Genomic DNA, 72,089 nt, shown 5'->3' with positions numbered 1-72,089 from the left:
AGTGGAATCAGGATGCATTAATAGAAGTATCTTATTCATAAGAGACATACTGTGTTTTGTACCTCAAAACACATTGAGTATACTGGGTTCAGTTCTATATACAATATTTTAAAAGGAATACTGACAAAATGTAGCAGATCCAAAGTGAAATACCCAGGATACTAATGGTCTAGAATTCATATTGTGAGAACCAGTGGAAGGACTTGGGTATGTTTAGCTTAGAGAAAAGATACAAAAACTATTTTTAGAAGATAAATCTAGGGCCAAAAATTAAGTTGTATGCTAAACTGAAACCTGCTCTTTTACAAGAATTTTATTTTCTATGAGTTATTAATGACATAAATACAATTTATAACACTAAGGAAAAAGTCTATTTATTATGGTTCTAATTTTAATATTCTGAGGGCTAAAATAAAATGAATACAGATCAGTTTAAAAATTGACTTTTGGGCTTCCCTGGTGGCGCAGTGGTTGAGAATCCGCCTGCAGATGCAGGGGACACGGGTTCGTGCCCCGGTCCGGGAGGATCCCACATGCCGCGGAGCGGCTAGGCCCGTGAGCCATGGCCACTGGGCCTGCGTGTCCGGAGCCTGTGCTCCGCAACGGGAGAGGCCACAACAGTGAAAGGCCCGCGTACCGCAAAAAAGAAAAAAAAAAAAAAAATTGACTTCTAGGAAAATTCAATGTATTTTACTAAGCTGTCTTGTTAAGGATTTGGAGGACAAACTGCCAATTTTAAGTTCTGACTATAGGGCACCAAATTCCAGAGGCATAAGAAACAGCTTGTAGAGCCAAATTAAGGAAAACAAAACTGAAAAAAATTTTAATAAACTTACTGGATATAACAGGAAGAGTGAAACTGACAGTCTAGGCAAAAAGTCAGGTATGACTGCTGACAAGTGGATACATGTTTAAGTCAATCTGCATTCAATTTATTCCTGTTTTTACAGGGAGATAATTTTGAAGACTCAAATTTCAGACAAATAGGCAAAGGGCAAGACTGCAGACAGTAGTCTGGGATGTTACCTACTGTACTTATGCTTAGAACTTGAAATCCCTATCATACTAGAGTTCATTATATTTGTATATTCATTTCCTATTTAAATCAAGGCCTGTGCTATTAAATTCTGACTTGTTTTCATTTCCTAAGAAAATATCCAAAGTAAGTTCACAAATAATAAGTTTTCTATTATCCTTCTTTGAATCACCCATCTTGAACTGAGAAGTTGTTCAGGGTGGGAAAACAGCGAATTCATTCCCTTTCTATAGTTTTGGCATTAAAATTCAAATTTTATAGCTATAATTCTTGTGAGATCAGAAACACAGCACTGCCGTAAACATTAAAGCTCAAATTTAACTCGTTCTCTTAAACATACATGTGTCAAATATATAAAATTTTGAGGACAGGAACACCTGGCATTTGATTAAGCATTGTCTACTTCTCAAAAATAGCTGTTATTTGAACAATGACTGAAAAATGGCTGTTGCATATTGTCAACTTTCTCTATGTTCACAAACTGTAAAACAATATACAGCTTTAAGAGCTTAGATATGATATGTTTACTAAATTAATATCAATTGATGATGTTATTAAGTTTGCAAATCCTTCCTTACCACCAAATGCTGACAGTACCTAGCATCCTTATAAAATTTTCTGCTTTGGATTATAACACTCTTTACTAATCCAAGTGCCAAAAAAGCAATTTGTTTTTTTCTCTTTTGGCACAGAAACATTCACATTATAAAATTATTCAAGATAATTAAAATTTCCCCATGAATGGCATAGGTAGACAGTAATTTACACCAGTAAATTTCCATCACAAATAAATTAAAAATAGGAGAAATTTCAGCTACATCTAGGGACTCATAAAAAAAGCATTACATTTTCATTGAAAACACAACAGATTTTATATCATTTGCCATATTGACTGCTTACCGCCCTACTGATTACAACATTCTGGTTTTATTTCCAGTACTTTTAGTCAATCCTACATTTACACTATTTATAATTCAAGAACTGACAATATTTTCTATAATGGTATAATTACATGCCATTGCTATTCTATGGCTAACTTGATAACTTGATTTCTAAAAACGATAACCAGTCCTATGTGAGAAATAGTTGTCATTTCTTTTCACTAGCTTATCTCTGGGACAGCAGGCAAATTTAATAAGTCTCCTGAATTACAAGGTAATTTATCTCCATCACTTTTGTTTACAGGACTACTAACATTGACAGCATTGAATAGTGAATTTTCTGCTTTATCTTTTGTTTCCTATTTACAAAGTCAATCGCTTAAAATTTTTGTTATTGTAGATTAAAGAGACAGAAGCAATGATATTAAGTGCTGACAATGAACCTAAAGATGTTATTTTATTTAGCACCAAATGATACATTAATTTATTTTAAATTCACATAACAGAAATATATAAAAATCAAAAAACATAGCTCAAAAAAGAAAAAGTAGGAAGAAGTGTGACTATTTCTAAATGTTTTATGTTAAGCAACAAAAGTTTAAGAGCTTAAAATTGAAAAACAAATTTGAAAAATATTTCATCTCTACTCAATTTGTAAAAATGAATCAAAAACACTATCATTATTTAATTTTTACAGTATCAAACATATGGAACACTAATACTCCACAATTTCTGGAACATCCATATTCCACAAGTGAATAGTTAAAAAAAAATCCCTCTCTTAAAAAAACAATGGGGACTTCCCTGGTGGTCCAGTGGTAAAAGAATCCATCTTCCAATGCAGGGGGCGCAGGTTCGATCCCTGGTCGGGGAACTAAGATCCCACATGCCGTGGGGCAACTAAGCCCGTGTGCCACAACTACTGAGCTTGCGGGTCTCAACTAGAGAGCCTGTGTGCCGCAAAACTACAGAGCCCACATACTCTGGAGCCTGAGTGCCACAACTAAAGAGAAAACCCGCACACCACAACTAGAGAGAAGCCCACGCGCCATAACGAAGAGCCCATGCATCGCAATGAAAGATCCCGCATGCCTCAACGAAGATCCTGTGTGCCGCAACTAAGACCCGACACAGCCAAATAAACAAACAAATAAATAAATATTAAAAAAAGAAACAATAGTGTAAAATAAACATAAAAGAGAGAAAGACGGAATACACACACAATCATGAAGAATCAATGACCACTGTCACTATGTGCCTATTCTTCTGGGTATTGTTTAATTGGAAACAACGCTATTCTAGTATCTAAGATTAAAAGTAACTCCAGGCATATTACATAGAAGAGACAAGAGTAAGCATTTCAACTATGAAATACCACAAATGACCTATTTTAAAAGATGCTGGAGAGTATCCAAGCAAGGCTGCTTGCTTAGAAATTTATAAAGGAGATGAAATGAGCTTAAGAATGTGATGTTATCTGTACTTATAAATCTGTTGGAAATTAATGATACCTATTTCTTTTTGAAAAGTGGACTGCCCTCCAGTCTACAGTAAGACTGCAATACCAACTGAAAAGATTTCTTTTTCTGAGATTTAAGTTGAAGAAAAGCTGAGCTGGCTTCCAAGGGACCAATTAAGAAAGCCAAGCCTGGATTATATAGGATTCTTTGGGGATTTGCAAATGTTTCCATTCTAGTTTTCCAGCAACAAAAATATAAAGGGAAAAAATTATAAAAAGAAGTGATCAGTGGCATTTGGTTACTATTCTTCAAACTGGCTCATTACTACAAATTTTCAATATTTAATTGATTCACACCCTAAAAACTACTTAATTGAGCTCAATGGCTGATCTATGATCATAAAGTCACTCCTTGACACATACACATTATTTAATAATAATACACATTATTACTGGGTCACTAATGCAATGGTATGAGGTAATGTAAGAGAAGCACCTGAAGCACTAGTTTTCATTTAAACAGGGCCATCCCTCAATATCAAGAACAGAAACAGTAGCAGCTGAGTTTCTTTTATTTAGAGATGTAAATTAGCTGAAGGAATACATGGAAATGAATCTTTTTGGTAACTGATTTTAGGGTCTCAAATTTAGGGAAATAAGTATCTTGTGTATTTACCATAACCTTGTTTTTGACAGTTTTTCTAGGGGTATGATATTAATTTCAGCTAACCTATTAGAATTATTCCCTTAGCATTTACAAGTTTCTCAAAAGTAAAATGAATCAGGGTAAAAATGTTTCTTATTCTAAGAGGTGTGCATGTGTATATATAAAAGGAAGGAAAAGGGATTGCCTTCCTGTTTTTCCCACCTCTTGAAGTTTAACAGCTAAATTTTAAGCACGTCACAAAGAAGTCAGAAGTGTAATCTAGTAAAATGTAAAAACAGATAAATGAAAAAAACTATTTCTCCAGTGGAGAGGACACTTCCACTTTATAAAACCATAAAATAACTGTCAATAAACCTGAATAATGATGATAATAAAAAAGACCACTACTTATTTATAAATTCCTTTGAAGGAAAAGGGTTTAAAATTATGATTCTCAGATTTAGAGATGATACAGCCTGGCTGTAAAATCCTTTCCAAAACAGAAAACTTACCCAAGGCAATGACATTATTTTTGCTCTAAAATGGACTAAATTAACATCAAACTTCAATGTGTTGGGGGTCAGGGGAGGTTAGAAAGTTGTCATTCTAGGATGGTAGAAAAAAAATTCAGAAATAAAGCAAAATATGACACCAAACAGTAACTTTTTACAGCAATGGCAGGGGGACTGTGAGTTAATACTTACAAGGTAAGAATTGCAGGGCTAAGTAGGGGGCTTGTTTTATATGGTCTTCATTTTGTTGTTATTCACCTAGGAAAAAATAAGAGGGGAGACTTAAAAAATTTGATCACATTATATACGTTAGAAAATTTTCAACTGAGGTTGACAATCATTGTTTTTTGATCCTTATATAGCACTGAACAATCACAGATTAGAAATACCTAGCAGCAGCATTTATATATTTCAGTACAGAGTACTATCATTAATTTTTTAAATTCACTTTTCTATTACTATCACCCTCTTGAAGTTTAAAAGTCAAATATGTGAGTGTTACTAAAACTCACACTTCAATATCTAACTTGGAGCACACTGAGGCTTCTGGAAGACATCATACAATTGCAGATATTTTAAGATAAATTCAGTTTCATACCTCAACATTGACCAATCTCTTTCTCTTTGTCTCACACACATACACATGAAATCTACAAATCCATATACTGCCCAATTCCAAGAATTCTACTGTAATACAGTATAAATACAAAGCTTAGGTTGGAGCTTAAAATGCATGTAGAAATTTCTGAAAACAGTATGCTATGATCTATGGCCAAAATAAAAGAAAACACAGTCATGAAATTGCCTGAATTAAAGAGCAAACGAAAGAGTAGTGATAAAAAAAAGAGAAACTATTTCCATGGTTGTCCTTTCCTTATAAGAGTAGGGAGGATTAAAAGCCAGTATGCAAAGGAAAGAAACAGTATGGCTCATCTTCAAAAATAAAAGAATTTATTTAAAATTTAAAAATATCCTAGCAACGTAAGTTGGTTAGAATGTTTGATTTCTGTGGGCCATGACTGTAAGTTGTAGTTTGTACACCAACTAACAGTTAAGCACTTACTACAAGACATAGAATAGAATAAATCCAATCCACGCCCTTAATGGAGTATTCCAAGTGTATATCTTATTGTAGAATATCTTCACCAAAAAGGGCAGTACATTTTTAAAACTTATTTGAAAAATAAATATTTCAAATCCACAGAAAAAATCAAGAGAATAGTAAAATGAATCCCCACATCCTACCCCTGGCCCTCCAATGCAGCTGTATTGAATTCTAATATTCTGTCATACTTTGCTTTTATTTATTTACCTTTTTTTTTTTAAAGAAAAAAAGACTACACATATAGTTGAGTTCCTTTTGTACCATACCTTGGATCCCATTCCCCTCTCTCCTAAGACATAATTACAATCCTGAATTTGGTATTTAATTCCTATGCATCTTTTTACACTATTATTACAAATTCAAGTATTTAAAACAATATATATCATTGCTTTCAAGCTTCATATAATGTTATCATACTGTATCTAATCTTTTGCAACTTTTTTGTTTGCTGAAGACATTCATCTGTGATGATACACATAGCTCTCATTTTAATAGCTGTATAATAAACATTTTTTATCACATGACTATGTCCCATATTTGCCATTCTCCTGTTACTTAACATTTATATTGCTTTCAATTTTTTGTCATTCTCCTGTTACTTAACATTTACATTGCTTTCAATTTTTTCCCATTAAAAGTAAAAATAAATAAGACTTTACTACAAATGTGTTAGTTTATCTAAAACATCTAGGAATGGAATTGCTGAGTTAAAGCCTAGGTATATCTTCAACTTTAGTAGGATGTTGCCCCATGCTCTCACAAGCAGCATATGAAAAGTTCTCCTTTCTGTATTTTCTCCAATACATATTTAGAAGTACATTTAAGATAAATAGCTACTATCTAACTGAAAATTTAAAAAATTCTTAAGTGATCAACTCCCTCTGTTTTCATCAAGTACAGGTTAAATAGAGGTATACTAAATGTTCCAAACAAATACTTAAAATTTGGTCCAAGGTACTTGAACAAAAATAAGCTCTCATAATATAGGTTTTCTTCATATGACTGAAGAAATAGCAAGACTTAATCTAGAGCTACTGTGTTAGAAATGATAAGATTCATAATTAGTTACTGAGCTTAGAGGGAAAAAAAAAAGCAGAAAATGTAAATGGTTTATTAGTGTGAAGAATTCTTCCCCAATTCATTCTGGGCAGTGTTCTCACATGTGGTGCTTCTAAAAAAAAAAACTCACTTAGTGTTTATAAAAAACACAAATTCCTAAGTCCAGCTCCAGAGATTCTGATTCAGCATATCTGGAAAAATGCTTTACTCTAGGTTATTCTGGTACAGGTGGTCCACAGATACTTTACACAGTAATTAGTAGTAAAAACAAGGTATTTTCAATATAAAGCATTATGTAACTCACTTTTTTGGTTAACAGTAGGTAACAGTAATTAATATGTTATCTGTTAAATTACATCAACATATTAATGAAAACACACTGTAGTATTAGGGGGAAAAAACCCATACCAACCAACCAACCAACGAAACACCCCATGGTTACCTTTTTAAAAGAATGCTATTGTAAATGTTGGACTTTAAGATGGGGCATTAGGCTTACACACTAAAAACACCATTTGTAGTTTTCCACCAAGAATGCTACAAATGAAATCAGAATTGTAACAGAAATCCAATATTTACTTCCCTTTAACTACAACATATTGGAATTTGGATACAAAAGAGGAGAAAAATATACAGATAGTATTTAGGTTATGCACATCTGTGCAAATTCAAATCATTAAAAATCAAAAACACTCTTTTATACTATTTGAAATTACAGAGTCCTATTTCCAAAAGATTTAGAATAATCTGAACTTTCCATATACAAAGTTCAGATGTAAGACATTATTTTAATAGTGAGAAAAAGTAAAGACTTATGTACTTTCACCTGCAGCCTGCTTTGTCTTTATACACAACACCAAGTAGTACAGGGTGTTGTTCTTTTTAGTTACAGTGAAATGAACAAAAATTTGGCCTTGTTTAGACTGGGTTATAAAATAAAGATAATATGGGGCTTAGCATATGGTCCCAAAGTGAAAGAAACACTCTTATGTGGCCATAGTCAACTTTTCTTTCCTCAAGTGTACTACCTAACTTGTGTTATCAGCAACTAACTATTAATAATTTATTCTAGGCTACCAAAGCATGAAACATACCATAAATACTTTCAGAATCAAGACAGTTTTCCATTCAAACAGATGGAATTAACCGAATAAAAATTAAATGAACTAAAACCAGAGTAAATAGTAAAAAACAGTAAAAGTCTAAGAACTATAAGCATCTACTGTTCTCTTTAAGCTGCTTTGGGAATAAAATACCTTTTTGTCAAAGAATGTATTCATTATACTATATATGGATTACACTGACAGTTTGGCCTCTCTCACTTGGTCTGTAAAAGCTGGTGGGTGCAGGCTCTATTGGCCACCATTACTGCATATTGATGCTATTCTGTACAATAGCTGACAAGCAGCAGCAATCTCTCAGACCCTGCTCCCAACTGTAAAGAGCAAGAACAAGGGCTGTGGTGATACTTGTTTATTCACTGTTGCTTCCACTGAAGCAGCAAGCTGAGAAAAGCATATGCAACTAACACAGAGAGGAAAAAACTGGCTCAGCTCAACCTATCTAGTAAGTCTGCTTTTCTCATTACATGATAAAATTAGTTAAGAAGGAATTTTTTCTTTAAAAAGTGGGATGGAGAGAGAAGAAAAGACAAAATTGATGTTTTGATTAGAAATGGAACCTGTAATGTATCTAAGGAAAAAAATTAATGACACATGTAATGACACTTCAGCTCCTAGTTTAGATCTAACTGCTCAATTATCAAAATTCTCAGAAGAGTTTTAACCAGGTTCAGGGTGAATTCATAAAGACTATCTTCCCTAGCCATTCTTCTGGAAAATAAGAAAGCATCTAAACTTTAATCAAGAAATGAAATTATATTATGCTTAATAAAGAGCTCCAGTCTCCCAGGTTCCACATATCTAATCACCAATATATGTTTGACATCAGACACTATTAGCAAATAAGTAAGATTTTAGCCCATAAAGTTTTTACAAAAATTTCAGCTATTAAAAAAAATTTCCACATGTAGTTAAGCTACTATGAATGTGTAATACAAAGCTAAAAACTTAGTCAGTACATATCAATTGATGACTAACAGAAATAGAAATATTTGTTCTGTCAAATTATCTTTAAACTTAAATGATTCTATTTACGGACTTATAACTTTAAATTTAAAAGAAATTCTTATTCTTTAACATTTAAGTATTTTTGATTCTGAAAAATATTTAAAAAGTCAGAAAAATTAGGAAATCTGTAAATTATTTTTTAAATGCAAGAATAGGCTGATAAACTTAAATAGCTAGTCAAGAAGGCTAGGTTTAAGATAAATAAAAGTATAAAATATAGTAATATTTACAATTCAGATAATATTTTGTTAAAAACCCCCAATCTTTAATTTTTATCAAAATTGAAAAAGTCATTTTTCTGCTTAGCAGCAGCTTAATAACAAACAATGTTAATAATAAAAATTAAAAAAAAAAATCTGAGGATCACAGGATAACAAAATTACTAAATATATTTGTTTATTATGAAAGCTATCCAATAAAAAAGTTACAGCAAATATCAAAGAAAGATTTTTAAAAATTAAGACATTTACAAACAGTAATAAATTAATAAACGAATAACCAGTCAATTAATCAGTCTCAGCAACTACATTTGAATCAGGCTGCATGTTTCTCTTCCAAGTGACTCTAACCATGAAAATAGGAAAGTAAAACTAAGCCAAATCACATATGTTAATGAAATATCAAAAGTGTGGTTTGTGGTGCTGAGAACTGAAGTTCTACTTCAAAATGATATTAAATAAAAAAACTAAGTCCTGACATTAATTAATTATTGCCTTTTGAAAATGCTTATCTGACAATACAATTCTGATGCTTTACGTCTTATCTGAAGAAAACTGAAACATTAAGGATCTATTTGCTAGTCAGAAAAAGAAAACATAAAATACACACATGTACAAAACTGCCTCAAATAAACATTTAAAATTTTTTCATTAAGAAATTGTATCTACTCTTTAATGAATCCTCAGTAACACCATAAAACCTCAAAGAAAATTTTTATAGCTGACAAACTGTTTAAAATATAAGTTGTCCTTATATACTAGCATTATACATCAATGACAAATATAAATAATTTCAAGTCCCCTCATACATAGATATGTTAAATTACCTCTATTCTAGTTTATCCAAATATTCTTCTCCCCCTAAGGATAACTATTTCAATAAAACTAGAACACTGACAGTATAACTGTATTTTGGGAACAATTAAGAATTTTCCTGAAAATAAACATCATTTAACCCTCATGCACTTATCCAAAAATATAAATATTGCACAAATAAGATAGAAATCTATCACTGTAAAAAATATAACACAATAAATCCTTCCCCCCAAATTCTGTTATAATGAACTACATGTAAGGCTTAGTTAGATAGTCAGGTTTGTAAATTAAAAACAGTCAAAATCCTTACAAAATGTCCTTTAAGGGACAGCCAATCACATGTAGCAGTAAAAGCCCTTATTAACCTGTCTCCTAAAATAACACATACTACTAATTAGGTTAAAGTTTCTTACTCTGTAAGAACTGACCAAATAGAAGAAAACTTAATATCTACACCAACTCTTTTAGATGTTAAATTATTTACTAAGCTAAAAATTTGGAAGTTTATAAGCTATCTATGGGACAATTTCATGATGCTAAATACTTGTGTCTAAATAATAAGTTTTGACAACTTCAGAGATCACAAATCATAAACTCTCTAAATCAGGAACAACTCTAATTTATATCTTTTCCACAATATAAATTCAAAAGCTGTCTCTCTTTCCCCATTTAACTCATTAAGGCTGTGTATAAAGATATCTGAATTGAAAGTGATAAACTGAACCTGGATTTTTCCCTCCCCCAGATACCCAGAAATTGGATTTTTCACTTTTCATCTCAATGTTCTCTAACCTAGAAAACACTGGTTAAGTTAAAGGGCAAAAACTGTATTCATTTTCATCCTATCCAAACTAAGCTGCTTTTTTATAACATTCTCAAATCAAAGTTATGAAGACTTTCTATACCTTGTATTTATCTCAAACAAGCACCTTACAGTATAATGACACCAATATCTGAACTCCACCCTTACATCAAACTGATTTCTATTAAATTTTAACGTTTTACTTAACCTTAACTGTCAACGGATTCACATTCCTGGATCACCTAATATCTAATAAAACAGAAATATCTGATTTTTAAAGTATTTTGATATGTATCTCAATGTTCAAACACATTCTTAAACACACATCTGAGAATTTACTTAAAAATTTTTTTTAACATTCTTTAAAGATAAAGGCAGTTCTATGTCCATGGTGATAAATACACTTCACTCTTAAAGACTAAGATTACACTCTTCTTATGAAAACAAACCTTTGTGATTTCCTATATCTTAAGTATATAAAGTAAATATTTTTAGGTGAAAATAAATTTAAAGAAAAAATTATATCATTTTTTAGTAAACCTCACTTTATTTAGCAAATAGTGTTTTAAAAAACATATTATGGTTAGTGTTTCATGTAATTTATACTTTACTAATCAAAACTTAACCAATACTTAGTAATACTGTTCAATGAATTTTCACTATACCAGATTACAATTTAGAAAACAGCCAAAATTTTTATCAGCTAAGTATCTGAAAACTTCAACTAAAACTATAAATTTTATTTCAAAGCAAATAAACATGCTGGAAAAGTGGTTCTGTGATAAAGTATTTTGGAGGTAAAGACCAAAGTCACTGGAAGTTCTGGAATTCTACAGTTTATTTTTAAAGAGTTTGCAACTTTTGATATGAACAATTTAAATATTTTACTCAGAGTACCTATGAGTAAGATGCTAGCTTCTGCTTAAGAAAGTGGGTTTTTCAGTTTCAACCAAATTGCCACTTCTGGTTAGGACAGTCCTTGGAATACTTTAAATTCTCTTAAAATATTCTCATTAATCTTATCTGATTTTGTAGGGTCTATCTACCACTATACCTGTCAAAGAGCGAAACACCAAATTCCTTTTGATTTAAACCTTCCATTTTATAATATGAAAAATCCACTATTTAAGACTTTTACATATAACACTGTAATAACAACCTTAAGAAAAAAAAGAAAGATCATTATGTATACACTTATTTTTAGAATAAATAAATTCATTTGGAGTTGGACCTAATACAAGATGATAAGAACATCAATTATATGGAAAAAACCTGAAGTTTTAATAAATCAAGAGAACTCAACTGTGGCCACTTCACTGGATGATTTCTGTCTATTAGTAAATATTGATTTTAGCTCACCAAAATGTTCTGGCTTTACCAATTGTCTAGCTCAATTATATTGCAAAGATATAAAACTGTATGCTTTTAAAATTCATTAGTATACCTTAACCTCCTATCATGTTCCAATGCATTATGTGAATGTTCAATCAAAGAAGTTAGGTTGTTCTCCAGAATTGGCTCTCTCCTAAAGGTCAAAACCTGCAATAAAAATGTCATGTATTATAGCATGAAGACACTCAACAGATTTCCGCCTCCTGCAGTTTCACAGTGGATCCCTGAACACAGAAGTAAGATCTTCAAAACGACCCCAATCTTGCCTATATTCAAAGAAACCCTAACTTGAAAATAATGTTTTAAAAATAGAAATATCTTGATTAGAAACACCTGTGATATGCTTTATCATCTGAAGCCTCTTCAAACAAATCAGATTAATATGTTTCTGCTTTCATTTCTCTTTAGAGCATTCATTTTGAAAGCAGTGTAGATGAGTGTGTGTGTTTATGTAAGTAGTTATAAGAGGACTGGTAAAGGGGACTCCATAAGGAAAACAGAAATATAGTTTGTGCCTCTAAAACTCATAAAATCCACAGTTTAAGAAGTTACTCAAAGTGATACAGACAAATTTTTAAATACCTTTCTCCCCAAATTATCGTATGTTTTAATGGTGACAGAAATTACCATCATTTTCAACTTCAGTCTTTTCCCAAGCCTGAGTGAATAATAATACTGATATTTCCAAACGTTTTAAGACATTACAGTCTAACAGAACAAAACTTAGAAATTACTTTTAAAACAAATTAAAATATTTGTAAGTAATAAATGGATGAGTATCGGGCCACTGGCTTTTTTAATGTGTCCAAGTAGAGGTGGTGTAACTAAATGTATGTAAGGGTGTTTTCATTTGTTTCACCTGAATCTTAATAATTTAGTGGCAATCAACTATATAAAAATATTAAATTGTTAATTTACCACAGGTTTATAATGTACTATATGTGAAACACAATGCTCTGAGCTTTCCATTTTTATTTAAAATAAAATAACCCTTTATTCCTCTGCAGCCAAATATCTGATTGTTTAATAACAAAAAACACACATATATAACTCACAAACACTAACCCTGAAACCATGACATTTAAAAAATTAGAATAATTGTACATAGTCTTCCTCAAAAGATATAGACAGTTTTCTATATGTGAGCATACAGTAAAGGAAGATATCTTAATTTTAAAAAATCACAGGATAATAGAAGAAACCAATATGTACTCCATTGCAAGTGCTGTTTTTAAATAGTAGGGAAACAAAAAATACTACATAATAAAGAACAAAAGAGGTTCAGATAGAAGACAAATATTAAATCAAATGTGTATGATAAAAAAGATGTTAAGAAAACCTTGAAATATTAAAATTCAAATCTCAAATCTATTACAAAATACAGCTTTTTACACTCAGAACCCACGACAAGTCTTTCCAGTGCAAAGATTCTTCAGTGAAATATGACAGGATCAAACAAAAGTATATTTAACTTCTCATAATTTGATAAAAAATATTAAGAATATAATTCATATATATATTTAATACTTTTATATATTTCCAATACTTTAAACTTGTCTTTCTAAAAGAAAGATCCTTTAAAGTATCTTTAAGACAGGCAAAGGAAAAAAAAAAGGCAAGAGAAAATCATTTCCCTACCAGAAAGCAATATTTCTAGGAAGGCTCTACAGTCATTTGTTCATGCAAATAATCAGAAAAATATATAAACACATATTAGTAATGTGACATTCTACAACTCATGTTACTCCTATAATATTAAGACAATCGAGACTTTAAAGTTCTACTACTGTCACTTGTAAAAATTAAATGCAAAAGTGGCTTAATCTCATTTTCGACACTTATTTCAAAGAAAGTGGTAGTTTATTACTGATTTCCTTAAGAGATTTGGAGCTACCAAATTTCAGCAAGTCATAGTTTGAATTCTAATTACATGCCAAAATTAGTTGCCTGGCACACAATGTTTCTAAGTTTTCTGAATTAAAACAAAACAAAACAAAACAACATGTAGAGTAATACTCTGACAATTCTTTCTAAGATGTGTTTTCTAGTTATAATCAGACCAGTAATCTGTTTCTTCTAAAAAAGGGTTAAAAAGAAATCAGTGAAGATTATTAAGCTTCATTAAACAAAAGGAAAAAAAGACAAGAGCCAATTTTAGCCCAGTAATATTTTAAAATAAGAGAGACAAATTTTTATAGAATAAAATTTCAAAATCGTGTGTAAATTTATACTCTGATGTTTTTAATTGGAGAAAGCTTATGTATCCTGTAGAAGAAATCTCTAATACAGTCGCTGGGCATTTTTTTTTTCTTTTTGTAAACCAAATCAACCGACTAATATTTCTGGATTGAAGTTATTTAGTGACATTCTGAACAGTTACTACATACTAATAAGTAAGCAGAGATAAAAATATATGTCTCCACAAAACAAAAAATAAACAAAAATGTAGCACACAAAGCATGATGAAACAAGGGATCCAGAATATGAAAGGTATTGAAATTTTCATCCTTAGCTCTAGATAAACATGAAAAGTGATTATTAATCTGATTAGGAAAAAAGCAGTGTTACATACAAACACCTGAGGCTACATTTTGTAAATGTACAACTAAGACAACTTAACAGCATTAAAACAAAGTCTAAAACCGCACTTTTATAAAAGAGTATGAAGGGCAAACAAATGAAAATCAATGCTATCAGGAAGACTGATACCTTACCTTCTCTAGTTCCCTCTCCCCCACAAAATGTAAACATAGCTTTGAAAAGAGCTGAGCTACGGTAGCAACACCTTTCTCCACCATTGTTTTCCTGTGGTAATACAAGACTTTTCTAGCCCTTACAATAGAAAATAAATTAGAATTATCCATTTCTGCAGAGAAATATGGATAATATACATAATATAATAATATACATCTGCTGGAACTCATACCTACACGCCCACAAGTCTAAAACCAAAATCTTCCTCTTATCTAGCACCACATAAAAGGGAAAATATTTTGAACGCTTGTGGATTTTATTTAGGTGCTAGTGTGTTCTCAAGCTTTAGTGTAGTATTTTAAATAAAGGAACCCCTTCACTTCTTTTCAAAATGGCTTATTAAACAAAACAGTCCTTCACCTATCACCTCCCAAAACAAATGAAAAAAACCCATAAACCAAAACACTAAAAAAGTATGGTTAAATTTAACCAGCCTGGTGGAATTTAAAGGCTTTCCCCATCCTACCCTCAAAACTCTCCAAGTCACATAATAATTTGAATGAAAATTAAAACACAAAAACCAAAACAGTGAAAAAGCAAAACCCACCGGTTCTGGTATCTTAGGTAAAATTACATTTAAAATAGAAATAGGGTCTTCTACAGTTTCATTAAAGCAAATTTTATAGAGAGGATAATTAGCATCTCTTATGAAATTTTCATGAGATGACTCAAAATAAACAGCTTTGAAAAAAAGCAATGAACATAGGTTGTGTCATTCCAATTCTTGTTTTGAAGGCAATACAAAATAGTATGACTTATAAACTCAGCTATTCCCCTTATTAATATAAATTATATTTATAGCTCTACAGAGATTTATAAAAGTCGTAGGATCTTTTCATTTGAATATTTTCTCACAATGCACATCTGACATGTGAGAATACAAACTCTAAGTTTCAAAATTTCAATTACTATTAATAAAAGGATATAAATTTCTATTAAAAAACCTTTAAAAAACCATCTATGGCTATCTTGTTTATCAGTGAGTTTACCGATGTTCTTTGAAAACCACACCCGCCTTTTATCAAGATGCAACTAAACGGAATGACAAGCTTGGTAATAAAAAGAAATATATTGACGGTTGTCTCAAGAAACATTAAACAACTGAAAACTAACCAAATAAAACACAACACACCCACACTGTTCTATGCAATATATTTCTTCATAATGAATTTATAAATGAAATCATACACACGCACCTGTGCTACTTACCTGTTGTATTGTCTAAATTAAGCAACATAAATTTATTGCAAATAAGGTTTTAAGTCCATTGCAATGGCTGAAATAGCAAAACCTATATATTTTAAATTATATGTGAAAAGTTTAAGAAATGTATCCAATTTTTGTGGAAAATGTGGAATGTGCTCATTCTTAACATTAAGAAAATTGAAGTTTCTTTTCATGGAAATAAAAGAAACAATTCTCCCATAATCTGCATCTAACAAATACATGTAGGTTAAGATGAAAAAATTCTGTCAGAGGAATAAAAAAATCCTAAACTCAGTTTTTAACCAATAGAGAACAGGGGCAAATATATAAAAGTCTTGTAATTTCAGCCAGCAGAATTACAATTTTGCGAAAATCGTCTTCTCTAGGATTTTCTTTTAATATACATTTCAAAATCACTCGAAAATCCTTTATGGAAGAAAAAATACTAAACACCAGCTTTTTTTTTTTTAAACTCCCCGTCTTAATGTTTCATAACGTGTTTTTCTAAATGTATAATTTTTTGGAAAGCCGAGAATTATAATCTAGTGTTCAACATTCAAACCCCCCAGTCCCGCTTCCTTCCAGCCAATCAGGGGGTAACAAGTTCGGTGTTTTGGGAGCTCCGTTAGACACAATTTGAAAAACATCACTTTGCGCTCTCCTACTCTCTTCGGGGAAAGATTCTAAGTGAGGGCGGGTGCCCCAATCTTTACAGAAATAAGAAATCAATCAATCGTTACATCAATTCCAGAGGGAAAAACTTTAGGCAGGCGGTCCTAAAAAGTCTGTGACTGAAAGCCTTATCCCTCTTTTCGAACAACTGAATAGCTGCTGCAAAAATCATCTCCTGCATATTCGCAACTCAGAGTCGCGCGCCCCATACGCAATACATCACACCAGCAAAGGGTTAATCTAGGGTGCCTTCAGCGCAGAAAGGGATTCATGATCCGGTACATCTTTAATGAGGAATTTTACAAAAGCCATCATCTAACTATAAAGTATTACTTAAAGTTAAAGGCGTCACTGGCTCAAATCATTCAAGAGTTGTCGAGTAAAAACTGATAGAAACTACGAGAAAAAAAAAATCACTAAAGGGAAAGACAAATAGCCCTTTCCCCTCCGCGTCAAAGCCAAGAGAGCTCCCAAGAAAAGGTGGGGATTGCAAAATTACCGTTAAGTTCTTCGGGTAAAGACTTTTCGGGAGGAAAACATTAATACAGTTTCAAAGATTGCCTTTTTCCTTGCGACACGTTTCAAAGACTGGAGAAAGAAAAAGTCTTCTCAGAAAAGTGCGACTCTGAGAAGGAAATCGCAAGGTCGAAGCCCCATCTTTCATCTCACCCAAGAACACACCCCCGCCCCCCCCCCCAAGAAAGGACGACACCGTGAGAGCAAATGACAAAAAATCCCGAGCAAAAAGCGAAAGTCCAGCATCTTTCCTAGGAGCCCGCTAAAACCTCAAAAGCCTGCCCCCGCCCCATCTTGTCCAAATTGGAAAAGCCAGACTCGGTCAGTGCTACCCCTGCCGAGACCCAGGCGCGCAGAGCAGGAGGGCGGCGTGGAGAAACTCACATTGCTAGGGCATCTCATGCTTTGGCATCAAAGACGACAATATAAACGACTGGGTCCCGCGGAGGGTACTATCCGCACGTCGGCCGGGAGGCACCCGCTACTCCGGGTCCTCAATTTTCCGCCGACCTTAAGTTTCTTGTCACGGGAAGACAGCCGCAGCGGGCCGGGAAAACTGCCATAAAAGACTGCTCGGTTCGGCAATGGGGGAGGGGCGCTCGTCCCCCTCCTCCTGTCAAGGAGCCTCTGCCTGCCGAGCCCCGCCGCGCCCCGTCTCCGGCCCCGGGCGGGGGGTCCTGCTGACAGATCCGCTGGGCGGCGGCCGCTCAGCCGCAGCGCGTCCGCGTCCCGCTCAAACTGCAACTCCCCTCCCCCCACATCCCCGACTCTCCGCGCTCCCGCCACATTCTGCCCGCCGCCGCCTACTCAGACACCCAATTACCCCCAACCCTACCTCCTCGCATTTTTGGCGATTAAAATGAAGGCGGACCCAGTTCCCACTCCCTGCACCCCCCCCCCACCGCCTGCCGGTCCCACCACTGCCACCTCCCGAGTCCCGCTCTGCTACTTCTTCAGGCTCTTACCGGCTGCGCCAACCCTGGCGAAGCTCCGCCAAGTGCCCTTTGCTCGAAGTAATTTTTGGCGATTTTTTTAGTAATTTTTCGGCTGAGTCCTAGTGGCGATACGCTCTCCGACAGGTTATCCCGTCTCTCCCGCTAGATTGATGAGATCAGGCATCACTCGAAAATGGCGCCGAAAGCGCTGAGGCTCCTCATTCAAATTCGTTAGAGCCAACCCCGCCGCCCCGGGGCATGCCGGGAACGCGGGCTGCCTCCACAGCTGTCAATACCGCCTCCTAACCTCCGTACTCTAGCTTTCCCGACACTTCTGCTCATGCGCAAACTCCTACCCCAACCCCCCACGCCTTGAACATGCGCAGAATCATCGAGTGTTCACCGTTCTGCCTTCGCTTACTCAGTCACAGCCCTTCTCTTTTCTTGCGCGTGCGTGCAGCTCCTATGCTCAGCCTAAGAGGTAGAGGGGCCGTGCGGAGTGTGGGCCCGAGGGTCCGTAGATGACGTATCAGTCGATAGGCATTTATTCTACTGTTCAAGGAAAACAAATAAGGGTGCAGCTTAGGCGAAAAGAAAAACATCTTATTGCCAGTGTCTAAACTCCAACGGAATGTGTCTGAGACCGTGTGTATGGATACACGTGTACTTGAATCAACCCCGCCTGTGTGTACAGCTCTTGCTGTTAAGTCAACGCTTTACCGGAGCTATCGCACTTAAGCCTCAGAACAACTTTATGAGGTAGGTACTATTATCATTCTCCGTTTGCAGACCAGGAAACGAAGGCTCAGAGACGTTGTAAGTAATTTCCCTAAGGTAGCACAGGTAGCAAGCACGTGGACGAGTCCGCATCTGTCAGATTCTGGAGCCCGGGCCGTTCTCTACCATGCTGTGCGACCCAACCTGTGTGCGTCTGCGTGTGTGTGTGTGCGTGTGTGTGCGCGCGCGTGTGCTGGAGCCCGGTTCTAGGTTCCCTGTTATGAAGGCACTTTCACTGAATCTAGTTTCTCTCACCGCGTTCTTGTTCTTAAACATTCTGCTCGATTTTGGAGAGGTAAATGGGTTATTGGGCAGTCTTTGGGATCGCTTAGGGTGATTTTTAAAAAAAACGGTTGGTAAGGTTACTTAATCTTGCAAAGACGGGTTTCTGTTGTGTCACGCACTGGTAAAGTAATAATAGCTAGATAGCATATATTGACTGTACTCTGGGCTGCCATGGTGCTAAAATAAACGCTTTACGGAATGATCATGTTTACTGCCCACATCAGCCCTATGAAGTAGGCATTATCTTTATTTTACACAAGAGGATACCTGAGACTCAGATTAAGACACTTGCCCCTAAGTTTTATAACTAGTAAGTAGAAGCACAAGACCTAGGTAGATCTGTCCAACGTCAAAAACTGGACACTATGGTAAGACAGTAGATGATGATACATTTGTCAATACTGGAACACCTTCTTTAAAAATCTCTTTTAATCATTCATTTGCTTGAGAGAATTATCCTACCTGCCACAGGCTAGTTAAGATGGAAAAAAAACCAAACTGCCATTGATTCTAAATGATTACATTTTAAGATTATTTTAAAACTGGTTGCTTTTTTTCCTGATCCCAAGTTACAATGAATTTTCTAAAGAATCCAACAGTTTAAAATCTGGGGCATTGCTACACTTATTTCTAGTTTTTTGTTGTAAAACAACTTGTGATGAATCATAACTGAGTGTACAAAGACATACATCATTGTGAGGGTTAAATTAGACAACGCAGGTGAAAATGCCTGAAGTGCTAAGAAGTAAGGAAATGGGAGAAGGCTAGCATGGTTTGCATTATTGTGGTACAGTTGGAAGAGAAATGGATTTTAATAATTTGACATCATCAAGAAGTAACATGATTGAGTAGTATGGGGCTTACGTCTCTATGGTACGTTTGTGCACTGGTTAAGTGAGTAGACTCTGGAACCAAACGGCTTGGGTTGGAGCTCAGCTCTGCTATTTACTAGCTTTGTGACCCTGCATGAGTTACTTTTTCTCAGTTTGATCTTTTGTAAAAGGATTAATGCTAGTACCTCAACCGGTTGTTGTAAGGATGTAAATGAGCTAATATATTAAAGGTATTTGAACAGTGCTTGGTATATTAGTGAATGTTAGCTATTGTTGTAAGTCAGTTATTAACACTGATCTTTTAAAATGGTTTCTTTAGAGGTATTTTAAAAAACTACAGTTAGGGCCGTTAGGAATTAGCATTTGTGTTCAAGAGCCCCTTAAAATAATAAATCAACCTGACGAATTATTTTTGCCAAATAGAGTAATGATTTCTGTCAGATGAATAAAGATGTTAAGAGTAACCTAAGAAGATGGAATCGTTTTACTGCTTTTTCTAATTATTAAAGTTAAAGGGAAAAGGGAATAAAACCACTCTAAAATGTAAAGTAAAAACCATCCAAATTTCTATCATCTAGAGATAAATACATATCCTTTGTAATTTAAAAATATACCTGTGGAGAGAATCAGCTAGGTGAAGTCTGGATAAGTGGTATATTTGGGGAATTTATTTGCAAGATTGTACTAGAACATCATGAATTGGTAAAGTTTTAAATCCAGTCCCCTTTTAAGATTTATTCTGTCAAGAGAATTCCAAAGTGATGATGATATTAATAAATAATAACATTTATTGAGTACCTACAATGTGTCAGCTAAGCATGCATATCCATTTTCTCCTTGCATCCTCATAATAACTCATGAGGTGGGTGCAATTATTATCTCCCATTTTCCACATACTAAAGTTTATGTAGAGGTCACTTTTAGAAGATTTAAGTCCTGTTTTAAGATCCTATTTAATAAACCAACAATCCTTCATTAAAGCTTCTTGATTCACTAATATGGGAGAAAACAAAATCAGGTAACTTGGTTCCTAAGCCTGAAACCAACTGGAAAAAAAAATGGTGTTTTGAAAATGAAGAATTTTATGTTTGACCACAAGGGGGTGCAAATTCCCGAGTTGAATTTTAAAGAAAAAAAAAAGAGTACTTTTACTTCAGATCATCAGATTCACAGGTAAAAAGCTAGTAAGAATACCTTCCTTGAAGTTTAATACTCCACACAGTGATATACTTTATGTGAAGAAAGAACTCAGTTATTTAGGGACTCAGCTGGGGTAGAAGTTGTCAACTTTCTTTCATTTTCAATACAGTGAAGAGTTAATCACCCTACCCCCACCCCTTTCCACCCACCCAGTTTGTTTTTCTGCATACTCTTCTTGACTTGTCATAAGAGTAAAACTGAAGTCATAATTTAAAATTTGAGGTTTTACTTGGAAACTGCAGTGCAATCACCAGCAAATGAATGGTAAATATGGGTAGTGTGGAGAGCAGAGGTCTTGTAATTTCAATGCTTTTTTTCCCTCCTGCTGTTTCTGATGAGTAAGCTGCCACTGATGGAATGTTGGCTTCAACATATTAGCTTATTTAGATAAAACTGTGAAAGCTATAGGTCTGTTCATCTTTTAAGGAAGAATGAAGCCTCTTAAAGAAAAACATTTTGAACAGTAACTCAGTATACACTGGTGAATGTTTTAAAAACAATTTGCATAGATGCAAATTGCATAGATGTAAAAGCTACATAAATAGCTTTTATTTTCCTGTTGGTCTTGTTTTTCTGAGGTGGACTTAGTTTAAAAAAAACTCTTTTACTTGGAAATAATTTCAAATTTACAAAAAGTTGCAAAAATAAAAATAGTTCAGAGAACACCCATATCATTTACTTGCTCTTTTGCAAGGTCTCTGTCTCTCTCCAAATATATATATATATATATATATATATTTCTTTATATGCAATTTTTTTTCTGAACCATTTGAGGTTAAGTTACATACATCCTGGCCCTTGATCCCTAAATACTTAAGTGTGTATTTCCTGTCAACTTCATAAATTTACATTGAGAAAATACTTCAGTCTACCATCCACATTCGCATTTTGTAGGTTGGTCCTTATACCATTTCCCCCTCCAGTACAGGAGCCAGTCTGGGGTCAGGCACTACATTTAGTGGGTCTTGACTCTAGCTTCTTTTACTGAAACATTTCCACAGCCTTTCTTTATCTTTTATGACCTTGATATTTTTGAAGAATATAGTTTCTCCTTCCACCCTCCTTTTTGATAGAACATTCCTTATTTTGTTTTTGTCTGATGTTTCCTCATGATTAAATTGAGGTTTTGCATTTTTAACTGGACTACTGCACAGGTGGTATTATGTCCTTCTCAGGGTACCACTTCTGGAAGCACATGATATCCATATGTCCCTCACTGATGATGTTAATTTTGACCACCTGATCCATATATGGCCCGAATTTTCCAATGTATAGTTACTGTTTTTTTCCTTCCTGGCAAATAATCAATTTGTGGGGAAATATTTGAAGATAAAGCTTGCTCTTCATCAAAGTTCCCATTTAAATATAGCATCCATTATTGCTGATATAATTTTACCATGATGGTTGCAAAATGATTCAACAAATCTAATACTCCTTTCACATTTACCAGTCAGCCCACAGCATTCTACTTCAAACAGAGCCCTTTCTTCTCCTCTATTTATCTATTTATTATCTGCATTAACTTATGAATTCCTATGTTTTTCCATTTCTGTATTTACCTTGTTTTCCTGTATTCTTTCTATATTTATATGTGTGTGTATATATATATATATATATATATATTTTTGTGTGTGTGGTACACGGGCCTCTCACTGTTGTGGTCTCTCCCGTTGTGGAGCACAGGCTCCGGACGCGCAGGCCCAGCGGCCATGGCTCACGGGCCCAGCCGCTCCGTGGCATGTGGGATCTTCCCAGACCGGGGCACAAACCCGTGTCCCCTGCATCGGCAGGCAGACTCTCAACCACTGCGCCACCAGGGAAGCCCTATATGTGTATATTTTGTACATTTTTTTCTGAACCATTTGAATGTAAGTTACACACATCATGACCTTTCACCTCTAAATATTTAAGCCTGTATTTAATTATTTTAGTGTTCGAATTGTCCCAGATTTAGCTAGTGGAAGCACCTTTAGTTTGGGTCCTGTCTTTGTGGTATGCTTATATCATTTTTTGGGCGTACTTCCTTGCTTTCTGGTATAATAAGATGTTCCAAGTTTAGCTTGCGCTTACCCTGCCCTAGCCCTAGTGTTAGCTTTTTCTCCAGAGCCCTGTTTCCTCTTAGTGGAGAATGGTATTAGATATCAAGGTTAGGTATGCTCATTGCTGCTTCTTGGACCTTTCAGGAGACAGAGCTAGGAAATATATACATATATATGCACATTAAAATATGCATACACTAAGATGTACATATATGTTAATAAAATTAAGCTCATGTATATTATTATTTGTATTATAATTGAGAAGATATCATAGCAATATTTATAAAGTTCTGAATAAAGTCATGAAATCACAATCCACATTAACAACTCATACAATTTTCATGTTCCCTTAGTAAATATCTGTACATATAATTTTATAGGGTCATAGTGTGAAATAGTTTTCTTTGTCTTTTTCCACTTAACATGTAAGAAGCATCTGAGTTACTATATCATTTTTACAATCTCATTCTAAATTTCTCTGCTATGTATCATTTAGCAGATTCTACCATTCTTTTATTGGTGGACATCTAGGTTGTTTTCAATTTTTTGTTATTATAAATAATTCTGAAGTGAACATTTTTATATTTTCCTAATTAACTTTCTTATTTATTCATTTATTTATTAGACGATTTCTCAGAAGTGGGAATATGTTTGATATGTACTGGCACACAGATTAGTCAAACATTTACCAAAGTCCATATCAGAATTGGATATATAGAGATGAGAAGTATGTAGTCCCTGTTAGCAAGGAGCTGAAAGTCTAATGGAAGAAAGATAAATTCTTTAAAAATTATAATTTGAAATGTACAGGAAGAACATTAACCCAGGTAAGGAATAGGTGGCTCAGGAAAGCTTTTTAGGAGGGAGGTGGTGGTTGAGCTGCGTCTTGAAGGATACCTTGGCGAAGCCTTCGAGGAACCAGTGTAAAAGAGAGAGCAGAAGTAGGCCATAGAGAGCATTTTAAGCAGAATCACTGGAGTGTAAGGAAACAGAGGAGTCAGAAAGAACCTGGCATGGTCAAGAATATTCAGGTAGTTGTGTGATTTGTTGCCTAGGTGCTTTGGAGGAGTTGAGAAAGGTTAGCCTGATCAAGTGGATAGAGATTAAACCATGAAGGGCCTTACATATCACTTTTACATTGATGCAATTGAAAAATCTTAAACCAATGAGTAATACGATCAGATTTATATTTTAGAAATTCACTTTAACAAGGGTACTGGAGAACAGATTAGAAAATGCAAGAGCGGTAATAGAAAGTCCTGGAGAGGCTATTGTAGTATCTAGGCAAGAAATAAAAAAGTATTTGAACCAAAGAATTAGAAGTGAAATATAAACAAGATTGGATTTACTTACTCAGTATTAACTATGTAACTATTCCCAGGTAACTATTTAGCACCTACTCTGTGTTATGTATTGTTCAAGGTACTGAGCATATAGGGATGAGCATAACAGCCACAGTTCCTCCCTTTATGGTGTAGTCTACTGAGAGAAACAAGGATTAAGTTAATAATCATACAAATTACAACAGCAGGAAAACACAGGATGCCCTAAAAGCGTACACCATGGGGACCTAACACTGAAGATTTAAGTAAGGCCTTTCTAAGGCGGGACAGTTAAACTGAGACTTAGGAAGGAAGACCACTCTAGGCAAAGGAGGAGTGTATGTTAATGTCCTGAGCAGAAAGGACCAGTAAATTCAATGCCCATGAGGCTAGAGCAGAGTTAGCTAGGATGGAAAAAGTTGGAAGGTAAGACTAAAGAGGCTTAGGAGCCTTTGTATAATACATGGAGAAGAGAGAGAGGAGGCGTGTAGCAGGACTCCTAGGTTTCTGGTGTGGGCAACTGAGTGTCTCTTGGTACCATTTCCTGAGGGAAAATAGAACAGGTTTGGTGGATTCTGATATGTGAATTTTTTTTTTTTTTTTTTTTTTTTTTTGTGGTACGCGGGCCTCTCACTGTTGTGGCCTGTCCCGTTGCGGAGCACAGGCTCTGGATGCGCAGGCTCAGCGGCCATGGCTCACGGGCCCAGCCGCTCAGCGGCATGTGGGATCTTCCCGGACCGGGGCACGATCCCGTGTCCCCTGCATCTGCAGGCGGACTCTCAACCACTGCGCCACCAGGGAAGCCCAGAAATGTTGATTTTTATATGCCTTTGGGCCAAGTACGTACTTCCATCCTCTGTAGATGTAACTGGATATTAGGATTGGATTTTTGATTTGGAAGTCTGGAATTTTGGGGAACGTCTGGTTTGCATGTTGTCTGTAGATTTACTAGTTGACCAATTGTAGATGGTAGTTTAAACTGTGGGATTGGATGAGATCACTGAGGGAGGTATGTAGACTGATAAAAAGGTTCAACACAGAATCTTGGAGAACATTGGTAGCTACACAAAAAATGTATACACCAGAAAAAAAATTTGCTATAAATAGTAAAGACACATGACAAACTAAAAAATATTTTTAACATATAAAGTAGGTAAAGGGTTAATATCCTCAATATATAAAGAGATAGGTCTATAAGAAAAATAGAGTTAACCAATACACAGTTAGCAAAAGGAGAAAAACAAATACAAGTTTTTCTTGTTTTTCTTTTTCAAATAAGTTCTTGGAGAGGTTTTATTTATTAATCAAACTTTAAGTACTTAAGGAAAGCAGAAGTTATAGAAGTTATAAAATTCTAAATGCTAAATATTTAAGAGACCTTAAAAAGCATCCTTAAAAGTGATTGCTGTTAAAATTTACAAAGACTGGGCTTCCCTGGTGGCGCAGTGGTTGAAAGTCTGCCTGCCGATGCAGGGGACATGGGTTCGTGCCCCGGTCCAGGAGGATCCCACATGCTGCGCAGCGGCTGGGCCCGTGAGCCATGGCCGCTGAGCCTGCGCATCCGAGCCTGTGCTCCGCAACGGGACAGGCCACAACAGTGAGAGGCCCGCGTACCACACACACACACACACACACACACAAATTTACAAAGACTAATAACCAGAGTTTCAAGTTGAATTTAAAAGTTAAGGAAGAACTAAAGTTTTTTAGTTCATAACTTTGATAAGAATTTAAATGACCCCTGAATATTCTTTTCAATGCACGAAAGACATTTAAAAAACCTCCTCACATTGACGGTATGAGTGAGTAAAGGCTGGTGGCAATGTAAATTAAAGCAGACCTTTTGGAAAGTAATTTAGCAATAATAAAAAAGATTATAGAAATAGTCATGTTTTTCCTGCCAGAAATTCCAATTTCAGGAGTCTAGGTGAAATAAATCCAAACTATGGAAAAAGATCTATATAGGAAGATGCCCATTGCAGCATATTAAATAAAATAGCAAAAAAGGGGGGGGGGATTGGGTTGCAATGTCTAGTAGTAGTAAAATTATTGAGTAAACTGTGGAAAATTCACTGGATTTACTATTAGCATCATCACAAAATGATGCATACCAACTGGAAAAATGTTTGTAAGTGCAAGATGTTAGAGGTATAATTAGGATGATTGGAACTACTTCTAAAACACACAGAGGAAAAGTACAAGGAAAAACTTTCAATGCATATCAAGGTTTTCTGATCAAAGCTAAACAGATAAAAGCCAGTCTAAAATTTGGCATTGTTGACCCTGCCAAACTATCTTTCTAAGGAACATTGATAGTCTATGAGCTAGTCCAGTGATTCTTAAACACTGAGAATTTGTTGACAGTTACAGATTCTTTCTCTAGAATCATGTGCATATGTGAACTGTTTGCACGTAATTTTAGAGATGGATGATGGTCGATGGAGTTCCTGAAGAAAGGTAGAGGAAAATGATTCATTTTTATGATAGGCATAATAATGGTTCTCCTAAAGATGTCCGTATCCTAATCCCTGGAATCTGTGAATATGTTATGTTACATGGCAGGGAGTATTCAGGTTGTAGATAGAATTAAGTTTGCTACTCAGATGACCTAAAAATAGATTTTCCTGAATTATCTGAGTAGGCTCAATATAATTCCACAATTTTTCTAAATGTGGAAGAGGGAAGCAGAATAGTCAGTGTCAGGGTGGTGAGATGTGAGAAAGACTCAACCAGCTATTGCTGGCTTTGAAGATAGAAGGGGGCCATGAGCCAAGGAAGGAGGGCAACCTCTAGAAGCTGGAAAAGGCAAGAAAACAGATTCTTTCTTAGATCCTCCAGAAAGGAATGTAGCTCTTGTGGGATCTTAGTTTCCCGAACAATGATTGAACACCCCCACCCTCCACCCCCGCCACGGCAGTGAAAGTGCTGAGTCCTAACCACTGGACCACCAGGGAATTCCCCAATTCTGGTTTTGAGAGTTTCATAATGGCCTGGAATCTGTCTGTCCTTGTTCTGTGTCTTCAGCACAGTTACTGGCATTAATATTTAATGGGAATGAATGGAACTCAGCAAAGAGAGAGAGGATCACCAATTGCTCTGCCACCTGAACAAATTTGAGAATTACTTGTTTTACTCTATTATGTTCTGTGTATTCTTATAATCTGTGAGTTAAAACTGCTCTAGATTGATTGTTAAGGCTGTTTTCTGAAATAAATTGATGTTTACTGAGTATCACTTATGAACAAGGTATTTTGTTTTAAGACTGTACTTGTTTATTATCATATATTTAAAACATTGTGCTATAAATAGCTATGCTTAGGATTTTCCCCCTCCAGGAATATTATAACTAGTAAACTAGAAGAATTATAATAAAAGGCAAAAAGAATAAGGTTTAACAATGGCTGGTTTGAAAATGTTTCTAATCTCTGTCATATATCCATAGCTATTTATTTTCTACTATGAGTTTTTAATTTTTCAAATTTAATATTTACCTGATAATTTCAAATTAAGCTTCTAATCAGGTTAGTGTATTGGTAAAAATATTGTATATATTGGTAAAATACTAAATCTAAGTATTTTTCTGTACTTTTTTTGTTTAACAAATACATCAAAGTACTTTTTGTCTTTTTTAGGTCTGTGAAGTGTCAGACCTCAAGACAGACAACAACTGTTTCATTAGGTTCACAGTATCTAGTGCACTAATCATAAACCTGTACAACATTTACTGAAATTTGTTGGTAATGTGGTGAGTTTTTCCCACATATTCACCCATTTACATTCCCTTTTTAAAATGCAAGTGTGTCATTTATTTCAGATATTGACAGAATCTTTGTTCTGTGAAGTAACTTTGGTAGTTTCTTTTCCCTGTAGCTAATTGATACATTAAAAAAGCAATGATAAAATCCTCCTCAGAAGTAAGAGAATGGACTTAGGACATGGGGAGGGGGAAGGGTAAACTGGGACGAAGTGAGAGAGTGGCATGGACATATATACACTACCAAATGTAAAATAGATGGCTAGTGGGAAGCAGTTGCATAGCACAGGGAGATCAGCTCGGTGCTTTGTGACCACCTAGAGGGGTGGGATAGGGAGGGTGGGAGGGAGACGCAAGAGGGAGGGGATATGGGGATATATGTATATGTATAGCTGATTTACTTTGTTATACAGCAGAAACTAACACAACAATGTAAAGCAAATATACTTCAATAAAGATGTTAAAAAATAATTTAAAAAGTTACTTAAATGGTTCATAACTATATGCTTTAATTAATTACGTATCAGTTTATAAGTACTTTATTATCCATAAATATTTTTGGATGATCCTTTAAAAATCACAAAAGGCAAAAAAAGAAACTACTCTTAGAGTAGTTTCTTTTTAGAGTATATCCATATTAGTTATAGGGGAGAAAATTTACACATGGATCAGGAAATATATTTGTTTGGGGAAATTTACTTTGCATGGTTTAGAGCCCCAGTTTCTGAAAGTCATTTATAACAGATTCGTACATATTTTCAACTCTGATTCTGTTAGGATTATGGAGGTATAAGGGTTTTTTTCTCCTATATAAAGAATTGTTTTGCTTCCACATTTGTGGAACTAATATTATAGGACTGAACTAACATTCATTTACAATTAATAATTATAATATTTAGTGAAGAAGTATGAACTACCCACCTCACAACCCATTACCAATAAGGATACCTGGAAAGGGATAAACCCATTTGTTTGTTATTTACTTTCTAAAAAGTTAGTGTGAAAATGCTGGCCTTAAATGATATATTAAATACAGTGTTTTGAAACATTGTTTTAAAATAATTTAAATTTCCTTAGTAAAGGAAATTTAGCCTATTCAGGTTTGGAATCGTAGAATATTAAAAGTTAAAACACACCTATTTGTAACTGCCCCTTGGAGCTGCTGAGAACAAACTCATTCCCACCTACATGTGATAACCCCTTAAGTATGACTTCTAGTACTTTCAACCATGAGGACAACTGAATCTCCATTCTCCAAACATCTATGATTTTAAACCCTTCACAGTCTTGGTTTCCTTCTCTGGTTGTTCTCCAGTTTAACAGAGCCTATTTCAAAAAGTGACACCCCAAATGGTAAATCATATACCATATATAGTCTAAAATACACAAGCATTGGTTAACTTTTTGTCTGGTCATTAAAAATGTGTGTGTTTGGGGAGCAATTTAAGTAATAAAAAGGACTGGTAAATAATAGTCATGGATCTATTCTTGACCCTTTATCAAAGGAAAATTGAATAATAAACCTTACATTGAGTAAAAAACATTTAAAATGACAACTCATGGCTTTGTCAGAGACTTTATTGACTTGGGATTAGCCTTGTCCTGGAAGTTGAGTAGGACAGGAATCTATTAACATTTATTTCTTATTCATTTCTAGTAAACAGAAGTAAAATTGGGACTCTCTGGTCTCTAGGAGATATGACTGAGGATGTATGACCTGTTCTCTATGACAGTTGAGCCTCATGCTACATTTTCTATTCTTAATATGTAAAAACATTACTTCGTGTAGAACAAACCTATAGGGAAATAGGGAGAATAAAATACAGCACATTCTCTTTTGGCAAAGAAATGCTTACGTGTTTTAAACAAATTAACTTTTTAAGGCAGCTCTGAAGAAGTAATTTATTTTAAATAGGTGAACAGTTTACAGCTCTTATGGGAACACTTTTTCCTTACTTTTCTTCATCATAGGATTAGGCCCTATGTTTTTAATTTAACTCCTTTAATTTTTGCTGTTAACATTTAATTTACTTGATGACCCCATACTGTTAACTTTTGACCCAGTGAACTCAGGATGGTATATACAGACCATATACCTGATTTTAAAGAAACTCTTTAAAGAAAAATAATGTTTGAAGTGAACAGAAGATTAAATTCATTTCAATGTTCCATGTAGAGAAGTATCACACATACTTAACCAAAGAACATTTTTCTCCTTTGGAGGATGTATTTTTATAAACATGCGGTTTTTACAATTAGATGTTTATGCCATTGGCAAAACAACCCAAAGCTGATGTGACTGAACTGCAATATTTCTAATAAACTGTAAAACCACTAATACAGTATAGTAGATATGAAACCTTTTCCTGATAAGAAATTCTTATAGCATGTAGCTAAATCTAATGGTCCTTCCATCTACCTGTACTTATACCCAATTTCCTTTCCTATCATAAAATTGAAATTCCTAAAGTTGAATCCTTTCGATGTAAAAAATGTTAGTACATATAGTTGTTAATTATGATAAAGTTCAAACTTCTTCTAAATTACTTGATGTAAAGATACTTTGTATATAACTTTTATTTGCCCTTAAAACTGAACCTGTGGACTTGCTTTTGAACATTTCCTCCCTAATTATAAAATAAGAGTCCTATTATTTATTGAACTGTTTAAAATGCAGCTTAATGATTATTATGGGTATCTTCAAATATGCCATATTTACTTTATTCAAAAATGAACAGATAGTTAAGCAATAACTGCTATATGCTAAACACCTTTATGTATAGGAGTATTAACAAGCCTTCTAATCTCTGGAAGTAGTGCAAGCTATATATGTTTCTGTATAAAACTTCATGGTTTGCTAATAAGGTATCATGGTTGTTGTTTCTTAATTTAAATACTAAGGGAATGTTATAAAAGGTGTTTTAATTTCATTTTATTTTTTAAATAAATGGAAGTATTTTTGTGTGTTTTTATAGCCATGGAGGGAAATAATGAGATTTTGCACTAGGGAAGTAATGCTTGGAATAGAGGTTAAAATAAGGTAAGAAAGCAGGTCTTAAGTGAGTAAATGGAGTGAAAAAAGCTGGAGTGGTAAGCGGTTGTGGTCAGAGATCAAGATATTGAAGTCTAAGGCCATGGAGTAATTTCTTGGTGTGTGGCTCTGGGTCTGGAAGGCTGAATGAAGTGGTTATAAGATGGTGGAGTCAGAGTTCAAGGTTGTTGGATGGGTTGTCTGTATGGACATGGAAATGGCGCACAATAGCAGAAAATGCAGGGGAGGTGGATACTGGCAGCCAAGTGCCAAAGTCCTCGATGAGTAAGGGAAGGAGTGACTGGGCAATTAAGTAATGACAATGAAAGAGAGGAACAAGGACTAAAAAATTTCCAAGACTGTTAATCATGCCCACAAATGAAGAGTCATGAGGGCAAGGACTAGGTCTTATTTAATGCTGCAAATATTTGTTGAATTAATGAATAAACAAATGATGACTTTATCATTTTGAATAGTATTTATTCATGTTGAATAAGTATTTCTGAAAACTTTGTGTTTTTCTATTATAAGAAATTGGTATTAAAGAAGATACAAATGGGCAAGAGGTAGAAAAAGGTGAATAATCCCACACCCAGAAATAACCACTATTAACCCCCGTTATTAAATTTTCACAACTGTTTTTTGTTCATATATATTTCCTAGCAGTAAATATTCAAGTATAATGTACTTTAATGACTGAATAAGTATTCTACTATAGAATATAAGGATGTACCATAGCAGTTTCTTATTTGGGAGTATTTATATTGATGCCTACCAGTTTTTCTCTACTGGTAAAAGGAACAATGTATCAATAATCGTTAAATTTTTGCCTTATTTATTTCCTTAGGATTCAGTCTTAGAAATGGATTTTCCGGTAGGGTCTTCATAATGAGCCTATTTATCTTTATTTTAGGTCTACTTCTAACAGGCTTGTTTATATGCTTTCTTATTCTATCCTGGATTGGAATCAGAAAATTGGACAGTGTTGCAGGTTCTGACTGATGCAGGCACACTGACAGTGATGAAAGTGAGAACTGGTAAGTAAAAGTTCTTCTTCACAGGAATAATGATGGGTGTTTTAAAAACTTGGAATCAAGTAAACTTTTCATGATTAAAATAAGAAATGATTCATGAGCTGAATAACAGGATATAGTGGTCAGTTCAGAAATACATATTCAAATTAAATAAAAACCTCTATGAATAACTTACATTTATTGACAGCATCCAATTTTAGGAGAGATTTTAAAAAATCGTGAATAGGGACTTCCATGGTGGTCCAGTGGTAAAGAATCCGCCTTCCAGTGCAAGGGACGTGGGTTCGATCCCTGGTCAGGGAACTAAGATCCCACATGCTGCTGGACAACTAAGCCTGTGCGCCACAACTGCTGATCCTGAGCGCCTCAACTAGAGAACCCGCATGCTCTGGAGCCTGCGCACCACAACTAGAGAGAGGAAACCTGCATGCCACAACTAGAGAGAAGGCTGTGAGCCACAACGGAGATCCCGTGTGCAGCAACTAGGACCCGATGCAGCCAAAACAAAATTGTGAAGAGTCATCAAAGTCACTGCTCCTCAAGACTTTTTCACAAATGTGTGGTTTGGTCAATAGCAGAGAAGAGTGAATAATAGCCCTAGAAACTTGGTCCCAAGATAGAATTTTCTTTAGTTTCACATTTTATCTTAAATTTAAAATGAATGTGCATTATATACCGTAATAGTCCTATGGTTAGTATAAATACCACGCCACGTGGTATACCATTTATACCACGGTTAGTATAAATGTTAGCGTGCCACAACTACTGAGCTTGTGCGCTTCAACTGGAGAGCCCACGTGCTGCAAACTACAGAGCCCACACACCACAACTACTGAGCCTGAGTGCCATAACTAGAGAGAAGCCCGCATGCAGCAACAAAGAGCCCGCGGGCTGCAACTAAAGCCCCACACAGCCGTAAAAATAAATAAATAAATAAATATTAAAAAAAGAAAATCGACTGTTCAAACAAAAATAATAACAATGTATAATGGGGATTACAGCATGCATAAGTAAAATATATGATAACAATAGCATAAAGGGCAGGAGGGGAAAAATAGAAATATGATATTTGCTATATGTGAAGTGATATAATATCACTTGAAAGTAGGCTGTGATAAGTTATATATGTAGACTATAAACCCTCAAGCAACCAGTAGAATAATAAAACATTATTAGGTAACAAGCCAACAAATGAGAAAAAATGAAACCATAAAAATTCAATCTGAAAAAAGGCAGAAAAAGGAAGAAAGGAACAATAAACAAATGGAACATAGGACAAAAGGAACAAATAGAAAACAGTAAGATGATAGACTTAAATCTAATCATATCAAGAATCACATTAAATGGAAATGATCTAAAAATCCTTATTAAAAGGCAGAACTTATCAGATTGATAGAAAGACCCAACACACTTTACATATGAAAATGCAAAAACATTAAGAATGAAAGGATGGAAAAAGATATACCATGCTGTTGCTCACCCTAGTCAAAAGAAAACTGGTGTGGCTAGATTGACATCTAGAAACAAAGTAAGATTTCAAAGTGAAGAATATTACCAGAGATAATGAAGGTCATTTCAGATAATAAAGGGGCCAGTTAATCAGGAGTACATAACAGTCCTAAATGTTTATGCCCCAAATAACAGTAGGTTCAAAATATGTGAAGCAAAAAATGATAGAACTGCAAGAGAAACAGAAGAATCTACAATTATAGTCAGAGATTTCAGTACCCCTCTTTCAAATAATTGCTAGAACAAGTTGAAACCTAGCAAGGATATAGTAAACTTAAACAACACTACCCACCAATATTACCTAATTGACTTGCCTAGAACAGTCCACTTACAGTAGTAGAATACATATTCTCTTTAACATGAAACATTTACCCAGAGTGAGCATATTTTAGGCCAGGGGTCAGCAAACTATTGCCCTGGGGCCAAATCTAGCCTGGTTTTGTATTGGCCTATGAACTAAGAATGGTTTTCACATTTTGAAAGATTTCTAAAAAACAATATTGAGATTGTATGTGACCCACAAATCTTAAAGTATTTACTATCTGACCCTCTACAGAAAAAGTTTGCTGACCTTTGTTTTAGGTCATAAAACGTGTCTCAGTATATTTTAAAGGATTCAAGTCATGCTGAAGTATGACCTGACCACAAAGGAATTAAATAAGAAATCAGTAACAGAAAGCTAACTGGAAAATCCCCAAATATTTTGAAACAAAATAACATGCTTTTATATAATCCATTGATTAAAGAAGGACTCAAAAGTGAAATTAGAAAGTATTTTGAACTGAAGGAAATAAAAATATAACATATCAAATTTTGAATAAATGAAATGCCTATATTAGAAAATACAAAAAATATCTCAAATCAATGACCTCAACTTGATGTTAAGATACTAGAAAAAAAGAGCAAGTTAAACACAAAGAAGCAAAAAATAAATCATGAAATAATAAAGATCAAAGTAGAAATCAATGAAATGGAAAACAAAAATCAATTGAGAATATCTGTGGAATCAAAGCCTGGTTCCTTGAGGTGAGTAAAGTTGATAAACTTTTAGCCAGACTAGTCAGGAAAAAAAAAAAAAAAGACACATATCAGGAAGACAAGTAATCAGGAATGAGAGGAGGTGACATCATTATAAATTCTACAAATAAAGGATAATAAGGGGATATTATGAACAACTTTAGGCAAAAAAAAAAAAGTCAACAACTTAGATGAAATGGCCAAAGTCCTTGAAAGACATAAACTACCAAAGCTCATTCAAGAAGAAATAGATAACCTGAATGGTCATTTGTCTGTTGAATTATTAGTTTAAAATATTCCCACAAAGAAAACTTCTGGTCCATAGGGCTTCACTGACAAATCCTTCCAAACATTTAGGAAAAAAAAAAATACGAGTTACACTCTTCCAGAAACGTGAAGAGGAGGGAATACTTCCCAACTTCTTCTTTGAGGACAGCCTTACCCTGATACCCAAACCACACAAAGACATAACAAGAAAACTCAGGCCAATCCCCCTCATAAACATAAGTGTAAAAATTCTAAACAAAATTTTACCAAAATCCAACCATATATAAGAAGGATAGTATTATTGAGTGGGGTTTATCCCAAGAATACAGGATTGGTTTTAACATTCAAAAATCAATAAGTATAATTCACCATATTAAACTAAAAAAGAAAAATTGATCATCTTAATAGATGTAGAAGAAAATTTGACAAAACCCAATTTTCATTTCTGATATTAAAAACTCTCAACCAACTAGGAATGCAAGGATACTTCTTCAACCAGATAAAGGGTATCTACACAAAACCTACAGATAACCTCATACCTACTGATGAAAGACTGCATGCTTTCTAAGATCAGGAACAATATAAGGATTTCTGCTCTTATCACTTTTATTCAGTATTGGAGGTTCTGACCCGTACAATCAGGAAAGAAAAGGAATAAAACAATTTCAGATTGGAAAAGAGAAAATAAAACTGACATAATCGTCCACCTATTCCACTTGGTGGAATTGACAAAAAGCTGCCAGAATAAGTGAGTTTAGCAAGATTGTAGGATAGAAGATCAATATATAACAGTCATTTATATTTCTACATTCTAGCACCAAATATTAAAAATGGAAGTGCAAAAAATACAGAACATTTACAATAGCATAAAAAATACGAAGTTCTTAGGAATAAATCTGAAAAAGGCATGAAAGACCTGTACACTGAAAACTACAAATAACACTGAGAGGAATTAAAGATGACTTAAATAATTGGAGAGATTTACCTGGCTCATGGGTTCATATTGTTAAGATGTCAGTTCTCCCCAAATTGATCTAAAGGTTCAGTACAGTCCAAATAAAAATTCCAGTAGGCTTAAAAAAAAAAAAAATCTGAGAAGCTGATTCTAAAATTTGTATAGAAATGCAAAAGATCTAGAATAGCCAAAACAATTAAGTTTTATTTATTTTTTTGTTTACTTATTTATTGCTTTTAGGTAACTTCTGGAGGCAAAGTAGGACTTAAGAAAGGTAGCATTGGTGACCACGCAGAGGGATGGGATAGGGAGGGTGGGAGGGAGATGCAAGAGGGAGGAGATACGGGGGTATATGTATATGTATAGCTGATTCACTTTGTTATAAAGCATAAACTAACACACCATTATAAAGCAATTATACTCCAATAAAGATGTTAAAAAAAAAAGTAGCATCGGAATCAGACAGATCTGGACTTAAATCCTAGCTCTGCCCACTTACTGTCTACATTATCTTGAAGATATAACTTTACTTGGGCCTCGGTTTTGCCCATCTGTGAAATGGGTTAATAATACCTCAAGAAGCTGTTGTGAATATTAAATGAAATAATAAATATTTGAGCACTTAATAGTGTCCGACATATAGCATGTACTAAATAAATGTTCCATTGCTAGCTACTATGAAGATACTTCTACATAAATGTAGGAATCCAAAGCCATATTGGATTAGATAATGGTAAGATGCTGAATATATTTTATGATATAATCTTCTGTTTACAGAAATCGTATCACAAAAACCCTTAGTTCAGGGAGGGTCAAACTTGATCCTTTGCTATTTAAAGAAACATGTAGGGTAGCACATTCTAAAATTGAACCTTCTTTAAAAGTGCTTTTTTATTTAGTTCCATAGCCAAGATTTGCTTTGGGGATGAAAATTTATGTTGGTCTGACAGTTTTACATTAAAACAAGCCCCACATTTAAGGGCTAAATAGTTTGGATGACTTGCATTAATGTACCTTTTATACTTTTTGAAGCCATAGCCTTTATACGGCAGTGCCATAGCCTTTATATGGGAGTACCATAGTCAAAGAAAAGTTTTAGGTATTTATTTTATGTGTTTTATCTTAAGGCACATAATTTGTTTAAGCTGGCTAGGAGGACATTCAATTAAAAATTCAGAACATTGAGTGAGATAATCCAGAGAAACAAAGTCTTTTAATTTTATTCATTCAGCTTGTTATCCTCACCCACTAAGGGGTCAGCTAACATGAAGAGATAATGTTTAATAAAGGACAGCTTTGTCTGACCTGAAGTAAAGAGTTCCAAAGCTAGATTACCTCTTTTGAAATTGGTTTGAAATTGCTTTCCTCATCTTACAATCAAAGTTCATATGCAGCCATTTGATGTTGTTTATTGCATTCCCTTTTTAGCCCATAGGGTTTCAATCTATTTCTATATAATGATGACTTTCATATGTCATCAGTAGCTTATTGAGAAAGCTTGAGTCCTCTGTCTTCTAGTGATATCCCACTTAGATCTGACATTAAGTTCATTTTTTTCCTTCAAGCTATTTTTTCCAAATTTCGTGGCTATTATTGGTGACAACACAAATTTTGGGACCTTCAAACTTAAAATCTTAGGTTCATTTCCTTCTTTCCCTCCCATAGGTAAACAGCTGCTAAACTTGTTACTTCTTATAGCTACTTCTCTACAGTGGTACTTGATATATCCCTTTTCATTTTTAAAATTGCCCATTTAATCCAAGCTCTTAAATGTCAAGTTTGTATTGTAGCCTCTTGTATTGTAGTGTATAGAATTATATTGCAGCCTCTTGGTATTCTCCCTAGCCCCCATCCTATCTTATCCCTTTCCCCACTAGTCTACACAAAACATAAAATACTTTCCATCAAACACTCTGTAGAGAAGTATTGCTCGGTGAATACGGAAAACCTGATTAAGTAGAAAAAAGGAATTTAACTGGAATCTCCCTTCCTTTCAGTGATTCTACTTGAAAGGAATGGAGGAGACCAGAACCTTCAGGTATTGAATCACGACTTTGACAAATACCACATGGGAGACGTGGCTGGCAAGAGACTGATAATATACGATAGAAACCATTGGAAAGATAAAAGGAGCCATAAAATTCAACTTCTGCTAGCCATTCTTTCCCTTTTTGCTCTCCATACACCTCAGCTGGGAATCTTTATATGTGCAGTATTTATTTGGCTTGTGTTATCCTGGTCATTATAAAGTTATCTAGGAGGCTAAGAGAGCTGACCAACTGAGAAGGGAAAGCAGTCTGTTCTGACAGTGATGACAAAAGGAGTTCAAGTCATACCAAACATCTTTCTCCCATTTAGAAACATCCTAGTATTTAAGACCTAGTATTTCATTTCTCTCTACTCCCATATTTGTGTTCTCTGTTCTTATCGTGTCTGTGAGATGACCTGCCTATTCCTGCTCTGCAGTAGTTCTGTATATTGTTGCATCTCTAGTGCCTCGAACAGTGCCTAGCACATAGCACATAGGAAGCACTCAGTAAATATTTGATGAATGAATGAATGGTTATCTTTTCTCTCTGGCAATCCAAACCCATTGCCACTTTCAAAAAATCCACATGAGATTTTCCGATTCCACTAAACTTCTGTCCATATCAATCTAGTTTTAAATCACTTCATTTTGCACATCCCCTTAGCAATTATTTGTAGTTTGTACTTGATTAATATACTCTTATTATGTTACTTTTCACATATTCCTATATCTTTTCTATATATGTTGTATTTTCAACTAAAAGATAATGCCTCAAGTGTTAAATACTGTATGTGCTGTTCAACAATGCCTCATGTGCTGCAGAAAGATAGACCCCCAATAGATGGGCAGGCTACCTACCTCCTTTTGAAACATATTCTCTGGATCAGTGTGATCTGCCTTGAAAGGGAGTTTAGATACATAGGTTCTGTTTTTTTGTATTTCACTCATATATTGTGTGACTTTGAGCAAATTCATTCCTTCAGTGTTCAGTTTAAGAACAAATTAAGAAACAGTTTCCTAAAGAAAAACATTTTAGAGTTCCAGAAGCATTTGTATGTTGGTAACATTTCTCCAGAAATATTTAATGTAATATACAAGTCTGGACTGGTCAATTTTAATCTTTCCTTGGAATTTCCATAGAAAAGTCCATGTAGCAGAGACACTGAAATAATGTTATATAGAAAATATTAACTATAGAAAGAACCATAGCTTCTTCATAGAGAAGAACCAGAGATAATATCCTGGATTTTTGCAGTACTTAAGCTACTCCTTAGTTGTCTCACAAAGGAATTTAGTGCAGAGGAACACATTCAAGGTATTACTGAGGTTCAGAATAAGACTGTACAAAGTGTAAGAGTGTTTTCTATAATAGTTTCTATAATAGTTTTCAATAGTTAAATTAAGAGTCATTCATTCTCTGGCCTCTTTCTCCATCTACACTGTCTTCTGGCAACAATAAAGTGCACCCTATACATGAAAGCAATTTCTAACAATGCCAAATCAACAGCAGTTTCTAGGTCATTTCCATTCCTTCCTCCATGAAAATGTACAACATTTAGGTTATTCCATGTATTTCCCCCATGCCCCAAAATTGTTAGGTTGCCAGAGAAAACTGATCAGGTAATGAATTACTGTTTGCCTTCAGGTAGTCATTCTAAGTACATACAAAATCAGACATTAACATGAAAATATGAGGGGAAGAAAAACATCAAACCACAGAATTCAGTTTTAGTTTTACTGACATTTATATACCACACTTCCTGTTTATGATTTCAAAAGTGCAGCCATGCAGTGCTTCTATTAAAAACTGAGTAATTGGGAACACTTTTGAGGATTAAAATGGCAACTTACTCAAAGGAAACCCCCCCCCCCCCACTAAATTTACTGTTTGTGGAATTGTTATCTTTGTTGTGTAAAAAGTTGAATATTTTTCAAACATCATTTACTAATAGTGTAATTAAAAGGGAACTTGATGGCCTTGTGCCTTTAAAAGCTTTAAAGACTCAGCCCAGTCAAGAGTCTTAGTTCTGAATTTGACTAGTTGATGGGATAGGGAAACCAAGCCAACGCCCTTCTAATCTATATCTATCTATATCTATATATCTATAAAGGTAACTGTTGCAAACATTTGCTTCTTTCCCCTCATTTTGAGATTTCAGTTGACTGTTGTTATGCATTAATTAACAATTAGTTCTGGCTGAAGGAGGGAAAGGGTAGAAGTGAATACAATTCTTAAATGAAAGGTCCTTTCTTCCACTACTAATTTATTCTATTTGAAGCATAATTGTATGAGTTAATTTAATTTTGGTGATCACTTTGGAATGTGTGTGTGTGTGTGTGTGTGTGTGTGTGTGTGTGTGTGTGTGTGGAGAGAGAGCACCCAAGTGAGCAGTGGCTGCTAGCTAGACATCAAAATCCATGTTCTCACTTCTTGACCATACAGATAAGCTTATTCCCAGCCTCCCCTGCAGTTAGCTGTGGACATGTGACTTAAGTAGCTGTGGACATATGACTTAAGTTACAGCCAATGGAATGAAAATGGAAGTTATATGTACTACTTTGAGTCCCCGCCCCTAAAAACTCCCCTTCCTACGGGCTGAAAGAGAAAAGACCCCCCAGGGAGATCTTGGAACTTTGGTACTGAAAGCTTAGGTACAGAAAGACCTTGAAAACTAAGTACTGAAGTACTTGTTTATTTTAGCAAGAAACAAACTTGAGCCATTATACATTTTGGGGTTGATCTGTTAATGACAATTAGCTTACCGTAATTAATTCAGTGTACAAAACTTATATTTGCAGTGTCCTCTGATGTACAACTCCAGTGGGCAACATTTACATTGTAATGTATGTAAATGACATTTCCTGAAGCACAATTAAGAGGCTACAGGTATGTATACATATGGCTATATATAAATGTTCCCCCCAGGGGTTGTGTAACATTGTAGCTCTGCCAAACCGACTCCAACTTCTCTCTTGGGTTTTATTTTGTAGGAGCATCCATTTGTGTAAAGGCACTTTCCTTTTGTGTTTGTGGTAATAAATTAAGGTGGAATGGATCATCCAACAAGAATCTTAAGGGGAAAATGTATACTTATGAACCACATCAGACCTCTTTGTTAGATTTGTTCAACTGTGTTAGCTACAGACTCTTCTTATAACCGATTACCCTCTGGCATGCATTAGGCCAACAGAGAGTGTTAGCAGCGCCCTTCCCCTCTGCCCGCCAAGCTTACTGCTGTGAGTCATAAAAACTTTTCTGGGCTTCATTTTCCTTTTCTACAAAATGAGAGCTGGATTATATGACCCCAACGATCCCTTCACTAAAATTCTACTATCTATGACTACAAAGTCCATAGCTATTCGTAGAAATAATTGTTAATGTGAATGTTCCTTTAGATTCCAAATTGATACTGTATAGGTGCTTAAAAGTAACTTGAAGCTATAAAAAAGATGTTTAACTTGCACCAGTTCACAAAGAGGCACAACAGAGGTTCTACTTTTCTCCCAAACAAAAACTATTAAATTGAAAAGATTTTTAACTCACTCAGGATAGTTTTTAGAGTAGTTATAAAGCACTATGTCACCTCTCTGATTTCTTTACTCAGTTGGTGAACTATCAAACCAATGCAGAATTTGACATTTATTAAAATAATATACTTGGGCTTCCCTGGTGGCGCAGTGGTTGAGAGTCCGCCTGCCGATGCAGGGGACGCGGGTTCATGCCCCGGTCCGGGAAGATCCCACATGCCGCGGAGCGGCTGGGCCTGTGAGCCATGGCCGCTGAGCCTGCGTGCCCGGAGCCTGTGCTCCGCAATGGGAGAGGCCACAACAGTGAGAGGCCCGCGTACCGCAAAAACAAAACAAAACAAGACAAAAAAAACAGGAATCAATCTTATTCTTTCCAACGTCTGTAGGCTTCCTCATGCCATTTTCTCCCCACCCCCTGTATAAATAAGAGCATAATGGAAGAAAGGTTTTAAGGAGAGATGCACAGACAGTGAATTTTAAAGCTTGAAGGGATTTCAGAGATCATTTAGTCAAAATTCATCGTTTTGCAAAGGAAACTGACACTGGAAAATTAAATGTCTCACTTAAGGTCTCGATATCACCATTGCTACTTGCCAAAACCTGGGTTTCCTTGATCCCCAAATCTGGCACATTTTACCTTCTACTGTAACATGCTTCATCTGAGGTTGGGTCAGACCAGATTAGAGAGAGTACTTTTGGAGAGGGTGGGTACAGGGCACAATGGTAATGGAATGGTGATGATCAGAGTCATAAAATATCTGTGGAGATCATCTATTTACTAATAATTCTAAATCTTTAACTTTTTTCTTACTCAGTACTGCTTTAAAAATTCTTGGGGGAGAACTCAGATCACTTCTTTGTCTCACATAAATAACACTAAGTAATAAAAGTGACTAGATTACAACTTATGACTTTTACTTATTTGTTCATTTACTTTTGTCTGTCTCTTCCACTAGAATGTATCTTCCAGGAGGGCAGGCCTATATCTTTTTGCTTACTCCAACTCCCTTCTAGCAAGTGTTTGACACATAAAAGATGTTCAGTAAGTACTGGTGAGTGAATTATTAAATCATAACTACTACAAAGCAGTAATCTTATTTGCTTTGGCTCTATTTCTTCTGGAGGTTTTCCCAAGTTTTGTGATTCCATCACCATTCTAAATTAATTTTAGAATTGGGTGAACGTGCTCTGTTCTTCATATGCTCTGAAGTTCAGTCTAGCACAATTGAACTGTTCTATAATATTAATTTTGGTACTCTTAAACTCTTGTGCCAAATTTGCTAAATTTGGGAATGACCTTGATCTGTAATTTTATTTAGGTTTTTATCCACAGATGAATGTGTAATTCACCACCATGAATTAGTGGTGTGCATGTGAAATTAAACTGATGATGAGTCAGGAGGCAACACTGTTGGGTGAGCAAATTTGGAAATAGGAAAAAAGAGATGGTAAACCTTGAAAAATAGAAATATTAGGCTGAAATAAGTATACATTTAAACTTCTATCTCAAATTAAATGTAAGTTTCAAACCTGATAAAAAGAAGTAACTAATATTTTGAAGAGTGGATTTTTCCTTAAAGGTAAGATATTAAAATAAAAACAAAGCAAAACAAAAACACTGAGCCTACATTTAAACATTAATCTCAATTTTAAAAGGTAGGCCTCATACCTTTTTCTCCTTAGGTTTATTTTCAATATAAATATATGTAGAGAATTAAAAGAGATATATATTTTTTTAACAGCAAAATTTTTACCAGATGAAGAAGCTTAAAAATGTTGGCCTTGTAGTCTATTTCTAGGAATTCATCCTAATTTAGCAAATAATCTGAAATGCTAAAATAGATTTATGCATAAAAAGTTCATAGCAACATTATTTATAAGAAAGTAAGGAAAATAGCTTAAATGACCACTTAAGGAAACACTACTCCACGCAAGGATCATTAATGCAGCCACTGAAAATGTTTTTAAAGAGTTTTAAATAATTTGAGGAAACATTTCTGATAAATTGTTATGAAAAACAGACAGTGTGCTCAAGCAAACAGTTTAAACTTCATAAGCTTAAAAAACTGCATGGAAATATGTCAACCAATAGTCAGTTACCTCTAAATAAAGGAATTATTGGTTGTTTTTTTCTTGCTGTCTCTTTAAAAAGTATTTTTTCTTTACTTTATTTAAACATATTTTCAAATTTTTCTTCACTTACATGTACTACTTTTATAATCAGAAAAAGAAACCTATTACTTGGCGTAGATATGTGTTTATGTCCCAATGATGTGTTTTCAGTATCATCACGAGTATAAATATTGTTGCCCAAAAGAAAAGTTTGATATTGATTTAAATCCAAACAATGGAGTTTCCAAAACAAACACTGGTACATATCCTATAACTTGTAAAATTATAGTGGTTTAATATAATTTATTAATTATTTCGACATAGCAGGCTCTTAGTATGTTCGTTGATGATGAGATGGTTAGAGAAGGGATACTCAATTAATTTACCAAGTTCCTTGAATCTGTCAGTTAGCAACTCTCCCACCAAGAGATTAATGATATAGTCCTATGTTAAAAAGTTGTCCATAAAAATCTCCCTTAGTTTGTGTGGTGTACTTTTGCAAACTATTATTTTGTATTTCAAAAAGAACAGTGTCTTAAGTGCTAATTTTTTACAGACACAAAAGGGAGAAAAATTGATTCTTACCTTGTTTATGTTGGCCAGCTATGAGCTTCAAGTAAGATTCTGTGATCTGTAAACCACCAGTAAAAAAAGATTTCTTGTGGAAATAACTGGCAACAATACTTACCTTGTAAGGTTGTTATGTTTTAGAAATCATGTATGTAAAGTAGCCAGCATAGTACATGGCACTTAGGCATTCAGTAAATGGTGGCTGTTATAATAATACAATATATAATATTACTATGACATTATCTGTCATATATAGAGGTTGAGTTGAAAAAATATGAAGTGCAGTCTATTTAAAAACATTATTCTACACTTTCAGATAAAGATGGGGAGTGAAGGCTGATCACAAAATTTTCCTGCCCAAATACTTTACAAAATAGTTTGCGCGAAAAAAAGAACAGTAAAAACTCCTTTAAAAACCTTACCAGGGACTTCCCCGGTGGCGCAGTGGTTAGGAATCTGCCTGCCAATGCAGGGGACACAGGTTTCAGCCCTGGTCCGGGAAGATCCCACGCTCTGCGGAACAACTAAGCCTGCGGAACTACTGAGCCTGTGCTCTGGAGCCCGCGAGCCACAACTGCTGAGCCTGAGCCTGAGTGCCACACTACTGAGGCCCGGGCGCCTAGAGCCCGTGCTCCGCAACAAGAGAAGCCACCGCAATGAGAAGCTTGCGCACCGCAACAAAGAGTAGCCTCCGCTCGCAGTAACGAGAGAAAGCCCGCGCACAGCAACAAAGACCCAAGGCAGCCAAAAATAAATAAATAAATAAATTTATAAAAAAATTACCAGAAGCAGCGAGAAAAAAGAAAAGTCTGCAACCTAAGCCAATGAAGGCCAAAATAATACTATTATTTCAAAATAAATAAATAAATAAGTTTGGATCAGCAAGAAATGAAATAAGCATGGCTGGAAATCAAATTCTCACCAAAAGAAAAGACTGGAAATCCCAGCACATTCCCTAGTCAATTCATCAAGATGATTATGCCTTGTCTCCTCTCTCCTAAATCTCCCACATTTCCCTGCTCCTCACTTCGAACATTTTATTGATAAATAGAAGCTATCACAAGAGAAACTCCTTTTTCCCACGTTATACCTATCAACCTGACTTCATCTGTACTCTTCCTTTATAAAGGGTCAACTCTCCCTGCTCTTATCTAAGGCAAGCCCCTCTACTTGTACCCTGGATCCCATCTTGTATAGTCAAGGATTGTGCTCCTGTGATTACCCCCTCCATTTCCTGCATCCTCAGTTTCTCTCTCTTTACTGGATTATTCCAATCAGTAAACATACTGTAGTATTTCCTTCTAAAAACACCATCACCCTAGACCTCATATCCTCTTCCACTTACTTGGTGAGTAGGAGCCCATTTTTTCTGCTCCCTTTTATAACAAACTTTTTTTTGCGGTACGCGGGCCTCTCACTGTTGTGGTCTCTCCCGTTGCGGAGCACAGGCTCCGGACGCACAGGCTCAGCGGCCATGGCTCATGGGCCCAGCCACTCCGCGGCATGTGGGATCTTCCCGGACCGGGGCACGAACCCGTGTCCCCTGCATCGGCAGGCGGACTCTCAACCACTGCGCCACCAGGGAAGCCCCTATAACAAACTTTTAAAAGGTTGTCTCTACTTGGCAGTTTCCACTTCCTCACCATACATCATCTCTTTAGTCCATTCCAATTAGGATTATTGTCTCCATAGCTCCACCTAAACTGCTCTTGTTGAGATCATCAGTTACCTTCTTGCCAGATCATTTTCCTTTTCCCAGATGTTTGGGACTCCCAGGCATATTCCTCACCCTTTTTTTTCTTCACCATAATATTAATTTCCCCCTCAGTCATCTTATCCAATTTTTCTGATTTTAAATATTGTCTGTGTTCTTAGGACTCCTGAAATTTGTATTCTATCCCTAATACCTTTGTCGAGCTCCGAACCCGTATCTACCAACTCCACTCAGATGTCCAATAAGGACTGCAAAGTTAACTCATTCAAAACAAACATACTGGTTTTCTTCTCCCTCTCAATTTACTTCTCCCCAAGTTTCCCCCATGTCAACAAGTGGCATTATTTTCATCCAGTTGCTCAAGACAAAAACCTAGAAGTCATCCTTAATTCCTCTTTGTGCCAGTTATTAGGCTGTTATCTCTTAGCAATAAACCATTCCATACTCTGTGATGCTGGGACTGGGACTCTGCAAGCTACATTTCTATACTTTGCCAGCTGAATCCTTGCTACAGTCTGTCAGTAAGCGACATTAGAAAAAAAAAGACTAAAAGTCAGGAAGAGGGAAAAAGAACTTGCTCCTCCTTGTTGGCTTTCTGCACCTGCCAGCATTGCCCCAGTTATGGACCTTCACCCTCACAGCAGAAGTTAGCCCCAAATTTCAACTATTTTCCACTTCCCTAGAACCAGCCTCAGCACACCTCTCAGAGCCACTAGCAGCAAGTGGGCAGCACCCCCTGCCCCAGGTCAGGGTTCCAACTCTGCTGGGTCTCCCCTCCTAGCCCCGGGGTTCTAGTAACTTCAGGTCTTCCCAAGTTTATCCAGGACTAGGTTAGTTCCTGAAGTTATTACATTATCTCAGTGCTCCCCTTTTCCTTTTTCAGTTAGACAACACCTGTCTGACCAATTCTTTATACTCAATTTATTGCTGTTGAAATACTTAGCAGCAGCCAGAGTGACTCCTCTAAAGCATATGTCATCTCCTTGCTCCTCATCACGGTTGGAACAAAATTCAGCCTCCTCTTTCAGGCCTTCAGCCCCTTTTGTGACCCGGCCTATCCAACTTTCTAGTCTCACCTCTCACCAGTTTCTGATTACTCATTCAGCTCTAATCATTCTGTCTTGAACACACCACTTTTCCACTGCAGGGCCTTTGTACTTGCTCTTCTCTACATCTGGATTGTCCAGGTCTTTGCCTGTCTCACAGCCTCGTTCCATTCATGTTTATTCTCAAATGTCATCTCGGAGAGGCCTACTCTCACTGCATTATCTAAAATGCACAATTCCCCCCCACCTCCATTTCCTTACCTGGGTTTCTTATTCTCACTACCTGACTTTGTTATGTTATTTCTCCCTCCCCTATTCTTAAGTAAAAAGCTTCATAGCTTCACATAAAGGAAGGGATGTGATCTTATTTATCCCTGGTGCTGGCACTCAATAAATTCCAGTTGACAATTGAATTTAATAAGTGAATGCAGAAGAAAAGTGGACCAAAGTAATTGCAAACAAGGTAATATGCAAGTGAGACAAAGACAACATGATATAGCCTACTTCAACTCCCTGAGTACATAATGCAACAAATGAATCAGAAGCAGCACTTAAAGATGTAACAGAAGAGAATTTCCACAAAATCATGAAAGAACTGAATCTGCAGAATAAAATGTTCAAAGAAAAATGGACATATACTATTCATATCAAGGCATATACTGGTTAAGCTATTAGCCATGAAGAATGAAGGAAAAAATTCAGACCTCCAGGCCGAAAACTAACTTATCAGAGGGAGGAAATCGTGCTGGCCTTAGACTTCCTCTAAGCAATATTCAAAGCCAGAAAACAAAGGAAAAATGTTTGCAGTCTTAAGGCAAAGCCAGCATGACGCCAAACTATGATATCTAAGTAAGTGACATTCAGAAATTGATGAAAAAGGCAAACATAACATCCACGAATCCATGTTAAAAAAAAAAAAAAACTACTTAGTGAGGAGCAGATAGCTAAGTGATGAATCAAAATTAATAAGTAGGAATTGAGAACTGAGGTGTGTTGCGACCACTGGATTTTAAAATAGAGATCAAGACCAAATGACCAAAGGAATTAAGGTTACAAAACAGGAACATTAAAACCTTCACTTTAAAAAATAATGACATAAATAAAAATATATCTTTTTCATGGCAGAGTCAACTTGCATTTCTAAATTGGAAACATACAGATAAAAAAATCTCCAAACTCTTAATTTTTTAAACTTTGGATATTTTAGGACATAAGATCTCTTGTGGCAAAGAAACATTTTTCTAGAGTTCAGCAATTCCTTCAGCTTATCTTACTACTACCAAATTCAAATAATTTTAACACTTTAAAAATTTAAAAAGTATGCACATTCTCATCTTAAATAAGATTAACTTATTTGTATAAGTGCATAGAAATATGCCTACCACGATGGTCACTTAATATTGATGGTAAAATCTGGGATCTGAGGAGATTTAAAAACCTTCCTATAACTTTCTATATTGTTTGAATTATTTATAAATGAACATGTATTGTTTTTATGAAACCAATAAAAACACTATCCTTAAAATACTATTATATACAGCAGTGTGAATATACTTAATACTACTGAACTGTACATTTTAAAATTATTAAGATGGCAAAGGGCTTCCCTGGTGGCGCAGCGGTTGAGAGTCCGCCTGCCGATGCAGGGGGACACGGGTTCGTGCCCCGGTCCAGGAAGATCCCACATGCCGCCAAGCGGCTGGGCCCGTGAGCCATGGCCGCTGAGCCTGCGCGTCTGGAGCCTGTGCTCCACAACGGGAGAGGCCACAACAGTGAGAGGCCCACGTACGGCAAAAAAAAAAAAAAGATGGTAAAGTTTGTTATGTGTTTTTTTACCACAATTAAAAATAAAAAATACTATTATAAAAATTATGATATAGGTCCAGCCATTATGGCTTTACAGATGGATTTTGACTATCCCAAATTCTCCTCAAATCAATTTTTTCCACCAAAGATTACCCCTCAAATTATACCCTTCACATAATACTCTGTACTTGCTTATACCTTATCTAATTTAATTTTAGAAACAGAGACCATTCACTGGCAGACATTGTTATAAGTATGCAAAATGAAAAGATGCATGTAAAAAGTAACTAATATGTTGTATTACTCTATTAAATATCTTAGTGTTATGAAAATGTAAATATATGTTACTTGATTTACATATTTTGGTGGAAATCTTTTAATGATTTTTTTTCTGATTGTTAAAATATGTGCCCATTATAGAAAATATGAAAAAGAAGGTAAAAACCACCATAATTACATAATATATTTTGGTATATTTTTTCTCCCAACCCTTGAGGAGAAATAGTTTTGTAACCTAAAAGATTTATCTGTACATTAAATTAAATATTAGTGTTTCTCTGTGGCATTAAGTATTTTTAGTGGTTGCAAAAATTCCATTAGATTGATGTACCATGGTTTATTTAATCACTCCTTTACTACTGAATATTCAGATTGTCTCCTCTCTATAGGTGCTGTAATGATCATATATAAATCTTTGACTTCATATCTAATTTTTTTAGGATTGGTTCCTGGAAGTGGAACTACTATTATCAAAGATTTGGACACTTTTGACTCCAGAAAAGTAATATAGTAATAGATGAGTTTGTAAATTTCATTGCATTCTTAGCAACACTACCTGTTAGCACTTCTTTTCTTTTTTTTTTTTAACATCTCTATTGGAGTATAATTGCTTTACAGTGTTGTGTTTCTGCTGTATAACAGAGTGAACCAGCTGTATTTATATATATATTCCCACGTCCCCTCCCTCTTGCGTCTCCCTCCCACCCTCCCTATCCCACCCCTCTAGGTGGTCACGAAGGACCGAGCTGATCTCCCTGTTCTATGTGGCTGCTTCCCACTAGCTATCTATTTTACATTTGGTAGTATATACATGTCAATGTTACTCTCTCACTTCGTCCCAGCTTACCCTTCCCCCTCCCCATGTCCTCAAGTCCATTCTCTACATCTGAGTCTTTATTTCTGTCCTGCCCACAGGTTCTTCAGAACCACTTTTATTTTTCAGATTCCATATATATGGGTTAGCATACGGTATTTGTTTTTCTCTTTCTGACTTACTTCTCTCTTTATGACAGACTCTACATCCATCCACCTCACAACAAATAACTCAATTTCGGTTCTTTTTATGGCTAATATTCCATTGTATATACGTGCCACATCTTCTTTATCCATTCATCTGTTGATGGACACTTAGGTTGTTTCCATGTCCTGGCTATTATAAATAGTGCTGCAATGAACATTGTGGTACATGACTGTTTTTGAATTATGGTTTTCTCAGGGTATGTGCCCAGTAGTGGGATTGCTGGGTCATATGGTAGTTCTATTTTTAGTTTTTTAAGGAACCTCCATACTGTTCTCCATAGTGGCTGTATCAATTTACATTCCCACCAACAGTGCAAGAGGGTTGCCTTTTCTCCACACTCTCTCCAGCATTCATTGTTTCTAGATTTTTTGATGATGGCCATTCTGACTGGTGTGAGGTGATACATCATTGTAGTTTTGATTTGCATTTCTCTAGTGATTAGTGATGTTGAGCATCCTTTCATGTTAGCACTTATTTTCAATCTCTGTCAATCTGATGGGAAGACTCTTTCTGTAATTTAGTTTGATAAAGTTGCATTTTTGCTGATCCACTCAATAACTTTACTATTTCAAGGACTTATAATTCTTTGTCTTCTCCATGATGCTTAACAGAGCCTTGCTAAGATACAGAAGAAATGTATTGTTTTATTGGCTTTGGCAGCATTTCTTTTAAAATACATTATATCTTGAACACATAGAAAGGTGAAGAAAGATAACATCAAAAAGGATCCAAATTATTTTACTTAATAAAAAGTAAGATTGTATTCAATTCTTAATGTAGTCATAGAGCGTTATTACTATCAGCCAGCAATATCATATTTATTGAAATCATATTGAATTTATTGCTTAATGTGCCATTTTTACTACAGCACTTTTCAAAATGCTTCAAAATGCTTAGTCTATAAGGTTAAGAAAAACATTCACTAGATAACTACTTTGAAATAATTTCCTCAACTCTGCCTTCATTCAAGAGGCCTAAAAACAGACTGGCCTACTTCCAACTTTCACGTTATCTTTGCTATGAAGTCATTCTATAGATAGGTTAATAAGCATTCTGGCATACAGAAAAATAGTTTCTGTAAAACTATATTGCATAGTTTGGCTGGGGTTGTTCCTCCTTCAGAACTGCATTACGTAATTTTAAAGTGTTTACTTAAGCTCCTTTGGGTTGCCTCCATGGTAGCTATGAAGTCACTGAGAATTAGGAACAGTTTGGGGCCTGATAACAAAGTCTATTAGTTTAATGTGAACACTTTGTCAATTTTTTTTTATCACTGCCATATAAGGAACTTTAAAAACAAGGATATTAATTCATTTTATTTTTTTAAAAAGTTTGCTACTTCAAAAATCATTAAGAAATACACACACACACACAAAAGGTTCATAAATGTACATTTGCTCATTACCTAAATGTACTTATTTTAAAACCCGTACTCTATAGCATGAATTCACAGTGTGATTTTGACTTATAAATAATTATGCAAAATTACCAAAATGTATAGAGCACAGGCTTTAGGAGAGTATGAATTATTAAAACGGCCTAAGCACTATTTCTATCTGTAAGTCATAAAGGAAGTTTTCTATGAGAACATCAAAGATATATAAATTATAATAATATCAGCTTTGGGAGAATTTAAAAAGATACTAGGTTATAAGATTATTTTATCTTGATTACACAGAGAAAGGGAGTATCTTCAGTTCCTTAGAGAACTCTTGAGCTCCTTTACCAACTAAATAAGAATGTGTCATGCAATGTGCGTTGTACAAGTGGGAGAAGAGTCATTCAGATTTTGTATGTTAATCAAGTGTTATATCACCTCAAGGAAACATGCAAATTCTTATAAAATACCTAAAATCTCAACCATCACTTTAGAATTACTGAGTTTTATGAACCAACAAGCCCAAGTAAAGTCAAGATCCTGACATCTGGGACTTCCCTGGTGGCGCAGTGGTCAAGAATCTGCCTGCCAATGCAGGGGACACAGGTTCGAGCCCTGGTCTGGGAAGATCCCACGTGCTGCAGAGCAACTAAGCCTGTGTGCCACAACTACTGAGCCTGTGCTCTAGAGCCCACGAGCCACAACTACTGAGCCCACGTGCTGCAACTACTGAAACCCACGCTCCTAGAGCCCATGCTCCGCAATGAGAAGCCACCGCGATGAGAAACCCGCGTGCCGCAACGAAGAGTAGCCCCCACTCACCGCAACTAGAGAAAGCCCGCGCGCATCAACAAAGACCCAACACAGCCAAAAAAAAAAGATCCCGACATCTAAAAACATGTAACCCTTTAAATGTCATTTTATTTTAATTATGTAACATGAGTTTATTATAAAATTACTTATAGGAATAATCTCGATAGCATTTTGTTTTTTAACTTTGAAGTCATTGATGGCCTTGCCAATGATCTAGTGAGGTCCAAAGTCAGGGACAATTCAAGGAGGGAATGGAAGAACTTTTAGGACCTGATTATCTCCTTGAAGGTGCAGCCACTGTGCGTGTCCTACCTAGCTTAGGAGAGAGAGAAGTGTCTGTGTATAGGAGGCCTAACCTGGAGGGGAGGGAATGGTCATGAGGGAGAAAAATGGGGGATAATTATGAGACTGCCCAATCAGATTGGCTCTCGATTTGCTTTGCTGTAATGATGAAATGTTTGGGTTTTCATATTTCATTCTAATATCAAAAAGAGGATATTTATTTGGTTTCTTATGTTTAAACATTTTTCATATACAATATATTTATACATCTATTTATCTGAAGTTAATATGTGTGGTGATTTCAAACACGTTGCCAATTCTCTTCCCATTAAAAGGTAGAGTCTGATTCTCCTGTCTAGAATTGGTATGGCATTAGTTATTTGCCTCTAGCGAACAGAATGTGGATAGGATGCTCCAGACTTCTACGGTTAGGTCATAAGTGATACAGTTTCACCTGGCTCTCAGTCTTGGGACCCTTGGAGCCCAGAGCCCTGTTGTGAGGAAGCCCACGCCACAAGGAGAGGCCATGTGCAGGTGTTCTGGCTGAAAGCCCTAGCTAAGGTGCCAGCCATACATGAGTACGGATTGCTAGGTGTGGAAGTGAACACGCCTTCGGGTGATGCAAGCCTTCGGCCTATGAGCTGCCCCAGCTGACTCCCAGTGGACCAGAAACAAGGTGTCTGCACAGCCCTACCCATACTGCATATTCATGAGCAAGTAATGTGTTTTAAACAACTAAGTTTTGGGGGTGGTTTGTTTTGTATTTGAGTCCCTGCTTCCATTAAATCTCTAGCTCAGGTTAGCTGTAACAACTAGGAACACTTTCCCTCCACTTTTCCTTGTTTCCCTAGCCAGACTGAGATCTTAGCACCTCCAGGTACTAATTGTGGATGATTAAGTGTGGTTTTGAAGTGCTGTTAGGAACAAAACCCACCATTATGGGGACCCATTCTAGCCAAAGTCCTTTTCCTTGAAGGCTTAGTGGTTGAGCTGCGGAAAAAGAAAGCTTGACGCCCTCCATCTCTCCTTTTCTTCTTCACTAGGTATCCCTGGTTTTAAAAAAGAGGGGAAAGCAAGATTTAATCTTCTCCTGCCCTCATCTCCCTTCTGAATTCAAATCTTTGGAAAGGTGCTTTCTTTTTCACTGAAAAGGTACACAGCCTTTTCCGTCTTACAAAGGGACCAAGCCAGCCACAGCTTTTTATTCCTTATGAAGGAAGCAAAACAGAGTTCCTCCTCCTGAACCCGAGGCCCACGTCTCCTCCCTCCCCAGACCAGAATGGGGATGGATCCCTTGTTCTGGCCCCACCAGCCAGTCACTTTCCCATCCCACCAACTCTTTCAAATTACCTTTCTTGAACCCCTCTTCTCTCTATCCCCACTGCCACTAGGTACACAGCAGTGGTTCTAGTTGATTCTTACTTAGATCACAGGATATTTTATTTTCCATCTTCCAGTCTCCAGGACCCCAACTGGTGTAATCTTTTCAAGGACCTGTAATCTTTTCATACCTGACCATGCATTTCCACTAAAAAAAAAAAAATCCTTTCATGGTTCTCCCTTTCCTGCAGGTTTCAGTCCGGAGGCCCAATAGTCATTTACTCACAAAGCAGCGTAAACCCTTGAAATTGTATGCAAAATTGTAATAGAAGTCTATAGGTACATTTTTTTTTTCCTGGAGAGGGACCAGATTGCTTTCCGAAGGTTCTCAAAAGGGTATGTGTTCCCCCAAAAGATAAAGACTTGTAGGTCTCAGGCTAAAGTCCAAACTCCCCAGCATGGACTACATGGGTGTGACCTGGCCATTCTTCCAGCCTCCTTTCTTTCCCTTCTCTTCACCCCTTTCACATCCCACCCATTCTTACTTGGCTGTGGTTGTTCACTACAGGCCTTTGTACATGATGCTTTGCTTGCTCAGCTTGGGGAAATCCTTTCCTTTCCTCTCTGCTTAGCTGGTCTAACTTTTGCCCATCCAGGAAACTGCCTTCTTTCTTTTAAGAAGCACCTCAGGCCATGCTACCTACAGAAAGTTGTGCAGGCTAAGCAAGCTAGGTGTGAACTCTTGCCTCCCTGAATCCAGCCTAGCAATTGCTCTTTCTTTTAGCATCTACCTCCTGGATTTACAAACTGGGGCGGGGGGTGGGAGAAAAGAAGATAAAACGTAAAGTAAAACCTGTAAAACAAGCAGTGACTAATAATTGTGCAGCACTTATACAGAAGAAGAACCCCAGGCTGTAGTGTACATTTTTGTAGTGCTTTCTTGGGAGGCTGAGATTGGGTAGTAAATGTGTAGTTTATAGTTCCCTCAGAGTGTTAATGATAAATACAACACACACCTTCCTGTCAGAGAATATCCTATATGCATTTTCAACATCATCCAGTTTTCCTTTATTTTATGCCCAGCCAACAAATGGTGTTATGTATTTAACAAATACTGAAATTAATAAACAACATAGTTCTGATATTCTGCCATCTACTAGGACTGCTGGGTCATTAATCTGAATTATTTCTCCTTGGTTCACGCACCACCACCCAAAAAAGACGGTCTAACATCATGATATGTCCTTAAAATTCTCCATCTACCCAGGAAGATGTTCCAACTTTTTGAGATAAACCGTGTACTAAGTCTGCTCGTGAGACCTGCTTTGTCTTACAGCACAGACTTTAAGTCAACCCTTCACTCTTTCAAAAAGTTAAGTCTTTTAATTGTTGCCTCGAAACAGAGCTCTTTGCCCTTCTTGGGCGGACGGATCTCAACGAAGTGTATTTCCCTGCTACTAACGCATAAACTTATAAATAGCGCTTACCGCGCTGAGTCACCAAAACCCGGAGTTTCCCCAAATAGCTTATAACGACTGCTGGAATCGAGTCCTCCAGAGCGGTGACAGGCTCCTATCACACACCCGCGAGGCTGGACCCTAGGCGGGTCCCCAACCACCCAGCTCCCGGAGAACGCGGGCAAAGCCACCTATTCCCAGCCAGGAGTTGAGTGTCGGACCTTTTGAGCGCCGATGGCGCTCTCGGGACGCGGCCGGACTTGGCCTTGACCGCTCAGGGACCGTCTCCGCCCCCTCCGGAGCTGGGAGCCGCAGGGGGCCGGCACAGGCCTCCGCCCTGCGCCGCCTGCTCACACAATGGGGCGCGTCGGGAGAGGACGGCCTCGGCACCCGCTCTGGTCCCAGGCCCGGGACTATGGGCAGCTGGGGAAGCAGCCAGGAGCTAGGGCGATAACGAAAACCCCCATCTCCCCTCTGCCCACTCCCACACTTCGAAATGGCTGCGGCCGCTGGTTTGGGGGCTGGGGGAGTAGGGCTGGGGGAGGGAGCGGAAGTGCCACCCCCTGCAGTCAGGGGATAGTGACGTCACCCCTACTGTCGGCCTGTAGCGGGGGCGTCTGCCCGTCACGTGACCCCAGCCCCCCCACTCGCAGCTGAATCCCGCGCGCGCGCGCGCGCTCCCTCCCCCAACCCCTTCTCCCCAACTTTCGCCCTCCCCGCTCCAGCAAGCCTGTCAACAGCGCCAGCTCCGCCCCCTCCCCCGCGCCCAGTGTAACCGCCACGGCGGCGCGGCGGGCGCTCGCGCTCAGGTCAGGGCTCCTGGAGGAGAGCATGCCTTATGTCCTCACCTAGCCCCCAGTTCGCGCTGGGTGCGTGGGCACCGGAGCCAGGGTGTGCGGTGGCGTGCGGCGACAGCGCTTCTCCGTTCAGCCCTCCCACAGCAACCGCAGGACGAGGTGGAGACGCCAGGTCCGAGCTCAGAGGGGGCGAGTTGTGCTTAGCAGCCTCCAGGTCCTGGCACGTCTCCGCTGGGGGTCGGCCCCCAGGCGGGAGCGGCAGCAGGGAGCCAGCCGTCGACCCCCTGCCCGGCGGCGCGCGCCTCCGCGGCGCTCCCGCCTCCACTCTCCCTGCCGCCTGGGCGGCGCACGCTACTCCTGGCTTCCTCGCGGGCCGCGGCGCGGCCACGGGCTGTACGACGAGGGGCAGGCGCGGACCATCTCCTCGAGCCCCCTCGGTCACCCCGCCGTGCACTGCTGGGGTTCCAGATTGGGTGGCTGTCACTGCTGCGCCTCGTTCCATTTTTTTCCCCCCTCAATTCTCTTCTAAGTGGAGGCTTGGGGGAGGGAATAGAAAACCCAGTGTAGAAAGGGGCGGTGCGGACTGACCTGTCAACGGCGGAGGAGGAAGACCCCCGGTCGGGGCGAGCTCTCGAGCCCGCGCAGGGACCGGAGCCCTGGGTTCGCGTGGAGCGGCGCGGCGCGGCGGGCAGCAGCTGTATCTCAGCCAGGTGTCCCCTCTCGGCGGGGCCCGCGCTGCCGCGCCCGCCTCCTCCCCTGGCGCCGCGCTCCCCGCCCCATCGCCAGGGACCAGGGAACCCCCCAGCTCGATTTTTTGTGCAGTTTCAGCAAAGCTCCGAGGAAGTTGGTCCTTTTGTTCCACTATTTATAGATTGCGTCAACATTGCGAAAAGGAGAAGGCGGAGCGGTGGCCCCTCCCCCTCCCCTCCCTCCGCCGGCTCCTGGGAGAGAAAAGCCCCAGCACACGACCTAAGTACACAGCGCGCCAGCCGCCCGCCCGCCTCCGGCCTCCTGCTCGCCGCTTCCCCCTCCTCCCTGCCCGGGCCAGAGCGCTGCCAACCCCGTCACGTGCCCGCCCGGGAAAACCAGCTCCCCGGGGCTCCGCGCCGCCCGCCAGGCTCCGTGGCGGCGGCGGCGGCGGCGGCTGCCTCGCTCAGCTGTGCGCCCAGCTCGTGGGCTCCGGCCGTGGCCCAAGCGTCGCGCACAGCGTGGGCACCCGCACCCTAGTCACTCGGGGGGGGGAGAGCCGGGGTCCGCCACTCTTGGATGTGCTCACAAGCCTTCCGTGCTTCCGCCCTCCTCCCCCACCCCGCCCAGTCTCGGGAGCGCCACCGCCCCGGCGCGGAGTGTGCGCGCGTTCGGGCCTCGCTGGGAGACAGGGGCCTGACTTGTCCTTCGCGCGGCCGCTTCCCCAGAAGCTGGGATGCCAGGCCCCCGCACGACTGGTTGTGGGCGGGGGACTGAGGGACGCCGGGGTGGCTGGCGGCAGCTCTAAGGCTGGCCGGCGGAGCGCGGGAAGTACGGTGCGGCAGTGCCGAGACGCGCGGAGACGCTTTCCCTCCTCCGCAGGTGCAGCGGGGCGTTGCGCGAGCTCACTTAACTGCTTCCCGGACATCTGCAGACCAAGGAGTTTGCAGGCCTGAGCTACAGTGGGGGTAATATAGTTTTTGAGGAGTTACTGGAAGTTAGATCTGTGACAACAACATTCGAACTTTTCTTTAAAACCTGATGACGAAATGATAGGCCCCGCCATACGCCCCGAAATGAAACTGAGCTCCCTTGCCGGCCTAAAGCCTCTGTTCCTGAGCTCGATGTAAACAAGGAGGGCGGTAAATACGAGAGGAAGGCCTTATTTTAACAAAACCAAGTGCAAGTAGCTGGTTTGAGTGTAATTTACCTTCGCAGCTTCCGGTCATTTCCCTAAGTGATTTATTTAGATCGCAGTTTAACTTTACAGAGTCGGAATAAAATAATTTAGCCCTTCAGATCACGGGTGGAGGAAAGCCCGGGCTGAGCTGGGACGAGTGCAGGAAACGCGTCGGACCTTTCCGGGCAGCTGGACAGTGTGGTAAACAGTCTGGAAAACTTACGTTTTTTTCTAAAGAGTTTGGAGAGACTTTTCCGTTGCACCCCTCCGCGTTCGGGCTCAAGTGCAGGCCGGGGGTGGGGGCGGGACTCTGCATGGGCCCTTACCCGGAGCCGTGCTTCCTGGCCCTGCACTGGGAGCGTGCAGTCCTAGGGGAGCTTTCGCACGGGCCACACGGGGCAGCAGCAAGCCTGCCTCTATTTGAGAAACCTTTCCAGGTTTGGCTTTTTTTTTTTTTTTTAAATAAAGGGGGAGACCTTAGGCCATGGGTTCATCGATGTAGGATACGTGTGCTTTGCTCGCCATAAAGAGGGAGGCGAGATGAAGAAAAGCGAGCCTGTGCAGTGGTTGCTGGGTTTCCAAAGCGCAGAGCTGAGTGGACCGGCAGCAAATGGGACTAGGCGTTAGTCCCCTCACACCTGATGGTGCTCAGGGCCTGGTGTGGGAGCCGGATCCCGGCTGTCGAGCCTTCTCTCTCGGTTTCCTTCCAGTTTAGTGAAAGGCCCCGGCCTCCTCTCTTCCCGCCTTTCTACCCTGCCTATCCTTCTGTATTTGAAAGGCACAGTCCTATGAAGGCGAATTCGTTTCCGCGCCAATTTTGTTGCATCAATATCTACAAATCACGTTTCTTTGCGCGAAGAAAACAAGCCAGGGCCACCTGGTTTTTCTCGCCCCTGAAAGGGACAGGGGTACCCAGGCCTCAGCCTGAACCTTCCCCTCCCCCCGGCCCGCTTCGGACCGAACAGCGGTGTACCCATCACTTTGTCAGGACACGCGCTTTTCACCCCTACTTTGTTCTTCTGCAGTCTTCCCAGCTGCGGAGAGAAGGGAGCGAAAGCAAAACGAAAGCACCCGGGGCGCATTAGTCGCGGCGGCTTCCCTGAGCGCGGCGGTGGGAGGCCAAGGTCTGGGGTCGGAAGGCAAGGGTGGGCGCGGGGGCTGCGTGGAAACCGGGTGGCGGGTGGTCCCCGCAGGGCCCCCGGGAGCTGCCGGGAGCTCCATCGCTCCTCCTCCCTTGGGAAAAGCCACCGCGTGTGAGAATATACCGGCCCCGAAGGAAAAGTTTGGTCTGGGTCTTGAGTTGAAATTCGAGACTGATTGGGACCGTGCGGAGGGGTCGCAGAGGCAAAGGATGGTGGCGCGGGCACGAGCGTTGGCCCCCGGCGGATGATCCCGGGGAGAGGTCCGGGCGAGCGGGAGCGCAGCGAGGGCGCGCAGAGGCCGCCGGGGAGTGGAGGCCCATGGAATTGTTACTCCACTGAGGTTGGATAAGCAGCCCGCTTCCCCGCAAAAACCAGAGTTCTACGCGGTATAAGGACTTAAGGGAACTTTGGTGACAACCTCTGCGCCCGCCCGCCCTCGCGGTAGTCACTGCGGGGACAAAGGCGGCCTGCGCAGACTTGGACGAGGCGCGGCCCGTGTGGGCGGCCTTAGCGGCCGCAGACTTTTTCACTTAAGAGAAGGATGAGTATCTTTATGAGGTGAAGGTAACCTCCACAACCACCCCTCAGGGGTGACAGCTACAGTCTGATCAGCTAAAAGGCGTCCTCGTTCCCCCACCTGCCCCCGCAATGAACAAACACTGGGAGATTGGCCTGCAAGATGCTCGCCCTGTCACTCCAGTACATTTGTGTAGCCAAACGCCCGAAAAGCCCCACCTTGCCCACATAAACAGCTAACTTTATTCCATTGCATGGTACCTTTCTTGTAGCAATAGCTGTGGGTTTTGGCAAGTGTTAAAAAATCATTTGATCCTAAATGAGTCGAATGTGGAAACATAGTTTTCTGTGCGAGTAGTTTGGGTTTGTGTTTTCTCTCACTGGCGCCTAATGCACGGCGCAGCGCATAGCTGTTACACCTCTACCTGTGCAGGGGCGCTTTCGCACCGCGCCCTTTCACTCTGTAAATAAGTAGACTTGGAATTATGTACATGTGTGCATTGTTTAGATATTGCATCTCTGGTTATTCATTTCACCGAAAGGACTCAAAAACGGCTATAATTTTAAAAGATGCAAAATTGAATTCTTTTAAGCGAATCTCGAGAAGGCAGTCTTGGTTTCCTGCTAATGTTATGCCGGTAACAGGCAGCAGCCAATCCCAGACTAATTTTGTTCGTTTTTATTCCTTCCCTCTTTACCACAACTGCAAATACCAGAAAGTTCTGTGAAAAACATGGCCCACTCCACCCAAATTTCTTTATACAATGATGAGAGGAGACCTGCAGGTGAAATAGACCCGTAGGCTATTACTTTTGGAAAGACTCTTCTATTTCTTTAAAAAAAAAAAAACTCAGCAAAAGCTATTTTTGACTCACTCAACAGACTGATTAAAATGCTTGCTTTCACCATGCTCGCCCTTTGGTTTCATATGTGGCCGCTGTTCTCACTTTCTTACAAGTTTTTCCTCTTGTAACTTATTTTCGTGAAACAGAGATTCCATCAGGTTATCTTGCTAAACTGGGCGTCTATAATTATGAAGTTGGTCTTTTCTCCTCCGCCCCACTTAAAAAGTACACACACGGCCTTGAAAGCCCGCAGTTGTCTTTATTTCGCACCCCTCCCCCTTCTCTTTTTATTTTAAATCTTCGCATTCGCAAATGATGCTTTGCCTGGGCTAGGTTCAGACTACAGCATCTAAAACGTTACCCGTCCGGGTAGTCCCTTAAGGCATCGAAAGCCCAACCTTGCGCAGGCCACTGGAACCCGCACCAGAAACCTTGATCTGGAGTCCAGTTTGGAAACACATCTGTGCTTTTCGCAGTAAAATGGTAACTTGCCCAAGCGATGCATCTGGCTTTAGATTTTATGCGGAATATGATCTGGAAAAGGGAACGCCTGTTTCAGGCGCGGCAACATGCCCCGCGCGGATCCCCGGAGGCTCCCTCCTGCTTAAGAGCGCGCGGGGCCTCGACCCGCAGGGCCTCAGCCAACCTCTGGGCGCCCTGGTTTGGGTTAACCCCACACTAGCTCTCTCCCTTCCCGGCCTCGCCTGGGGTCGCTCTCCGCGGCAGACGAAGCTTGTAGACGAGAGGAGAAAGTTGGAGACTGAAGATCAGATGTCCTTAAAGGGGCTGGGGAAAGGGAGAAGCTCTTCGCAGCTAGTGCCAAGAAACTCGGACACCCCGTGCTCGCCCCGAGGCGAAGAAAACTGTCCTGGGGGAGCACAAGTGTTCCCGAGACTTTGCCAAAGATTCGGGAGTCCGGAGGTAGCCTGTCCCCCACCCGCGCCCACCACCGAGTTGTTTCATAATCCCCTCTGGGCCGCCTTAGGTGAGGACCGGGCGGGGTGGCGTGGGGGTGAGGTGAGGTGAGGATGGCGGCTCTTCTCTGTTTCCCGCCCTCTTCGCAGCGGAAACGTCCAAGGGGTTAAAATGGCGCGGCGGAACGGGCTCGAGGAGCGGTGCCAGTGTTCGGCCCCGACGGGCGGGAGAAGTGGGGTGGGGGTGTGGGATCCCGGAAAGGGCTGGGAAAGCGGGGACCAAGGGGAGCTGTGAGGCAAGAGTTTCTGCTCTTGGGGGTTGGGTCCAAGGCAGTTGCCGGCGGTAGTGGGGACGGCAGCGGCAGCAGGGGAGCCAAGCGATGGTTAGTGCACGTCTTGGCCCACCCTGGGCAAGGTTATGTCAGGAGAGCGCTCTGGCACCGAGCTCTGGCCCGCGGAGAAGATACTCCCCCCTCGGGCTCTTTCCGCGAGCGGGGCTGGGCGGGCGCGGAGGGGCGGGCGGTGCGCCGCGCGAGCCCAGGGCGCTGAGGTCGGCAAGTCGCGTTCGGAGCGGGCGGCGGCCCTTCTCCGGTCTACGTGGAAAAAAATCATCTAAAAGAGCACCCCCTCGGCAAGCAGCCCTTTAGCGCCGGTAAAGAAGATAGAAAGGGACTCAGGGAACGAGGGAAGCTCAGTTTAGAACTTCCAGAGTTTCCAGGTTTGTCCAGCGAGTGGGACTCTTGATAGCTCTCGAAGAGCTGAGCCCATTTTCCCTTCCAGAACAAAACTAGAGGAGCATTCCTCCAGAGGAAGGCTGAAGTTCAGGCCCCACGTGGAACCCGAGCAGCCCCCGCCGCCTGACCTCGGGCTCGCTTCTCCCAGGGCGGCGGGGAGCGTCCTTTCTGAACCGCCCCGGGCGGGAAGCGCGCGATTCGGAGCGCGCTCCGCTCTGGGCCCTGCTGCGGGCTCGGACGTTAAGGCAGGAAACGCCTCGTCCCGTTTTCAGTCTCCCAGTCAAAACATTTGGCTGAATCTCGAAATAACTTTTTTGATAGTCCGGAAAAGAAGCACGACAAATGGACTCACCATCAGCCTTGCGTCAGCGAACCATTTCCCCTGGACTACAGTGAGATTGGTTTTTTCATTAGTTGCAGGAACTGAGTTTTTGATGATTTACCTGGCTGCTCAGGCTCCTGGGTGTATTCCCCTCCCCTCCTTTCCCACTTCATCTGACTGTCAACTCCTTTCTCATTTTTTTTTTTTAAAGCTCCGCATACGCAATTGCATCGTATTCTTTGTAACATATGTAGCCTCTAGTCTAACTCAGCCTCTATCAGTGGTCAGCACAAGCCACAGTGTTTGCATAGCCCTTACAAAACGGGTCATGTTTTCGGTTCCTTTGATCCACAGAGACGAAAAAGTTTTGCTTTGCATTTCCCTCCCGCCCCCCCCCACCGCCCGCCATCGCTTTCAGTGACAGTGCTCTCCTCCCAGTTACAAGTTCCTTCTCCTCCCGAGCAGTTCGGGATTTCTTTATTTTTACAGGGACCTAAAGAGTTAGGAGAAATTCACCGTGTGCTGACTCACCTTCACTTCCCCACCCCGAACCCCCCGCCCCAGACAGGATTAACACTAAAAGATGTAATCAGTTAAACTAACAGACTTTAATATCATTAAACATGGATCTCTCCACTAACCTTAGCAGTTACGTCACTTCGAAGAAGGAAGTAATAAAAACAAAATTCTTGCAAATAAAATAAAATTATGGAAGCTGTCCCTTTGAGGTCCGGATGCAGAAGAAAGTGTTTGGTCTTTTTAAAAGAGCTCTTATTGATAAACAATTATTAATATTAAATAAAATTTATAAAGCCAGCCCTATCAGGTTGTCTGCACATAGTAGGTACTCAATGAGTATTTAGTCTCCCTTTCTTCTTCCCATCCTTGGAATTTTGGCAGGAGATAGACTTCCCAGTGGCTAAGAAAATTATGCTCAAACTTCGCTTCTGGTTCATGTAATCTCCACTCACTCAGACAAAAACAAAACAAAACAAAACAACCAAACAAAACGCACACACAAAACCCCCAAAAAAACCCTCACAAAATTTATCCAGGGAACTTTGATAGCTTATTAAAACTTAATGGAAATAGCTAGACAAAATAAAAAGTATGGTGATTACATACATATAAATCCGAAACACATTAAATTATTTCGAACTTTTCAGTGGCTGTAATAGGTAACCATTGCCATTTGATTTCGTTTACCAATTTCTACAGTAAAAACGAAAATTGTGGGCTCCCGCTCACTTCTCGAGTTTCTGCTAGAGCAGCCTTCACCCACGCACTGATCTATCTCGACCTCATGTTTTTCATAGCGCAAATTTTATCAGACGCTATTCAGCTATCCACTTTTAAGACTTGTGCGCGCGCTCTCTCTGTCTTTTTAATTTTAAAAAATAAAATGAGAAAATAGAGAAGGAGGTTGTAGCACTCAGGGGTGGAGGAAACCCACCTGCCCGCTCCTCTCTCCCCGGTCTCGGACTCGCTGGAGGAGAGAGTCGCCGGGAGCGGCTTTGCGGATCTCGCCGGGTCACCTGGTCCAAGCATATTTTCTTTGAGGCCCGTTCGCAGGAGTAAACAGTCACGTCGTAGTGAGTTTCTTGGCAGCTTTGCACTGCTCTTCAAACAGCAGAGAATTATCGCACGTTCGTCTCCGCTTACAAGGCTCCTGCCTCAAACTGTCAAGTATTAAAAAAGGGTTTCGAGCAGCCCTTTTGCCCTTTCTCCTTCTAAATGACGAGGCCGGTCACGGCGGGTGACTTTGGCGTCTGCCGCAGGTCTCAGCCCCTTGGAGCCGGGCTGCCCCGTCGGCTGAGCGGGAGAACAGGGGCACCTAATTAGTCCGTGGCTCCCGCCAAGGTGAGCGCGTGGGCGCAATGCGCGCTTCGCGAGAGCTGCCCCCAAGTTCAACCCAACGCGCCTGAGGAAAACTTGGGGCTCCAAAGTCCCCTCTTTAGACAAGCGCCCGGAGGGGATCTTTGGAGAGACCTAGGGGCGCGGTCGTGGCTTCGGGACCAGGACTTTACTGTTTTGAGATCTATTTATCTCGTTCTAGAAAAATACCCCATACGTGAACCCATACGAATACCTCCCCGCTCTCCCCTCCAGTGGTCTGCAAGCCCCGGGTGCGAGCATGAATCCTGAGTCCCGCACCGGGTTCCCGCTCGCGCACAGCCCAAGGCGGGCCGCTGAGGTCACAATAAGTTCAGAGCCACGGATCCGGGTCAGATTTGAAAAAAAAAAAAAAAAGTATGTTCCAAGTCCGGCCCGGAGCTGCTGTCTGGGGCTCAGCCCGGCTCCCCCTCAAAATCCTTCCCAGAGTGCAGAAGTTGGTGATTACTTCGTGCAAACTGGACGTCGCGCTTGAAGGGCCGGCGGAGCCACCGGCTTGCCTTCGGGAGATTCCTGGCATCAGTGGGACCAGGACGTGTCATTATTGTTGCAAACGGAGACGTGAATGGAACCCCCATCCTCCACCACCCCCGCGGCCCGGAATAACTCCAGGGCTCTCTGGTTTGGATGTCTAGGGGTCGGAAGGGCCACGGCTCCCAGGACCCCTGGGGTCCCGATCGGGCCTCGCACCGAGGGGCGCGGGGCAGCGGGGACGGCTTCGCGCGCTGAGCCGGGGCCACCGAGCAGCGGCGGCCCAGGGCAGCCCACGCGGGTTCCGGCGCCGCAGCGAAGTCAGAGGCGCTTCCAAGCTCGGCCTGGAGCGAGGGGCGCGCAAGGGGAACCGCTTCTCGAGCTTCGTGGAGCAGGCAAGTTTGGCGGGGAGGAACTCTGTTTCTGAGGGTCTGGTCGGTCATAGGAAGCGCTTGGGGTGCGGGTCGCAGGATTCTGAGAGCTCGAAGCGGCCGCGCTGGGCCTGGCCTGAGCGACCCGGCGGCGCTCCCAGCCCAAGCGGCGCGGCGGTCTCCGCCTTCTGCGTGCGGGCCGCAGTCGGGCCACAGGTCGTCCAGTTGGGGCCGGCCTAGCCCTCAGGGAGGCCTCTGACGATGGCCGGACGGCAGGGAACCCCCAGGCCCCGGCCTAGACGCGGAGAATTCACAAGGGTATTTCTAGGCCCCAGCGGCCTCTGGCCAGGGGTTAGCTCAGAGTCAGGTTTCTGCTTCCACCAAAAAAGAATTACACAAGTTTTTCAGATCTGCAGTGATCTTAAGGCCGACTGCTTTCTTAGGAGCCTATAGGTATTTTTGCCTGTAGAAGTGAATTTGAGCCATTCCTCTTTCCCTCTTGTGAGCTGGTCACAGGCCTGGTAAAGATTTATACCAGGCACATTCAGGTCTGTGCCTCCTTCTTGGGACGTGGTGTGTCCCACACACTGCTGGGCCTGCGGGGTGGGTGGGGGGAGGAGGTCCTGCCCTGTGATGGGGAGATGAGCTTCCCTGCAGGACTAGTCTGATGGGGGTGAGAGGCCTACCTGGAGGACGGCAGGGGAGGCACGGAAAGGAGGAGGAGACAGGCCCTGAGCTGTGTGTGGAGGGCTGGAGGTGGTGAGGGTAGCCCTCTCCCTAAGAAAAAGAGGCCTGTGGAGTTTTGCTGCCTGGACTAAGAAGACAGGGTGGGTACGCCCAGTCTAAAGGTGGATGGCACAAGACTCCCACCTCCCAGAGACCAAACTAGGATGGCATATCTATATTTTCCTGGCTGTTCCTTCTATTTTAATTCTTTCCCATTTGTTTTCTGTTTACTCTTTAGTAAAGTGTTTCTGAAACTCTTGCCAAAAGGAGGTCATTCAGTTAACATATTTATTGAGAGCCCATTGCATGCCAGGAATAGGAATGGGATAATTAATAGGACGTTTCCTGACCTCACAGGGCTCACAATCCAATTTTCTCTATAGAGAAAAAACAAGGCAATTAAAATATGCTGTGAAAAGGGACACATGGGCTTATATATGGTGAAGTGAGCATGGCTGTTTAGGGCTACTTACAAGAAATTCAATATTTCTGGAACATAGAGGGGAGAGGACTGGGTGGGGGTGTAGAGAGACAGCCTTGGGTGATTAACCTGGACCCAAAAGAGGGGTTTAAAGTGTGAGCAGTGCATCATGGGGCTTTCATGGTGGTGGCAGGAAATGATGCTAAGGGGGGCATGGTGCTGCACTAGATCAGATGCCCTCTAGATTTCCCTTCTGGTGTTAAGATTTGAAGATTCACTTTTATTTTATTAAAGGATCTGGTATTCTGTGCCAGCATCTGCTGAGGCATGTATAGATTAAAAAATATATATATATATATATATATATATATATATATATATGCTTATTCTACCTACATGGTTAATATTTCACACCTTGAAAAGAAAAAAAGAAACCTAAAAACGAATTTAAAATATTTAAAAAAGAATTTTTGGCCGTGCTGTGAGGCTTGTGGGATCTTAGTTCCCCGACCAGGGATCAAACCCGGGCCCTCGAGTCCTAACCACTGGACCACCAGGGAATTCCCCTTAAAAATTAATTTTAAGAGAACTCATCTAGCAGAAAATTTTGTGAAGATACTGCAGTTAGAAAATTGACATTTGAGATGAAACCTAAAATAGTGAAGAAGATACTGCCCTGACCTCATGGAGTTTACAATCCAATGGAAGATACAGAGAAATAAATACAAGTTGTTCAGCATCCCTGGAATATAAAGGGCACCAGACAGGGCAGGCTTTAAACTCTCAGAAAGTCAGATCATGGGGCTGGGGCATTTAGCTCAAGGTAGCTCAAAGAAGTCCAAAGGAGAAATCTGGAGAGCATTCATAGGAAAGAGAAAGCTTTCATGGGTTGACACAGCCCTTATCCTCTCTGGAAATGCCGGTGCCTTCATGACATTTGTGAGTCTCAGGACTGCTATAAGCTAATGACTCTTCTCTAAAGGGACAAAGGAAAAGTCTTGCAACTAACTAGACTTTAAAAAATGTTAGTTTGATGTCTTAATGATTAATTATGAAAATACCTAGATGTTGTACTTTTAATTGGAACCACTGAATCCGTTTGTAGCATTTTGGTAGGGGCAGGAGGGACAATAAATTGAGTCCCTGCTGTGTTTCATAGGCACTTCACGTACATTGCCTTTCCTAACCCTCATAACAACTCCATGAAGTAGGTGTTTATATTTCTATTATATTTCCATTTTATAGATGAGGAAACTGAGGCCTAGTGAGTTTATTATGCAAGGTCACTTGGCGAGTCGAAGTGGCAGAGCTATCTGACTCCAAGTCTGTTCACTCTTCTCATGAGGGCTTTTCGCAACCCAGAGGGTGATGATCCTTGAAAAGAAAATCATATTAAGAGTGTTCACATTTGAGGACTTTCAATCCCTGTGGAAAAAATAGGGCTGAGTGAACTTATAGTATCCCTATAAGTTATTTTAGGGTTGCCAATATAAAAATTAAGGAGATCACAATAAGTAGGAATGTTTTATACAGATTGAATTCACACATGTGATTAATTTGTCTTTACCATCCTTGCTTGCTAGAAAATTTCAGAATAAAGAGATGCTGATGTATTAGTTTTGTTTTATTATACAGAGAAACATATGTATAGTCTTATATTTAAATGGAAACTCCCTCTTTATTTCACAGTTTGTAGTCTCTAAGTCACTCTCCTTGGGTTGTGACTGAATATAGCTTGTCATTAGTATGTAGACCATCTGGGGTTTGTGATTGGGGGAGGGATTATGGTAATATTATAATTTTATAGATTGATAACATTTGATAGGTAAAAGGAAAAGACGTTTGTGGGGTTATTTTTAATCCTAGGATTACGTTAATCAATCAATTCAATAAATATTTGTTGAGCACATACTACTGCCAGGCGAAGACAAACCGAGTCCTTGCTGTGGAGAGTGTGTCAGGAAGGAAGGAATACAATGTGTGCTCAGCTCCTGCTATGTGCCAAACACTCTCCTAGACGCATTTAATGCTTCAGACAAACCTGCTGTCTGTCCCTGTGTGTAGAGTACATGCAAAAAAAAAAGGGAGGCTCAGAAAATTTAAATAACTTGTTCAAGCTCACACAGCTTGTAAATGGCAGGGCTCCAATTCAAGCGCGGCAATAAAGAGTATGCTTTTTCACTACAACACACTGCATTCTTGCCTGTGCAAATACTAAAAACTGTGAGTACTTGCTAGTCATTTTATCCTTCCTTGGCCTGTGTCCTCAGCTAAAACAGCTGGATAACTGTTCTTATCCTGTTTACCTCATGGAGCACTCTTAAAACTCAAACTGTAAGAAACTTTTTTTTAAAAAAGCTGTCCCTAATTGTTTAGCTGAATTGGATCTCACAGGAGAAAAAAACATATTAACTCTAATAACAGGTTTATTAATAGTAGTCTATTGATGGAAAAAATAGTTTAGTCCAGTAGGATCAGAATTTGATGAATTACTGCTGTTCTTTGTTTTATTAATTAATTTAATGCCAAACATTTATTGGACATAGTAGAATTGCACTGAGCCAGTGGATACAGCGACTATGTCAAGTTACTTTTCCAAAAGGGGCTTCAAATCTAGTGGGTGAAATAGAATATATAAACAGGTAAATAATGAAAATGTGCTATAACAGATGCCCAAGGTTTCTTGAGATCTAACAACATTCTGAGCCTCCCTCACCAAGGCTAGAATCTTTGTCTCCAAAAGTGTTTATCAAGCTAGGAGACACCTGGGCAGCTCGTTAAAAACATGGAATCCCACTTCACTCTCATATAATCAGATTTTCTGGAGGTGGGGCCTGACTCTCCATTTTAAACAAATTCTCCAATAGTTCTTATTCTAGTTCTAGACCAGAATTTGGGAAAAAGAGCTAGACCACTTGATTATAGTCAAGTGGCTTAAAGAAAAACAGTCCCCTGGTCCCTAACTGGGATGTGGTTATACTCTACCAGCAAAGGTTAAGAATTCAAACCCACTTAGGGAATTTGGTATGCTAAAGGGTGGGAAAGGTTGATGGGAAATTTTCAAAGCAGATGATGATAGCATACAATTATAACACATCATATTGGGGGGAGAAGCATTTGGGCTAATAGTCTTACCCATGAGTTAATTTAAAATTGTGAGTGGTTGCCACTCAACCCCAGAGCATCTAGTTGATTAAATAAGAGTAGAGGGCTTCCCTGGTGGCGCAGTGGTTGAGAGTCCGCCTGCCGATGTAGGGGACACGGGTTGGTGCCCCGGTCAGGGAGGATCCCACATGCTGCGGAGCGGCTGGGCCCGTGAGCCATGGCCGCTGAGCCTGCGCATCCGGAGCCTGTGCTCCGCAGCGGGAGAGGCCACAGCAGTGAGAGCCCCGCGTACCGCAAAAAAAAAAAAAAAAAAAAATTGATAATAAAATAATAGGAGAGTAGAGAGTTCCAAACGTTCTTTTATTTTTTTAAGCCAAGGAATCTTTTATTCCAGTGAAACTTTAATGGAAGGCTGACACATAAAGAACTGCCGTGGCTGAAGAAAAGGATGGGTGAGGAAGAGGTGGGTGCCCTGAAAACCACAAGTGCAGCTGGGAATTCAGCAGCCTGTGAGGGATTTGAGCCAAGGACCAGGCTTGTGTTCCAAGCCTGGCACCATGTGGGCACATAAGAAGTGCATAGTGTTTGATGGCTTCTATGGACTGAATGTGTCCCACCCCTGCCAAATTCCTATGTTGAAACCTAATCTCCAATGTGATGGCATTTTGAAGATGGGGTCTTTAGGAGATGATAGCTTATGAGGGTAGAATCCTCATGAATGAGATTACTGCCCTTGTAAAATAGACCCCAGAGAGCTCCCTTGCTCCTTCCACCAGGTGAGGCTACAGTGAAAGGACTTCTGTCTATAGACCAGGAAGCAGACCCACACCGGACACTGACTCTGCTGGCACCAAGATCTTGGACTTCCCAGCCTCCAAAACAGTGAGAAATAAATTTCTCTTGTTTCTAAGTTACCCAGTCTATGGTATTCTGTTATATTAGCCCAAATGGACTACAGTGACTGAATGAATAAATGAGTAAAATGGCATAATTTCTGCTTCAAAATGTAATTGAAGAATGCAAAGCTTGCTAATATTTTTTTATCAGTAAAGACTAAAGTAAATAATCCATTTAGTGGCTTATTTTCATCACCAAATTCTTTTGGCCACTTATGGTCTTACTTGCCTTCTTTGAACATGAATTTATGAAGCATTTGGTCTTTACAGTCTAATTTCCTCCAGGACTGTTTCCACTTGACTTAAACAGGAAAAGAACCCAGGTGAAGTCAGGAAAACTGGTGAAATTCAGGCTGTTTGTTTTTGGGGGGTGGAGGTGTAGGATAGGACAAAAAGGAAGAAAGGAAACCATTTCTCTGTAAGAATGACATGTGATTAATTTTAAAAATAAAATTTATTTTTTACCTGATGATGAAAATAATATATTTTCACCGTAGAAAGTATGGAAAATACAGTAAAACACAAAGAAGGAAATAAAATTTACTTTTCCTATCATTACCCAGAGATAATGCTGTTATTGATGTCTATCATTCCAGTCATATCTTTATACAGTATTCTTTTTTTTCAAATTAGGATTACATCCTAATGTGTTTTTTTTTTTTTTTTTTTTTGCGGTACATGGGCCTCTCACTGTTGTGGCCTCTCCCGTTGCGGAGCACAGGCTCCGGACGCGCAGGCTCAGCGGCCATGGCTCACGGGCCCAGCTGCTCCGCGGCATGTGGGATCTTCCCAGACCGGGGCACGAACCCGTGTCCCCTGCATCGGCAGGCGGACTCTCAACCACTGCGTCACCAGGGAAGCCCCCTAATGTGTTTTAAACTTGCTTTTATCATTAAATAATATACATGAATATTTCCTATGTCATTATTGTTCTATAACATCATTTTAAAATTTCTACATCATAATCTATGGAAGAATATACCACATTTTGTCAAACTAATTTCTTATTGTTGAACATTTGGGTTATTTTCCATTTTTTCACTAGTATGAAGTGTGTGACATTGAGTATCCTTTAATCTTTGTGTGTGTGTGTCTGTGTCTCAGTATTTATGGTATGTTTATTTTTTAAGGCTTTTGACCCTCCAGAATGGTTGGACTCTTGCTGAAAATGGATGCAAGTTCTTGGTCCTCACACTGCAATGACCATCTGGCTATTTATGATCTGTACTGGTTATTTGACAGGGAGCACACCACTTTCCTAGATTTGGGAAGGAAGGGAGGGTATTAAAGCCCTGGGTGTAGTGTAGGTATTTCCCAGATATTTGCAGTTAAAAAGCTATCTCAATATTTTGTTTTTTCTTAAAAAGCAGCATAGTCTGAGGAAGGAAGGCTGATTAGCTGGCTCCATGGCTGCAGCCTCATGCCTGCAGGGTGTTCTGAGTGTTTTCTTCTCCAGAGCCTCATGGTTGTGCCTAAATGAGACATTACCCAAGAAGAACCTCCGCCACCATGACCACCACTGCTTCTGAACTGAGTCTGTCTTTGGCTATAAA

At 39.3% G+C, this 72,089-nt stretch overlaps 1 long non-coding RNA gene across 3 annotated transcripts; it reads left to right on the top strand.

Annotated features, from left to right (window-relative positions):
- The first annotated feature begins 18,555 nt into the window (after nucleotides 1-18,555).
- On the top strand, nucleotides 18,556-55,215 carry LOC109550226 (uncharacterized). Of its 3 annotated transcripts, XR_002176650.3 has the most exons (6): nucleotides 18,567-18,897; nucleotides 32,293-32,416; nucleotides 38,159-38,199; nucleotides 40,990-41,077; nucleotides 42,675-42,770; nucleotides 44,717-55,215. It is a non-coding gene; the product is annotated as an uncharacterized lncRNA (long non-coding RNA). The 3 variants fall into 3 exon arrangements; XR_012327656.1 differs by lacking the exon at nucleotides 38,159-38,199 and having other exon boundaries at nucleotides 18,556-18,897; nucleotides 41,182-42,770; XR_002176649.3 differs by lacking the exon at nucleotides 38,159-38,199 and having other exon boundaries at nucleotides 18,572-18,897.
- Nucleotides 55,216-72,089: the final 16,874 nt, after the last annotated feature.

This window comes from Tursiops truncatus, chromosome 18, assembly GCF_011762595.2.
Source record: "Tursiops truncatus isolate mTurTru1 chromosome 18, mTurTru1.mat.Y, whole genome shotgun sequence".
NCBI classification, from domain to species: Eukaryota; Metazoa; Chordata; class Mammalia; order Artiodactyla; family Delphinidae; genus Tursiops; species Tursiops truncatus.
The sequence above is the reverse complement of the archived record's forward strand: the minus strand, read 5'-3'. Positions and strand labels throughout refer to the sequence as shown.